The sequence below is a fragment of the Grammomys surdaster genome, unplaced genomic scaffold (genome assembly GCF_004785775.1).
Source record: "Grammomys surdaster isolate TR1022 unplaced genomic scaffold, NIH_TR_1.0 61, whole genome shotgun sequence".
Classification (NCBI taxonomy): domain Eukaryota; kingdom Metazoa; phylum Chordata; class Mammalia; order Rodentia; family Muridae; genus Grammomys; species Grammomys surdaster.
Window position 1 is genome coordinate 7395840 of NW_021604563.1, and position 72089 is coordinate 7467928.

General features: G+C 38.7%; 1 pseudogene; it reads right to left on the bottom strand.

Annotated features, from left to right (window-relative positions):
• Positions 1–8873: 8873 nt before the first annotated feature.
• LOC114625699 lies at positions 8874–27368 on the bottom strand (annotated as a pseudogene).
• Between the last annotated feature and the right edge of the window lie 44721 nt (positions 27369–72089).

Below are 72089 nucleotides of genomic sequence, written 5' to 3' on the forward strand. Positions count from 1 at the left end.
TGCACCTGACATCTCTTCCCTTTTCTAAGCATAGAAGGGCTATGGCAATTCTAATCTTGTGAAGGCAGGGATAGAGGTCTGACCTCCAGTATTTAAAGGGGACTTTGTAATGTCTCCATTCCCCCTGTTGTTATCCAGTGAGGCATGAGGGCCATACCCATCCCTATGTCTTTTTCCTTCAGTGGGGATACTTTTGACATCAACCCCTATGAAGTCAGGCTTGTCCCTCAGGGAACCCAGAGAGATATTTTTAAGTTTTATTTATGTTCCCTTGCAGCTTAGCTTTGCAGCCTAAGCATGAATTCAGACACCAGTCAGAGGGGGTTCTGGGTTGCCCTTCTATGCTAGGTCTAAAGGCATAAGTTCCCTCCTTTAGGTTGAGTCGAGATGGGTTTTGGGAACACCTTGGATAGAGTAACAACCTCAACTTGAGTCTCATGGTCCTCCATAGCTAACTTATTATAGTGTATCTGAATAGATTTTGCTACCAAATTATTTATCTGTTGTTTCACAAAGTTAGTAATTCTATTTAAGGCCCTGGGACCAAAAGAAATAAGCAAAAATAACCCAGGTAATGGTCCCAAGATGGGAGGAAGTAGGGTTGACAGCCATAGAAAGGTTAAAAGCCAATTGTTGTACCAGCTCTCATCTTTCTCTTTCTCTCTCTGTCTTTTCTCAGGGCCTTCTCTGACCTTTTTCATGCTCTCTTTTACCATCCCTGTCTTGTCTATGTAAAGGCAACATTCTTCTTTAAGGGCCATAAACAGTCAAGAGCTGTACACAGTCTTTTCTATTGTAAAAGAGTAAATCAAGTCCAATAAAGTCCTTTGAAATTTTTGGAGGTCTCTTCAGACAGCGAAACAAGGGATTTCTTCAGATTAGTGATGTCACTCTCTATCTGTTTGATGTTATTGTCAATGGCCCATGGAAAGTCTGAGTAGTGTAAAGTCGGAGGCCATCATCTGGATTAGAACTTCTAACAGCAGACATCACAGGTGATTCATTTTTACCTGGAAAGGAAAAAGAAGGGAATTCTCAGGGAGATTTCTTTTCCCTGGATGTAAATTTTTATTCATCTTATTTATGGTTAGGCCTGGCTTTGTTTTTTTTTTTTTATTTCATTATTCCTTTTCGCAGCCATTTAGCTGTGCCATCTGTTGTATCAAACAGGCATATCAATCCTCCGCCCCATAAGAGAACTATGTGGGATCCATTCCCTTTAAGAGTAAGAGGATCCTTTCACATATCTGTGGCATACTTTTTATTGGTCTTGGTGATGCCAGAGGCAGTCAGCAGCAGATTTGCCATGGGCTTTCAGTTTTAGAGAGTTAAAAGTGAGCAAGACATGATGAAGAGTATTTTGGGGGACTTCTTTGGGGGGTTACAGTTCCCCCTCTTTTGCTTTTAAATCTAATTTTTCAGAGTTCTTGTAAAATGAGGGCACAAGCGCCAGCAGCCGCACCTTTCACACTCAGAGAGTCATGAAGACAGTATTTAAAGAAATATAAATCTATATTAATAATCTCTTTGATCAAAGGACTGTTATAGAACAGCCGACAACTAATCAGACTATATAATATATCGATTAATAATAGCTTCTTTTTCTTTTTGTGAGTTTACTCCTCTTTTGTCAATCAATTGTCGAGGGAAATTAGGATTTACATATCTCTTGAGAATATTAAACAGACCCTTAAATTCTTTAGTAGAGTGCTTAATATAAGATGTTAACCAATTAGCCTCTTCTAGAAAAATTTGAAAATAATTTGAAATAAGTAAACTCTCTCTTTTTTTTCCAGACCCATTTTCTGTTTTTTTTTAATTGCATATTTTACGTATTTACATTTCAGTGATATTTCCTCTCCCATTCTCCCCCAAAACCACTTATATCATACCCTTTCTTCCTATTTTTATGAGGGTGTGCTCTGGGCATCCCCCCCCAGTCCCATCTCCCTTCTCTCAAATTCCCCAACACTAGGGATCTCTTGAAAATATTAAACAGAGACTTAAATTCTTTTGTGGAGAGCTTAAAATAAGATCTTAGCCAATTATCATCTCCTAGAAACTTTTGAAAACAATTTGAAATAAGTAAACTATTTTTTTCCAGATCCATTAACTGTTTTTTTTTAATATTTTACTTATTTACCTTTCAATGTTATCTCCTCTCCCATTCTTCCCCAAAGCCCCTTAACCCATACCCCCTCCTCCTATTTTTATGAGGGTGTGTTCCCAACATCCTTCTAGTCCCATCTCCTTGCTCTCGAAGTCCCCAACACTAGGGGATCCAAACTTTCGGGGATCATGGCCCTTTACTTCCACTCATGTATAACAGGGCCACTCTCAATTACCTATAAAGATGGAGACATGAGTCCCTTTATGCTCTCAGGCTGGAGATTTAGACCTTAGGAGATCTGGTTGAATCTTTGATACTCCTTCTAAAAAGGAACAAAGCACCCACACTTTTGTCTTCCTTTTTCTTCTTGAATTTCATGTGGCCTATGCATCCTGTGTTAGGTATTATGAGCTTTTGGGCTAATATCCAATTATTAGTGAGTGCATACCATGTGTGTTCTTTTGAGATTGGGTCACCTCACTCAGGAAGATATTTTTCTGGTCCATCCATTTGCCCAAGAATTTCATGAACTCATTGTTTTTTATAGCTGAGTAGTACTCCATTGTGTAAATGTACCACATTTTCTGCATCCATTTTTCTGTTGAAAGACATTTGGGTTCTTTCCAATTTCTGGCTATTATAAATAAGGCTGCTATGAACATAGTGGAGCATGTGTCCCTGTTGTATGTTGAAACATCTTTTGGGTGTATGTCCAGGAGTGGTATAGCTGAGTCCTCAGGTAACACTATGTTCAATTTTCTGAGGTAATGCCAGAGTGCTTTCCATAGTGGTTGTACCAGCTTACAATCCCACCAACAATGGAGGAGTGTTCCTCTTTCTCCACATCCTCACCAACAACTGCTGTCACCTGAGTTTTTGATCTTAGTGATTCTTACTAGTGTGAAGTGGAATCTCAGTGTTGTTTCCATTTGCATTTCCCTGATGACTAGGGATGCTGAACACTTCTTTAGGTGCTTCTCAACCATCTGATCATCCTAAGTTGAGAATTCTTTACTCAGCTCTGTTCCCCATTTTTAATAGGGATATTTGATTATCTAGAGTCTAATTTCTTCAGATCTTTGTATATCTTGGATATTAGCCCTCTATCAGATGTAGGATTGGTGAAGATCTTTTCCCAATCTGTTGGTTGTCGCTTTGTCCTATTGACTGTGTCCTTTGCTTTACAGAAGCTTTGCAGTTTTATGAGGACCCATTTGTCAATTCTTGATCTTAGCACATTTGCCATTGGAGTTCTCTTCAGGAACTTGTCTCCTGTGCTTATGTGTTCAAGGCTTTTCCCTAATTTCCCTTCTATTAGTTTCAGTTTAGCTGGTTTAATGTGGAGGTCCTTGATCCACTTGGAATTGAGCTTTGAACAAGGAGATGCATATGGATCAATTTGGATTCTTCTACATACTAACCTCCAGTTGGACCAGCACCATTTGTTGAAAATGCTGTCTTTTTTCCACTGGATGGGTTTAGCTCCTTTGTTAAAGATCAAGTGACCATAGGTATGGGGATTCATTTCTGGGTCTTCTGTTCTATTCCATTGATCCTCCTGCCTGTCTCTGTTCCAATACCATTCAGTTTTTATCACTATTGCTTTGTAGTACAGCTTGAAATCAGGGATGGCAATTCCCCCAGAAGTTTTTTTTTGTTGTTGTTGAGAGTAGTTTTCGCTATCCCGGGTTTTTTGCTATTCCAAACGAATTTTAAGATTGCTCTTTCTATCTCTGGGAAGAATTGAGTGGGAATTTGGATGGGGATTGCACTGAATCTGTAGATTGCTTTTGGCAAGATAGCCATTTTTACTATATTAATCCTTCCAATCCATGAGCATGGGAAAACTTTCCATATTCTGAGATCTGTTTTGATTTCTTTCTTCAGGGGCTTGAAATTCTTGTCATGAAGGTCTTTTACCTGCCTGGTTAGATTCACACCAAGGTATTTTATATTATTTGTGAGTATTGTGAAGGTTGTAATTTCCATAATTTCTTTCTCAGCCAGTTTATCTTTTGAGTAGAGGAAGGCTACCGATTTGTTTGAGTTAATTTTATATCCAGCCAGTTTGCTAAAGTTGTTTATCAGGTTTAGGAGTTCTCTGGTGGAAGTTTTTGGGTCACTTAAGTATAGTATCGTATCTTCTGCAAATAGTGAAATTTTGACTTCTTCCTTTCCAATTTGTATCCCTTTGACCTCCTTGTGTTGCCTAATTGCTCTGGCTAGGACTTACAGTACTATATTGAATAGGTAGGGGGAGAGTGCATAGCCTTGTCTGGTCCCTGATTTTAGTGGGATTGCAAGTTTCTCTCCATTTAGTTTGATGTTGGCTACTGGATTGCTGTATATTGCTTTTACCATGTATAGGTGTGGACCTTGAATTCGTGATCTTTCCAAGACTTTTATCATTAAGGGATGTTGAATTCTGTCAAACACTTTCTCAGCATCTAGTGATGTGATCATGTTTTTTTTTTCCTTTTAGTTTGTTTATATAGTAGATTACATTGATGGATTTCCTTATGTTGAACCAACCCTACATTCTTGGGATAAAGCCTACTTAATCATGACAGATAATTGTTTTGATGTGTTCTTGGATTTGGTTCCCAAGAATTTTATTCAGTATTTTTGCATCGATATTCATAAGGGAGTTTGGTCTGAAGTTCTCTTTCTTTGGTGGGTCTTTGTGTGGTTTAAGTATTAGCATAATTGTGGATTCATGGAATGAATTGTGTAGTGTTCCTTCTGTTTCTATTTTGTGTAATAGTTCGAAGGGAATTGGTATTACGTCTTCCTTGAAGGTCTGATAGAATTCTGCACTAAAACTGTCTGGTCCTGGACATTTTTGGTGGAGAGACGTTTAATGACTGCTTCTATTTCTTTAGGTGTGATGGAACTGTTTAGATGGTTTATCTGTTCCTGATTTAACTTTGGTATCTGGCATTTGTCTAGAAAATTGTCCATTTCATCCAAATTTTACAATTTTGTTGAGTATAGGCTTTTGCAGTAGGATCTGATTTTTTTTTTAATTTCCTCAGTTTCTGTTGTTATGTTACCCTTTTCAGTCCTGATTTTATTAATTTGGATACTGTCTCTCTGCCCTCTGATTAGTATGGCTAAGGGTTTATCTTTCTTGTTGATTTTCTCAAAGTACCAGCTCCTGGTTTTATTGATTCATTGTATAGTTCTTTTTGTTTCTATTTGGTTAATGTCAGCCCTGAGTTTGATTATTTCCTGCTATCTACTCCTCTTGGGTGTATTAGCTTATTTTTGTTCTAGGGCTTTCAGGTGAGGTGTCAAGCTGCTATTGTATGATGTCTCCAGTTTCTTTTGTACGCACTTAGAGCTATGAATTTTCCTCTTATAAACGCTTTCATTGAATCCCATAGGTTTTGGTATGATGTTTCATCATTTTCATTACACTCTAAAAAGTCTTTAATTTCTTTCTTTATTTCTTCACTTATCAGATTATCAATGAGAAGGGTGTTGTTCATCTTCCTTGTGAATGTGGGCTTTCCATTGTCTTTGTCATTTTTGAAGACCAGCCTTACACCATGGTGATCTGATAGGATGCATGGGATTATTTCAATTTTTTTTTATCTGTTGAGGCCTGTTTTGTGGCCAGTTATAGGGTCTATTTTGGAGAAGGCACCATGAGATGCTGAGAAAATGCATATTCTTTTGCTTTAGGGTGAAATGTTCTATAGATATCTGTTAAGTCCATTTGGTTCATAACTTCTGTTAGTTTCACTGTATCTCTGTTAATTATCTGTTTCCATGATCTGTCCATTGCTGAGAGTGGGATGTTGAAGTCTCCCACTATTATTGTGTGAGGTGTAATGTGTGTTTTGAGCTTTAGTAAGGATTCTTTTATGAAAGTGGGTGCTTTTGCATTTGACACATAGATATTCAGAATTGAGAGTTCATGTTGGTTGACTTTTCCTTTGACAAATATGAAATGTCCTTACTTATCCTTTTTCATAGCTTTAAGTTGAAAGTCAGTCTTATTCTATATTAGAATGGCTACTCGAGCTTGTTTCTTAGGGCCATTTGCTTGAAAACTTGTTTTCCAACCTTTTACTCTAAGGTAGTGTCTGTCTTTGTCACTGAGGTGGGTTTCCTGTAAGCAGCAAAAAGCTGGGTCTTGTTTCCTTATCCAGGCTGTTAGCCTATGCCTTTTTATTGGGGAGTTGAGTCCATTGATGTTAAGAGATATTAAGGAGAGGGGATTGTTGCTTCCTGTTATTTTTGTTAATAGTGGAGGCATTGTTTGTGTGATTATGTTCTTTTGGGTTTATTGGAAGAGAATTATTTTCTTCCTCTTTCTAAGGTATAATTGCCCTCCTTGTTTTGGAGCTTTCCTGCTATTATCCTTTGTATTGCTGGGTTTGTGGAAAGATATTGTGTAAATTTGGTTTTCTTGTGGAATATCTTGGTTTCTCCATCTATGGTAATTGAGAGTTTTGTTGTGTATAGTAGCCTGGGCTGGTGTTTATGTATGACATCAGTCCAGGATCTTCTGGCTTTTATAGTATCTGGTGAGAAGTCAAGTGTAACTCAGATAGGTCTGCCTTTATATCTTACTTGGCCTTTTTCCATTACTGCATTTAAAATTCTTTCTTTGTTATGTGCATTTTGTGTTTTGATTATTATGTGATGGGAGGTATTTCGTCTCTGATCTAGTCTATTTGGAATTCTATAGGCTTCTTGAATGATGATGGGCATCTCGTTCTTTAGATTAGGGAAGTTTTCCTCAACGAACCAGTGCTCCAGGCCAGGAGCGAATTCCTGGGAACCAGTGGGTACTGGTTACTCCCTGATTGGAGCAGCTGTTGCTGTCTCCTTATCTGAGATACTGCTGGGGTTAGAGCTACTGGTTGACCCTCTTCCTCTGGGTTTTGTGAGGTTGGGTACAGAGCTGCTGCCTGGGATCTGCTCTGTGCTCAGGCCCAGACTGGAAGTCCTACATTTCTTCCGTGACCAAGTCATCATTGCATAGAGCATTGTTCAGTTTGTATGTGTATGTGGGCTTTTCAATGCTTTTGTTGTTATTGAAGACCAGCTTAATAGATAGTGATCTGATAAGATGCATGGGATTATTTCAGTCTTCTTGTATCTCTTGAGGTCTGTTTTGTGACCAATTATATGGTCTATATTGGAGAAGATACCATGAAGTGCTGAGAAAAAGGTATATGCTTTTGTTTTAGGATGAAATGTTCTATAGATATCTATTAAATACATTTATAACTTCTGTTATAACTTCTCTTAATTCATAATTTCTGCTCATTTCACTGTGTCTCTGTTTAGTTTCTGTTTCCATGATCTTCCCATTGCTGAGAATGGGGTGTTGAAATACCCCACTAATATTATTCGAGGTGCAATGTGTGCTTTGAACTTTTGTAAAGTTTTTTTATGAATGTGGGTGCCCTTGCATTTGGAGCATAAATGTTCAGAATTGAGATTTTTTTTTTTACATAAGACAGAATTTTATTTAAATTATAATAACAAAGAAAAGGTAGCTATCAGGTGGTCCTCGGTATCAAGTTCTGTTGATAGCATCTAGTTGTTCCAAATAGGTCTTTGTGAACAAAAGGCATAAAAAGATGCATTTATTTTCTAGATAATATCTATAATTTTTGTTTCCTAATGTAGTAAAAAGTAAAATATTGGCCAAAATTGGATGTTTTACTACTTAAGGCTAAATGGAATATTATCATAAAATGTAAACAGAATCAACGTTTAGCTACCACTGCCCTTATTTATAAAAGACAGAGATTGTTTTGGAATTAAGCCTTTTAGAATAAAATGGGGTCATGAAAAGCTTCCTTTCTGAAATGGTTTTTCTGGAGTGACACATCAATGTAAAGACACTAGATCTTGGAATACCAACTCTATGGACCAGATTCATTAACCTAGTGAGAGAGGTACTGAAAGTCATTAACCTAATGAGAGAGGTACTGAAAGAGCCCTTTGCCAGGCCAGGCAGTGAGACCTCAGGGTCTAGCCTTGGAAGTGGGACAAAGGTGCACAATCCTGTGGAGGCAAGTACAGTGTGGCTGTGCAGGGAAAATTAGAGGCTACAGCTGTAGAGTCCCAGTGGGTTTCCACACTTCGGCAGGTCCCACATGGGGGAGGAATGTCTATGGTTCCAGCAGCCTGTAGGCTTTGACGGCGGCAGACCCCAATGACAGGAGGAAGTCCTTGGTTCCAGAAAGGTTTATTGTCATGGCAGATGGCTGATGGATCTAGGCATACCCCCGTAAAACTCTGGGCAGTCCTGAGTTATATAGGGAGGGAGAAAGGGGGAGGATTGGGAGAGGATCTGGGGAGGATCTGGGGAGGCATGCTTAATTTGCTCCACCATCTGGCCTTCATTAGTATGTAAATCCCTAGGCCCTGAGGCCTCTAGTCATGCCCTCTACCCATGCACTTTGGGAGGGGCTGTCTGGCCTTCATTAGTATACAAATCCTTAGGGCCTGAGGCCTATAGTCTGGCCTATGTGACTGAACAATATAATTCTATGGAGACTGGACTGTTTTTCAGGACCCTGGGTTCTTGGGGTGCACCAAACTCCTGCCAGTTCTCACGCAGAGTCTCAGGGTTCTAGGCAACTGCTCAGCCATGACCCAGGATACGCTTATGCAGTCCCACATGGCTTTGTCCTCACTTTGACCTTGGAAGAGGTAAAAGCTAGAAGTCCTTGGCTTGTGCATGGTGCACAGGTAGGAGGCTTGATTTGCTTGTTCTCCACTGAGGTAGATTCAGCTATACATCCAAATGGTGAAACTCACTGGGCTTCTGTCAAGATGGAAGTTTGTGCTTGTCCTGAAATGGTTTATGGCAGTCTATGTCAGTCAGAGGGGTATGGTACTGCCTGTAGCAGATGTAGGCAAATGTCATTCCAATCATGGGTCCAACTAGCACTTCTTGCTAGTGGTGCTTGTAGTCACACATGTGGGACAGTGTAATCACAGCTGCAAAGAGTAAAGGTGACAGAAAGGCACAAAGCCTCCTGGACTTCTCTCGGCCTTCTGGTGTGAAGCAGTGCAACTTCCCTGACTGCCCACTATCAGTTTTATTACACTGGTAAAGACACCATTCAGAGCTAGGGCAAGGCTGGCAGCAAGACAGGCTTGCTTGCTGTCAGTGGCATCAGCTTTCCTCAGAAACCTGGTGATGAAGATTAGGGACAGTGGAGTTGGGAAGGCAATGGCAAACATGAGGCCCGTGGGGAAGTGGCCCTCGGATCAGCCAGAATTGAGATTTTTATCATGGTAGATTTTTTCTTTGATGAGTATGAAGTGTCTGTCCTTATCTTTTTTGATTACTTTTGGTTGAAAGTCAATTTTATTTGATATTAGAATGGCTACTACAGCTTGTTTCTAAGGATCATTTGCTTAGAAAATTGTTTCCTAATTTTTTTTTTCAGAGATAGTGTCTGTCTTTGTCACTCAGGTATGTTTCCTGGATGCAGCAAAATTCTGGGTCCTGTTTACATATCCAGTCTGTTAGTCTACATCTTTTTATTTGGGAATTGAGTCTATTGATGTTAAGAGTCATAAAGGAAAAATTATTTTTGCTTCCTGATATTTTTGCTATTAGAGGTGGAATATGTTTGTGTAGCTATTTTCTTTTGGGTTTGTTGGAAGATTACTTTCTTGCTTTTTCTAGGTTGGAGTTTCCCTGTTTGTATTGGAGTTTTCCATCTATTATCCTTTGTAGGGCTGGATGTGTGAAAAGATATTTTGTAAATTTGGTTTTGTAATGGAATTTATTGGTTTTTCTCCATCTATAGTGATTGAAAGTTTTTCTGGGTATAGTAGCATGGGCTGGCATTTGTGTTCTCTTAGTGTCTGTATAATATCTGTCCAGGATCTTCTGTCTTTTATAGTCTCTGGTGAGAAGTCTGGTGTAATTCTGATATGTTTGCCTTTATAAGTTACTTGACCTTTTTCCCTTACTGTTTCTATTATTTTTTCTTTGTTTTGTGCATGTGATGTTGTGATGTGACAGGAGATGTTTCTTTTCTGTTCTAGTCTATTTGGAGTTCTGTAGGCTTCTTGCTCATTCATGAACTTCTCTTTCTTTAGGTTAGGTAAGTTTTCGTCTATAATTTTGTTTAAGATATTTACTGGCCCTTTAAGTTGGGAATCTTTACTCTCATCTATACCTATTATCCTTAGATTTGGTCTTTTCATTGTGTCCTGGATTTCCTGTATGTTTTGGATTAGGAGCTTTTTGCATTTTACATTTTCTTTGACAGTTGTGTCAATATTTTCCATGGTATCTTCTGCACATGAGATTCTCTCTTCTATCTCTTTTATTCTGTTGGTGATGCTTGCATCTATGACTCCTGATTTCTTTCCTAGGTTTTCTATCTCTAGATCTCTAGAATAGTCTCCCTTTGAGATTTCTTTATTGTTTTTACTTCCATTTTCAAATCCTGTGTGGTTTTGTTTAATTTCTTCACTTTTTTGGTTGTGTTTTCTTGCAACTCTTTAAGGGATTTTTGTGTTTCCTCTTTAAGGGCTTCTATATGTTTACCTGTGTTCCCCTGTGTTTCTTTAAGGGTGTTATTTATTTTCTTCTTGATGTCCTTTATTGTCAATATGAGAAGTGATTTTAAATCAGAAAACTGCTTTTCCGGTGTGATAAGGTGTCCTGGACTTGCTATTGTGGGAGAACTTGGTTCTGATGATGCCAGGTAATTTTGTTTTCTCTTGATTATGTTCTTCCTTTTGCTTTGACATTTGGTTATCTCTAGTGCTACCTGCACTCACTGTCTCTGTCTGGAGCCTGTCTTTCCAGTTATCTTGCTTGTGTTAGAACTCAGAGTCCAGCTGTCTCTGTGATCCTGAACTCCTGGGTGGAAGAGCTCCTTAGACTCAAGCTCTTCTTATGGGATCCTGAAATCCTGCTGCTCTGAATGGAGTGGTTCCTCTGCTACTCTAAGTGCAGTGGTTCCTCTATGATGGTTCACGATATCTTGTCTTCATGGGAGCAGACCAGCTAGCTAGGTGTCTGCCCCAGCCAAAAAGACCAAGTAAGGGGCAGAAGGGGAATGGTTTCCAGAGGGCTGGTTTGGGTGGGTAATAGGTTCTGAGTGCCCCAGGCTCCCAGTTGCAGCTCTGGGACTTAGGCTTGTGAGGGAGGTTTCTTACCCACTGCTCGTTTCAATTGGTTCCTCTAGGATGGTTCAGGGTATGGAGTCTCTATTTGTCTTCCCCAGCCAAAAGGACCAAGCAAAGCCTATCCACTTCTTCTTGTAAAAAGAAATAAACAAACATGTTGCTCAAGATTCTTAGTTTAGACAGACGTATGTAAGAGAAAAATCCTAAATTTTATTAAGTTGTCATATTGAAGAGATATTTCAAGGCTTACACAGAGATCTTCAAGTTTACAGATCATCTTATTATGCTATGCTATAATGATATGTATTTTTTACAAGTGTTCATTTCTAGTTTAAGTTAAAAAATAATATAAAAGTTTATACTACTCATACTGTTGTTTATGCCTCATAAAAACTAATAAGAAGTGAATGCCTTTTCTAACAACAAAAATACAATCAAAGCATTTCATGGTACCTGTTATAATAACTTAAATATTTAACAATTAATTAATTGAAAGTTAATTAATAAATAGAACTTTTAATATACTTCATAATTGTTTAGTATCTAAGAATTTTTCTGTGCATCTTAGTAAGGATTATAACTGCTGTCTTGAAAAACCAACATGAAAAGCAACTTGTAGAGTAAATATTTTATATGGTTTACACATGCGTATTATAATCTATTACTGAAGGAAGTCAAGACAGGAACACAAATTGGCCAAAATCTGGAGGCTTGAGCTGATACAGAGGCCATGGAGGGGTGCTGCTTTCTGGCTTGCTCTTTCATAGCTTGTTCAGCCTGCTTTCTTATAGAAGCCAGGAGCCAAGGGAAGGAACCACTCACAATAGTCTGAAAGTCCAACACATTAATCACTAATTGAGAAAACCCCCTTCAGGTTTGCCTACAGGCCCATCTTTTTGAGAAACGGTCTTAATTAGGCTTCCTTCTCTCAGATGAGTATTGCTTGTGTCAAGTTGATATAAAACTTGCTAGTACACTGTGTTTTAGACATAGCCACCAGAGCTTTCACTTAAAATTATCTCAATAAAATTATTTTCTGAATTTTGGAACACTAATAATCTTATCAGTAAATTATGTTGTAAATGGCTCTCGATAACATAGTTATAACTAATTTAAAAATAATAAAAAGGTTATAAATGTTTTAAAGTTTAATTCAATACCATATGATATAATTGATGATTATATATAACAGTGTTATCTTAAATACTGGTTCAGTCTAATATCCTTATAATAAATGAATATTTAAAACCCATGATTAAATATCTTTTATTGTTGAACAAAGCCTTTGCCTTTTAAATAGCTACTGCCTTAACTATGTATATTTGAAGAAAATCTATTTAAAAAGAGATGCCTACCTAGGATATTATTCCTAAATTATGTAATGACTGTAAACCATATTCTTGTAGATAAATATTAAAATATGTCTTTAAAAATTGATCTATAGGATAAACAAATTACATATAGTATGGTGGGTTTGAATGAATTCTCCTAAATTGAGGCTGGACTTTGAATTATCAAAAGCCCACACCAGGACCAGTTTCACTGTCTCTCTCTGTGTCTCTCTCTTTCTCCATCTCTCTCTCTCTCTGTCTCTCTCTGTCTCTCTCTCTGTCTCTCTCTGTCTCTCTCTCTCTCTCTCTCTCTCTCTCTCTCTCTCTGCCTGAAACTTTCAGATTAGATTGCTCAGTTTTGTATTTCATAATCTCCATTTAAGTGATACTATGCTGATCATTGTATGAACATAAAATCCAGAAAAGAAACTTTATCTTTAAAAATTAAAAATTGAAAAGAAAATTAAAAAGAAGCTACATTTGTGGAGAATGGTTGGCAAATTAAATATCAGTATTGTGGAGAGATTAGAAGGTTGCAGTCCAAAAGGCCAGGTCTAGCCCTCTGGGGGTGCCATTTTTGTCTACCTCTTTGTCAGAACTATCGCATTCTGACTAACAGAATAAACCTTTTTTGAATCTACTAATTTAATAGACCATTAGCTTCCACCAACCAACATGCTAAGAATGCCATGAGATAGCGTCTTGACCCTGTAGAAAATCTTCCCACTTTTCACTGTATTTATCATTATGCTGCACTCATCAGTGTATTTAAATCTTGCCTTGAGTTTTAACTTTCTTTGTTTCATAAAACTTCATAAAACTACTTTCATTTTGTAACATAGAATTGGATGCAATCTAAATCTGTGTTCACAGGCCATGATCACTTAAAATGGCTACAGAATAAACTATTTCTTATTTTCTTTAAGATAACAACTTTGATTTTCACAGCAAAAATTGCTTCCTATTATATCTTTACTAGTATTTGCCACAATTCCAAGGGCTTGTGTTTTTCACATTTGACAAAGGTGATAAGGAAAATTACTATCGCCTATTTCTGCATCTTCTCCTATAGAAAGATATAAAGTGAAAGAAAATCAAAAGTAAACCATTTTGTAGTAATTGGAATCCATCTAAATCACTATGTTTATTTGGAAGGAAGATTTTGCTTAACTTAGTAATTAGATTTTGAAAGTATGAGGGCTTTTTTTTAAATTTTGTTTTGTTTGGTTTTTAGTTTTTTGTTTCTTTTTTTTCCTACCTGAATATAAATCTGAATGTGTCATAGTATCTAGAACAATTTGCAGCAAAGTTAAAAACAAATTATGGCCCTTTTAAAAATACATGGCCCCAGTAGCTTCTACATTTGTTAATTGACTTTTAATCTAAAAGTATGAATCAAAGATAACTGCAATTTTTTACTAATTAATTTCTATCTGATATAGGTCAAACAATTTTAAGTCAAATCTTTACAAGTACTTTTGATTTTAAGCTGAATCCTTTTACAAGAACTTTGTTCTAGCGTATGAAAAGTCTAATGTTGACCATCAAAATAATTTGTCTGATTTACATTCTGATTTTTGTAATAAACTACACTGACAAAAGCAATTTAAGAGAAATTTTAATTTTGGCTTACAACTTTATGAACATATATTTAAACAATTATAGAAACTCTAGCAGGAAATGACAGCAGTCAGGGAAGTATGGCAGGGACAAGAGGCTGAATGATTGGTTACACTGCATCTGCACTCATGGAGCAGGGAGTCTAATTGAAGAGAATTGGAGTCAGGGTAGAAAGCCTCAAGGCTCACTCCCAGTTCACATTTTCTCCAGTGAGTCTCCATCTCTTAAGGATTTCACAAACTTTTCACTGAATAACATGCTGGGAAAATTGTTGAAACATAAATTAATAGCAGTATATGTTGAAACCATAACATATGAAATTAAATTATATCTTTGTAAATATTTATTGAATTAAAGTTTAATAAAACCATTAATAAAATTATAATATACATAATTGATTTCTACCATAAAAACAATGGATCCAGTTTTAAAACTGCTTACCAGTGAGATGGTGGTGTTTCCATGGTCTCAATCTGATTTTTTTCGATCCAGTAATAATCGAGATATTGCTGAAATATTAGAATTGTCAACATGATATTTCTTCTTATTGGTAAGCATAACTCCTTTAAGAAAATAACAGCTAGTGACGAGAAATTGTTCCCTGGTACTATTTTACCTCAAGTTTCCTTGTGAGTGCTGCATTAGCCAAGTGAAATCAGAGGGTATATATCTCTCAGAAATAAAGAATTTTAAAACCAGTTTCTTTTCATTAAAAGCAGTGATTCTCAACCTTCCTAATGCTATGACCTTTTAATACAGTTCCTCATGCTGTGGAAACCCACAACCATAGAATTATATTATTGTTATTGCATTACTGTAATTTTTGCTACTGTTATGAAACATAATTAAATATGTGATATGCAAAATATCTGATACACAAATATCAAAAGTGTATTGACCTACAAGTTGTGAATAACTGATTTATACTCTCAATAGATTTGTTTGACATTTTTCCCAAGTGAAAAAAATTGCCAAGGGCTGTTGGAGTACAGTATACAGCTAGGTGGAAATCCACATGGTCCAAGGCAGTGGCAGTGCCTATAACCTTAGAGCTTTTTGCAGGTCAAGTCATGGGGAATGTAGCAAGATGAAAAGAAAACAAAAATTGTGTGGAAAATATTTTAGTGTGTACAAAAGAATATTGGCAGAAAAGAGAACACAAGGAATTGTCAATGGCTTTAGAGACTGTCTTAGTATGTCATTGTTTTGAAGTGACTACACGACCAAGACATCCCTTATAAAGGAAAACATTTAACTGGGGGGAGCTTCACTGTGGGAAGCATGGAAACATACAGGCAAACATGATGCTAAAGAAGGTGCATAGAGTTTTACATCTTGATTGGAGTAAGACCAGGAGGGGACTATCTTTTGCACTGCTTAGAACCTGAGCATAGGTGATTGCAAAGACCTCCTACACTGTGAAATACTTCCTCTAACAAGGTCACACCTACACCAATGAGACCACACCTCCTAATAGTGCTAATCCTCATGGTCAAATATTCAATCACATGATTGAATGTGAGTCAAAGTTCAAAGTCTCTTCTGAGATTCATGCAATGTCTTACCTATAATCACCTATAAAACCGCCGGGCAGTGGTGGCGCATCCCTTTAATCCCAGCACTTGGGAGGCAGAGGCAGGCAAATTTCTGAGTTTGAGAGTTCGAGGCTAGTCTGGTCTATAGAGTGAGTTCCAGGACAGCCAGGGCTACACAAAGAAACCCTGTCTCAAAAAAAAAAAATCACCTATAAAATCAAAATCCAAAAGCAGTTCACATACTCCTAACATCTTAGGATATATATTACCATTCCAAAACATCAAAGTGAGGAATTACTGGACCAAAGTAAGACCAAAAGATAACTGGGAAAACTCCAAACCCTCCATCTCCACACCTGATATCCAAATCCTTTAAGCTTTGTTGACTGCAACACAATTTTTTCTCTTGGGCCAATTCCACTCCCTGTTAGCAGCTTTCTCAAAAGTTTTCTCATGGTTTTGGGATGTTTAATATATTGGAGTTCTGAAGGCACCTTCAACTTTACAGACTTTTTTTTCAGTTGTTTGGGATCCACACATGATTTTCCTGACTCCTCCAAAGGGCATTGGTCATTTCTTCAACCCTGAGCTCAGTAGTACTCTAGGCTGTGGATAAATCCACTCCAGTGCTGCTCCTATTCTTGATGGTAATCCCATGGTACCACAATCGCCAATAAACTGGCCTCTTTCATTGTAACTATGCTGCATTTCACCAATAGCCTGTCATAAGCCACACTCAGTATATGAGGCCACTGTCACCCTCAGACCTAAATGACACAAAGATTCAACCAAGTGAGGGAATTTCAGACTGATTACTCTTAAGAACATTAATGAAAAAATACTCAATAAAATACTCACACACAGAATCCAGGAACACATTAAAGACATCAGCCATCAAGAACAGGAAGACTTCATCCCAAGGATGCAAGGATACTTCAATATAAGAAAATCCTTTAACATAATCCACCATATAAAGAAACTAAAAACAAATGGCATGATAATCTCATTAGATTCTGAAAAAGCCTTTGGTAAAACCAATATCCCTTCATGTTAAAAGCCTTAGAGAAACCATGGACACAGGGCACGTACCTAAACTTAATCAAAGCAACATAAAGCAAGCCAATAGCCAACATTAAATTAAATGGAGAGAAACTTAAAGCCTTTCCACTAAACTCAGGGACAAGACAAGGCTGCCCATTCTCTCTCTACTAAATATAGTGCTTGAATTTCTACCCAGAGCAGTAAGACACTTAAAGGAAATCAAGGGTATACAAATTAGAAAGAAAAAGTCAATATGTATCTATTTGAGGATATGATAGTATACATACGAAATCACAAAAATTTTATCAGAGAACTCCTACAGCTGATGAAACAGTAGTCCTCTTGTATACAAATGATAAATGAGCTATGAAAGAAATTATAGAACAGCATCTTTTACAATAGCCATGAATAATATAAAATATCTTGGAGTAACTCTGAAGAAAGAAATTTAAGAAGATATCAGAAGATGGAAATATGTCCCATATTCATGAGAAGAAAGGATTATTATAGTAAAATGGCCATCTTAACAAAAGCAATCTACAGTTTCAATGCAGTCCCCTTCTAAATTCCAACATAATTTTTTTTTTTTAGACCTTGAAATAGCAGTTCTCAAGTTCATAAAAAAAAACAAAACCTCATGATAGCCAAAACAATTCTGAACAATAAAAGAACTTTGGAAGGAATCACTATCACTAACCTCAAGCTGTATTACAGATCAATAGTGATAAGTACTGCATGCTATTGGTACAGAAACAGAATCGTTGATCATTGGAACCAAGTATAAGACAGAGAAATAAACCCATACACCTATGGACAGTTGTTTTTTGATAAAGAAGTGAAAACCATACAATGGAAAAATGAAAGGACTTTCAACAAATGATGCCAGACTAACTGAATATCTACATGTAGAAGAATGAAGATAGATCCATACTTTTCAACCTGTACAAAACTCATGTCCATGTGGATAAAAGACTTCAACAAAACCTGGATACACTAAATCTCATAGAAAAGAAAGTGAGAGATAACCTTGAATGCATTGGTGTAGGAGGCAATTTCCTGAACAGAGCACAAATGACCCAGTCTCTAAGATAAATAATTGATAAATGGGATCTCATGAAACTGAAAAGCTTCTGTAAGGCCAAGGACATTGTCAAGAAAACAAATTTGTAGGCTAGAGATAAAGGATCTTCACCACCCTTACATCTGATAGAGGGATAATATTCAAAATTTAGAAACAATTCAAAGTTAGACAACAAGAACCCAAAATAATCCAATTTAAAAATGGGGTATAGAACTAAACAGAATTCGCAACAGAGGAATTTGATTTTTGATGAAGAAGCCAAAACCATACAATGAAAAATGAAAGCATCTTCAACAAATAGTGCTGAAGTAATGGAATATATTCAGGTAGAAGAATGAAAATAGATCCATACTTTTCACCCTACACAAAACACAAGTCCAAGTGGATCAAGGACCTCAACATAAAACTGTTCAGTCTAAACCTCATAGAAGAGAAAATGGGAAATAGCCTTGAACACATTGGTATAGGAAAGAAGTCTCTGAACAGGACACCAAAGGCTCAGTCTTTAAATTAACAACTGATAAATGTGAACTCATGAAACTGAAATGCTTTTTGTAAGGCAAAGGACATATCTTTTGTCAATAGGACAAATTTTCAGACCACAGATTGTGAAAGGATCTTTACCATCCCCACATTGGACAGAGGCCTAATATCTAAAATTTACAAAGAACTCAATAAGTTAGGTACCACAACTCAAATTACTCAATTAAAAAACGGGATATAGAACTAAACAGAGAATTCTTAATAGAGGAATCTCGAATGGCAGTGAAGCACTTTCAGAAATATTCAAAGCCCTTAGTCAGCATGGAAATGCAAATCAAAACAACTCTAAGGTGCCATCTTATAACCATCAGAATAATTAAGATAAAAAAACCAAGAGATCACATATCCTGGTGATGATGCAGACCAAGGAGAACACTTCACCACTGCTGGGAGAGCAAACTTCTTCAACCACTTTTAAAATCAATTTGTAGGTCTCTTGGAAAACTGGGAATAGTTCTACCTCCAAACCCAGTTACAACACTCCAGGGCATATACCCAAAATACTCCAACATCCCCAAAAGATACTTGCTCAGCTCTTTTCTTTTCCTTTCTTCTAAAAAAAAAATTTATATTTTTACCTGCCACATTTTATTCCCCCTCCCATGTTAACCCTCCAACTGTTCCATATCTCATACCTCCCCATGTTCCTGTCTTCATGAGAATATCCCCATCCCCAACTCCCACCCCACCTGACCTCTAAGCTCCCTGGGGTCTCTAGTCTCTTAAGTGTTAGATTCATCATCTCTGTTTGAACACAGACCCAGCAGTCCTCTGCTGTATATGTGTTGGGGGCCTCATATCAGCTTGTATGTGCTGCCTTTTTGGTGGTTCAATGTTTGAGAGATCTCAGGGGTCCAGATTAATTGAGACTGCTGGTCCTCCTACTGGGCGGCCCTTCTCTTCAGCTTCTTTCAGCCTTTCTCTAATTAAACCGCAGGGGTCAAGAGCTTCTGTCCATTGGTTGGGTGCAAATATCTGAATATGACTCTTTCAGTTGCTTGTTAGGCCTTCCAAAATGTCATCATGATAGGTCCCTTTTTGTGAATGCTTCATAGCATCAGTAATAGTGTCAGGGCTTGGAACATCCCCTTGAGCTGGAACCCACACTGGGTCTGTTGCTGCACCTTCTTTTCCTTGGGCTCCTCTCTATTTTCCTCTCTATTGCCTGTTTTTCTTTCAGACAGGAACTCTTATGGGTCAGAGTTTTGACTGTGGAATGGCAACATCTTTAGTCATTTGATGCTCTGTCTTCCTGCTGGAGGTCGGTTCTTTATGTTCCTTCTCCCTACTGTCAGAAATTTCATTTAAGGTCCCTCCCTTTGAGTCCTAAGAGTCTATCACCTTTCAGGTCTCTGGTGCATTCTGTAGGGTCCCCCCCCCAACCTGCTACCTCTCTTGTTTGCCTATTTCCATTCTTTCTCCTGACCCTCAGGGCTTTAGTCCTTTTCCCTCACCCAATACCAGATCAGGTTCCCCTATCCACCCCAACCCCTTTCCCTTTCCCTCTCAAGTCCATCCTTATTTCCCCACTTGTGATTGCTTTATTCTCCCTCCCAAATGACACTTAGATGCCTTCACTTGTGCCCCTCAGCTTGTTAACCTTTTGGAGTTCTGTGGACTGTATCTCGGGTATTCTGTACTTTTCCTTTTTGGGGGGAAGGGGCTAATATCCACTTTTTAGTGAGTACATACCATGCATGCCATTTTGAGTCTGAGTTACCTCACTCAGGATGATATTTTCTAGTTCCATCCATTTGCCTGAAAATCTCAGGATATCCTACTTTTTAATAGCTGAGTAGTATTCCGTTGTGGAAATGAACCACATTTTCTGTATCCATTCTTCTGTCGTGGGACATCTGGGTTGTTTCCAGCTTCTGGCTATCACAAACAAGGTCAGTATGAACATAGTGGATCATCTGCACCTGTGGCATGGTGAGGCATCTTTTGGGTACATTCCCAAGAGTTATAGCTGGATCTTCAGGTAGATCTATTTCCAATTTTCTAAGGAAACTCCAGATTTATTTCCACAGGGAGTGTACCAGTTTGCAATCCCAAAAGGAAAAGAAGGGTGTTCCTATTTCTCCTCATTCTCACTAACATGTGTCGTCACCTGAGGTTTTGATCTTAGCCATTGTGATTGGTGTAAGGTGGAAGCTCATGGTCATTTTGATTTGTGTTTCTCTGATCACTAAGGACTTTGATCATTTCTTTAGGTGTTTCTCACCCATTCAAGATTCCTCTGTTGTAAATTCTCAGTTTAGTTCTATACCCCATTTTTGATTGGGTTATTTTGGTTTTTGATGGTTAGCTTCTTGAGTTCTTTATATATTTTGGATATTAGCCCTCTATCGGATGTGGGGTTAGTGAAGATTTTTTTTCCTAACCTGTAGGTTGCCAATTTGTCTTATTGACTATGTTCTTTGACTTTCAGAAGCTTTCCAGTTTCATGAGATCCCATTTATCAATTCTTGATCTTAGTGCATGAGCCATTAGAGTTCTGTTTAGGAAATTTGCCCCTGTTCTAATGAGTTCAAAGCTCTTTCCCAGTTTCTCTTCTATTAGATTGAGTGTATCTGGTCTTATGTAGAGATCCTTGATCCACTTTGGCCAACTGATAACCTGTCCAACTTGAGATGCATCCCAAAAACTATTGATAATACCCTGTTATATTTGCAGACAGGAGTGTGTTGTCATCTTAGAGGCTCTATCTACCAGCTGACTCAGACAGATACAGACACTGACAGAAAAAGAGTGGATGCAGCTTTGGGCCTCTTATGGAAGTATAGGAGAAAGAACTGTGGCCCTGAAGGGGATAGAAACTACATGACAAGACCAACCAAGTCAACTAACCTGGACTCTTGGGACTCCCAGAGTCTGAACCACAGATGTAAGAACATACACAGGGTTGACCTATACCTCCCCACACACATATGTAGCATATATGCAGATGGTTTTTATGTGAGTCCCAAACAACTGGAATGGGGACTATCCCAAAAGCTACTGCTTTTATGTGGGATATGTTCTTGTATCTGGCCTGCCTAGCCTCCCTTGACATGTAGCACCAGAGTATGTGGGGCATAACAGGTGTGCGGGCCCACACACTCAGAGAAGAGGATATGGGATGGGGGAATAACTGTGGGAAGGAGTAATTGGGAGGAGTACAGTGAGAGGGACGTAAAGTGAATGACAATAATAATAATAATAATGATAATAATAATAATAATAATAATAATAATAAAATTAAAAAGAAATCAAATGAAGCCAGTTTACTGAACTATTCCATAGGCTGAAACTATGTTTTGAGGCTGGATAAATTCCAAAAGTTAAGTGTAATTCTCAATATAGCACTTCTATTAAAAAGCCTTCATTTCTGAGATATGACACACTAAAACAACTGCCATTAAAAAGGGTTACAAAAACATGTCTTTTCAATTCTGTTTGCTTCTGGGCACTGAAATGTTCCATATCCTTATCTTTATCTGTCTTTATTAACGTTTTTTCAGAATATTTTGATTGCAAATAGATAAATTTACCTCCCATTCCTATTCCCTTTTCTTCATTTTTAAGTCTAGTCCCTCACTCTGGGGATGCATGATGCACAGCTGCTTCCAGAAAAGAGCACATGGAAGATACAACATTTTTTCCATACATGGCATGTGACCAGGCATAGGCTAATCCTTCATAATTTAAGGCATCACCACCACCCTCTACCTGATTCTGGTATGACTCATGAACTAACTTTATTTTTTTTAAGTACTCCATTTCCCCTTACATATTTAGAAATTTTCTTTGTTCCCAGTTGTGGGGAAAAATTATAGGCCACCGCTGTGGGGTCCGGGGAGGCTTCCACGCCATCTTGCCACCCCTAGAATTATGTTTTATTTTTTGTATCAGCACAACTCCAGTTCTTCTGAAGTAGTCAAATTCCTGAGAAGAAAAGCATAACCTATTGAATGTTGGAAGTTGTAAAAACTTCAGTGTCAATTCTTCTTATGTTTACCTGCATTGTTTTATCTTTGTCCAATTGTCTGGAATTCCCCAATACAAAACATCTACCTTGGATGGATAATAAACCTTCAATCTTTGGGTAGATCAGGAAAAGCAGCAATCTGACTATATAGAATGTGGAGACAATCTGAGTGCCCTCTAATTTTTGAAATTAATTTTTTAAAAAAGTTTTTACGTAAAAAGAGTGTATTTGATGTAGAATTTGGTTTTCATTGGGTGTTGAAGTATTTTGGAAATTAGATAGTGATTACTATTACAGAAGACTGTGACTCTATGGATCACCACAGGATTGCCCATTTGAAAATGGCCACAAAGAGCTAGTCATATTGGTGTACACCTGTATTACCAAATTCAGGTACTTAAGACAGGAAGATAGATAGTTTGAGCCTACAAATTCAAACACAGCCTGAACAATATATATAAAGTCTGTTTTCCCTTAACCCCTACAAAAGTTGAAAATAGTAGACTTGGTTATGCATAATAGCATAATATATTTTTAAATGATTGGATATTTTAAACCACCTTCATTATATCTGTTGAAATGATTGTGCCCATTGTTATAGAAATTACTTCCTTAGATTATACCTTGTGACACATTTCCCTGGTATACATACATACACACACACACACACACACACACACACACTATAGTTAATGCTACCAGCATATATTATATTTTCAAGGATTATATAACCAGTGAATTCTCTAATGAAGCTGCTTATATTATCCTATGCAAACAGAAAAATATACACATATTGCCTTGATACAAGGTTTTATTTACAGCTTAATGATAAAGTTTAAGTTAGTAAGCACAATGAGAATTTAATTTTACTTAAATTAGTAATTGAATGTATCACCAACAAAATCAAAATGTTATCAAAAACTACCTCTATATTGAGAAAATAAAGTAGTATTCTATATGCCTTAATATTGTTACACAAAAATAACTGTTAAAAGCCTTATTCTAAATTCTCATGTTTTTCAAATGTTATGATACTAATATTCTAAAAGATCTTATAAAATCAGATTTCAAATAAAAATTTAAAAACATACTTATGTTCTCATACTTCACCTAATATTTATTTTGTCTTTTTTTTTCGAGAGTTGAGGACCAAACCCAGGGCCTTGTACTTGCTAGGTAAGTACTCTACCACTGAGCTAAATCCCCAAGCCCTCACCTAATAACTAAAAAAAAAATTTCTTCCCAGTATGTCAAAATTGGTGCACAGACACAAACATACACATAAGCACATGCACATATGCACACATATACACATATATCTGCAGGTGATAAGGCTGACTTTGTTATAATCATACAGGAGGTTTCCTTTCTCCTAAAACAACTCATTGTTGTCACATTTCTCAGAACAAAAGCATTTTTTTTATAAATTCTCTGATAATATAATCGTGGGCATATCTACAGTCAAGATAGGTATGGAAAGTAAAACACAAATCAGTCTCATTTTGCTGGGTCAGCAGGAAGTGTTTTGACACGGAAGAGCTACATTTGGTCTATGTCTACACTATAAAACTTAGAAGAAAATGACTTTACTATTTCATATACTTCTAAAGATTTATCTCCCAATATATATCTACACAGGGCTTAAGCTCTGTTAGCATGATCCTACTGAGTGTAATTAGAACATTAAAACTATTAAATAAATATGACAACTTGAAATTCTAAGTATCATCAGTGAAGTTCACAAGAGTATTGTAAGCCAGTCTGGATCAGAATAAGCAAGATGTCTAATACTCAGACATAAAACTAATGTTAATAAATCTCCAATATTAATGACACAAGTAAGAAAGCATACAGCCATGGAAATTGTTTCTAAAGTTTATTTGTGCCCCATGGTAGGGTACTAATAAAGGTCCTTGAAAAGGCTAACTTTCCAGTGTATCTTTATGACCACTTCCAAAGAGAGGGACCCATTTAGGCAATGAACTTGTCACTGGTTGTTGCAGTATAAATAGTACATTGCTTTCAGCTGTATGAAGCTTGCTCTCAACTTCTTTGATGTCCTTAAGCTAAATGTCACACCCAAATATGGAAATGAGGCAGGTGTGATTAGCAATGACATTACTTGAGTTACTACTTTGTTAGTTATGTCTATGCAGGATCACCATTTTCTTTAATTATAGGATTAAGACTGGATTCAGATTAATTTGCACCATTGTGTACTGCAATGATGATCACTATTGCGTATTTAGTATCATGTCCAAGCCCCAAAGATGTTTTGACACATTTTTTACTGGAACCTGCTTCACCATAGCTGTGTCTCGATATATTACTGCAGCACGGTGAATTGCCACAGTTATTTCTCTATCCAATATTATTTCAATCTTTTCCTCTTCTTGCTGGTTTTCTCTCTCCTCTATTTTTTTTTTACTGCTGAGACTACGATCTTGCTGAGTTTTGTATTTCTTCCTGACTAATGCATTTTTTTTTTTCAGAAACTTCCTCCTCACTACAATCAGGACACATTTTGCTGATGAGTGCATCAAACTGGGTATCTAGTGACCGTGTAGAAATTACTTTTCTTCTGCAGATAAGATATTCCTTTTTGCCACATCTAAGGGCTGTGATGATGCAATCTTTACAAAAATGATATAAACAGATTTTTGTAATCCTGACGTTCTTCAATGTATCCAATCAAATTGTACACTTAAAATCTTTCCATTCATCTCTCCTTGAAATCTCATTTTCCAAGTCAGTTGTAGTTGTCTCTTGAGATGTTCCTTGTAATTCCTGTGAACTCTGCTCTGATGTTTCATTTTCTGATATCATTTCATTTATCTCTACTACATGAGACATTGTGGTTTCTGTCACTGCCTGGTGTCTCCTGTGTCTCCGATTTATCAGGACTCAGGCTTTTGCATCCTTGGAATCTGATTGCTCTATCCAACATTGAGAACCTTTTTACTCAGCTAAATGGAAACATTCAGAAATATGTATGGAGAATCTACAAAAATTGAAAGAAAATATGTTAGCCAGATAAAGTAAATTAATCAGAGTGGTGTAATTTGATGTCTCAACAGTGTATAGTGAAAAGATCATGCAAAATTCATTATAAAAGGCATATACTGGAAAACTATATTTAGTCAAGGAAAAATAAATTTGGAGAAACATTACAAAAAGGAGACAAAAAAATCATTGTTTGTAGGAAGGGAATCCTAACATGACTAATTTTAAGAAAGAATCTTCAGCACCAACTAGAAAAGCAAGGAAATCAAGACATGCAAGTGCAGAAGGGGAAATCTCAGGGAGTCCCACCACTAGACAAAGCACTAGAGGAAACTAATGACTGCTGAGACAAGGAGAATTTGCCTCTATAATGGCTTAGTTATCTTGATTACTTATCAAACACAAAGTGGTAAGCCTTGAGCCATATGCAAACAAACAACAGAAAGACATTCAGTGGGTTCTGTTTTTGTAGTTATTCATCTCCATATATGTAGTAATAATACTCAAAATTTAAAAAACCGATGAATCTGAGGATGGAAGAGTATGGGAGTGGTAGATGGAGAAAAAGAGAGGAAGAAAGTGATCCAATTATATTTTGGTAAAAAATTTAAAAGAAAAATTATATACGTATACATATATATATATATATATATATATATATATGTATATATATATATATATATATATATATATATATATATCACAAGAAAAATAAAACTTTTATATACTGCAAAGGCAACTAAGGCAATTTAAGTCATTTTGAAAGAATACTTCCTACTTATACTCAATTGTAGTTTCTATATGTTAATATAGAAACATAGTAGTTTATACATCTGTATGCCATAAAAGCCTAAGTCTGTGTGTATGAGAGATGGAAATAAATAAGTAGGTATAAGTAGGAGTAAGTAGGGGGATTATGAAAAAGGAATAAGGTCAGCATATGTGATATACTTGAAGGTCTTTATGAAAACCATTAGTATACATACATAATATATGCAAATAAAACAGAAAACCTGATGGGTACCTTTAGAAAGGCACAACCACTGCACATTGCTGCTATCTGTGCATGGAAGAATAATCACACTAACTACTAAATTCAGAAAAAAAATAGTTATGAAACTGAGTGAATATGTCTTTATAGTTGCATTCAGACCATACAGAAAATAAAACTGTGAAAACTACTCCTGTTAGTCACCATTTATTTAGTAGATACCAAATCATTTATAAGCTGGACTATGACTTTAAGTGACAGGGATAGCCTAGCAGGCATGCTTTCATTAATTTTATCTTTAATGTTGCTCATATACAGAAATATCATGTTTCTGATCATGTTATATACCATGAAAAGTTGTAATATTACATATCTGTTAATTGAAATTATTTTTTAAAACAACTCTAGTGATTTATCACTCAAAAAAAAAAAACAAAACAAACAAAAGTACAGTGAGAGGAGTGAAAGGGGGTGCTGGAAATATTCACTTCCCTAAAAAGGTCCTATGCCAAAAATATTGAATATTTTCCTATTCTAAAAAACTGCCTCTAAGAGCATTATGGTTATCAAAGCTTAGTGGTGAAGAAAGATACTTACATTCAATATCGTGGTATTGAGCCAGTTTACAAATGGTGATCAAAATATCGCAAAGTATTTGAGCAAATTAGTGGAAAAAGACGTCTATAAAGGTAATTGGTACACAATCAACCTTACGTTTTCTGTTAGTGTGGATCGTGGTAACTACTGAATTATAAACTTTTGAAAGCACAAACTTACTTTACAGGGCATCAGAATAACCTGTGATGACAATTTGGTGGAATCAGTTGATTTGCCATGACACTGCAAAGCTGAAAATAAAAATGAGAATCTCCATTATTTTAAGGTGAGAATTATTTTGCATTTAAATGCAGTGTTCTTACCATTCAAGTGCAAAATCCAAAATTCATTAAAATGTAGCTTACCTTTACCAGAGTTAAAGTCATCAAAAGGCTGACCTTCCAGGTGATTTTCCATTTGTATACTAACTCAACACCACACAGGAAAAAAAAAATAGAGGATTGTCTTTAATCTGCTCAAAACCATTGAGAAGGATTAACTCTCAGAACTTGTCTATATTCTCATGAGATGAAAAGTTGCAAGGTAATGTGAATTTTCAAGGAAAAAGTATCCCATTAGGGATGGTCCTAGGTGAAAACAGTTTACAGAACTTAATAAAGGGGCAATATACTTCCATATTCATATCACTTTAAAACCATAAAACACTGTAGAATCAGCTATTAAAGGGTTCCTCTCTCTTGGGTTCAGTTTACATACTCAGAAAAAAATTGTAACTTCTGAGGCCTGGCCTGTAGATTATCATTTTTTTTTTTTTTGAGAGTGAAATCCAAAGTCAGAACTGTGAAATAATCTGCATATTGGAAGTGTACTTTGAGCCATACACTAGAGAGGACAAAATAGGGATGGGCTGATTCAAAGGTGCTCCTACATTCAAGCCAGATACTAGGTAGGCATATATAAATGTCTTAAAAAAGGAAGCTGCATCGTTACATTGATAGCTTTGTTTCCTGATGATACAAACACCTCCATATGATTAAACATACTCAAGTTTGCATATAACATTTTCCTGTCATACCAGAATTTAAGGTGTCAGGACATTTTCAAATATGTGCATAATAACAGTGGGGGAACATCAAATGTCAAAATGGTTCCAGCCACATTATAATAACATATACAATATGGTTTTGATTACCTCAATGTGGGCCTTTCTAAAGGAATATTTCAAAATCTAGTATACCTATGACTCCTAATCCATTATGATTTAGAAGGAAAATGGGGTCATGTTACCTCATAAATATACCAAATACCTCACAAACATTGATAATGTCTTGAAAGTCCACAGGGCAGAATGCACTATGCTACTAATCACTCCTTCAGGCAGCCTATTCCATTCTCCCTTTGCATTGTATGACATGATTTTCTTGTTAAGTAAACTCCTGCTTAAACTACCACTCAATTGAGTACATATCTTCAAAAAATCAAAAATGAAGGAGAAACTTGTACCTGGTAACATTTTTGTGTGAGGGTGTGCCATAATTTGGGTGAACAGGTATGAGCCAACTGTAAACCTCTGAATCTCTACAAATGGCAAGTGACGTGTACTTAAATATATGGCATGTACTATCTACTGTGACTTTCCCTCACATTTTTTTTTCTGTTACAATTTTCGGTCTCAGCATCTTCCAAGTGGAAAGCCTTAAACTGTTTAGGTGACAGGCAGCACAGTTGGACTCCATGTTCCTGCTGCACTGGTTATTTGATGCCTCACTCATAATTTTTTGATGTGTGTTATTCTGGACTCTAAACCCTTTGTGTCCTCAACAAGGAACCACATACTATTAATGAGTACTTTTGCTTCTAAAGATAGAGAACCAATCAAAGGCATCCATATCCTGTTTCAGGGTTTTTTCAGATATAAAATCTTTTTCCAGAAGACTGTGCCATATGATGGTGACTATCAGATGCCCCAAGGCAGTCTCCTGCTACTGATACAGTCAGAAGAGACAACATAGACTATGTAGAGATGAACCAAGAGTCTGGAGTGATACCAAGAGACACTAATCTCATTAATCAAAGTCTTTAATTCCTACAAGTATTATTATGACCTATGTCATTCCAAGTGCTACCCTGCAAACTCTGTAAAACAGAGTCTATTGGTTCTCTCCCTGCTCCTTTCCCCTGGCATCACTTTTTTTTTATTGGATGTTTTATTTACATTTCATATGTTGTCCCTTACCCATCCCTCACCCACCCAGAACTCCCTACCCCCTCACCCCTCCTCCTTCTTCTCTGCGGATGTAACCCCTACCTACTCCCCCCACTCCCACCTCCCCACCCTCAAATTCCCACCCCCTGGGGCATCCAGGCTTCATGAGGTCAAGGATCTCTTCTTCCACCTATGCCCAGCAGGGCCCTCCACTCTTACATATTCAGCTGAAGCCATGGATCCCTCCATAAGTGCTCCCAGGCTGGTGGTTTAGACCTGTGGTTGATTGGTATTATTGCTCTCCTCATGGGGCCACAAACCCTTTCAGCTCCAATGGCCTTCACTCTAACTCCTCCATTGGGAACTCCATTATCAGTTCTATGGCTAGTTGTGAGCATCTGCTTCTGAATATGTCAGACTCTTGAAGACCTCTGAGGAGACATCCATATCAGGCTCTTATCAGCATGCACTTCCTGACTTCCACATCAGCATCTACCTTTGGTGACTGCACATGGGATAGATACTCAGGTGAAATGGTCTTCAGACGGCCCCTCCTTCAGTTTCTGTCCCTCACTTTGTCTCCATATTTGCTCCCTTGAGTATTTTGTTGCTCCTTCTAAGAAGGACCGAATCACCCCCACTTGGTCACTTTTAATCCCTATTTAATCTTTACTACCACCTGGCTTGTCTATTTCACTTTCTTTGATTTTAGGTGCAGAAGTGAGCACAACAACATACTCAGCCATCATACAAAAATACCTCTGCTAAAGCTGAATTTTGTTTTTCTCATTAGGGAATGTAAGTACCTGGCATAAAAGCCTAGACAGAGGTCAGTATCACCAACACTCAGACTTATCTGTCTTCATGCTTAGTCAGAAGCCTGGTGCACTGCTATGTTCTATCACATCATCCACATCAAGAGACACTTTACCTGATTGACACAGGAAGGAGTAGCTCAGTGAAACACTGAGAAACAAATAAGGACTGCTAAGGACTTTTCACTGTATCCTTTTGTTTCCTTCTGAAGACCTTGGGAGACAAGATACTGCTGTGCTTAATCAGAAGTATGATTGCCAGTTGCCAAGGAAACTAAATGTGATTAACGTTCACCCTTGTTTTTTGATTCCTGTTCATTATGACCAACAAATGAGGCTTTGCTGATGAGCCTTGGGGTTTTTTCCTATGTTATTGAGATCAGGAACTATTTATTAAATTTCTCCTCTCACAGTATATAAAGCACTCCTGATATCCCTCTGCATTTTCCTGACGTTTGTGATAATTCTGTTGACTCCAGACCCAGATAGAAAGACTTTCATCAACTCCATTTTTGTCCTATAAGCTGATATTTTGTCAATTAGACATATAAGGTATGGAAAGTCAATTTCCATATAGCCCTCTGCTGGCAGATCTAAAAGATACATTTTCTTTTCTGAAAGCTTTACTCAATGAAGTACAGAAATGGTTCAGGAAGAGAAACAAGAAATCACTGGCTGGAACATGAAAAGGCATCTTCACCATTACATCTCATTGGACTGAGACACACTAGCGTCTAGGAACTGAATGCATACTAGAACACTTCTTAATTGGTTTCAGTGAAACCAGAGATGCCTATTTCACAATGAATATGGAGGTGTCTTTCTTGGTTAAAAATTAGGTATTTTTGTTACCATTGCAGATCTTCACTTGGGTATACTGTAATTGACAAGAAACCATTGGACCATAAAATCCTTAATAAAAGAAATTAATTTATTTTTATAGCATGGCTTTGAAAACAATGGATCTCCTGGGATTTTCCTAGGAGTCTGATAAAGGTCTCTTTCTTATTGTCAGACTTGTGACTCCCAATATTCATTGTTCTTGGCAGACCATCTAGGACAGCATGCACATATTTTCAGCAACGCTGTAAACTCTTATTTTCCATTCTCAGTCTTTCCTTAAGTGTTATTCTGTAGTGAGTGTTTTGATCTCTGCCAGTAGTTTCATGAGACATTTTTTTCTGTCACATAAATTGTGATGGGTCACCCAGATAATTTGGCCTTGAACTGTTTAAGGATTGTAGCAGTGATCTTGTATAAAGAGCTCTTTCTACTAGGATGGATACATAGCTTAAGGTAAGGTAAGGGGTCTCTTGGTGACAAACGGAAGCTCCATTTGTATTGATCTTTAATGATATCTACTGAGTTGACGTTTTTCATCAGTAATGGGAATTGATCTGGCTCAGTCTTGGGATTATATTATCAGAAAGATTTTGAGAGTGGTTATGGCACTTAGCACTGTATATGTGAGAGAAAGATTTCAGAATCTGAGAACCCACACAGATGCTTTCTGAACAAAGTGACTAAATTATAAGTACAGCTTCTGAATATGGAGACAGGGGATCCTCAGAGCAAAGTGTTCAGCAAATGTATCTATATCAGTAAGCTCTTCATTTGATTTAAAGACCCTGCTTCAGTAAATAAGATATTGGAGTTGACTTTTGACATCAGCCTTGGGTCTTTATGTGCATGAGTAATCAAAAACATGTAAATTATTTACAAATTCAGGTAACAAAAATACAAACACTCATACATAAAATGGCAAAATGAAGACTAAAACAATTGAAAGTCGATCTTCAGATTCTCAACAACACCAACGAAAACAAGCTCTTATTTTCATTTGTAATGACATCTGGCTATTGCAGTCACTTCTTATCAAGGAATCCCAGACACTCTTTACATTTTCATCTATAAGACCATTCTACAATTCCATCTGTTTTTTTACTGCCATTCTATATGCTTAGAGGCTCCCCAAATACAGACATTTATTTTCCTATCTCAAAATACAAATCTATACAAACCTGGCATTTACGTTCAGCCGTAGTTAAGGTCTTCAGAATGACAAAACATTCGGTGGTACTCCTTTTTCTTTGTCCCTTCTGGGATTACCTTTCAAAATGGAAAATAGTATTGCTATAAAACAACAATTTCAAAACACTATGACTAGTGAGCCATTTCCTGGGACAGATGCTGGGATCAAGAGAATTATGCTGATTTACACCAATTTGGCAGCACTCTGGAAATTATTGTAAGAAAAAGAGATTCTTTGGGTGTATCTGGCCACAACTGAACTGTGCGGCCAATCTTCTGCCTAACCTACACCACTGAACTTCTTCCTGATTCCACTTCTCCTTTCTTCTATCTGTGTTCTCTCTTGTCTCATTCCTCTAAGAAAAATTGGCCATTCATTATTTTACCTTGTTCTTCATTGGTACCAAAAGCCTTTTGTATCCCAAAGTAAAATTACAATATTCACATTAGTACTTTGACATCCTAATAATATCTTAGCTTTCTGTTTGACTATCAAGGTCATTACAAACCTTCATATTTTGGCCAGCTTCTAAAGAAATATAGCGTTCAATGATTTTTCAGATTACTCTGAGGTTAAGAACAATATAAAATGCTCTTTTGAAAATTAAATGACAATTAATTATAAGACTAGGAACATACAAAAAAAAAACGTAGGGTTTAAAATATGTACGAAAAGGGAATGGTAATTTTTTATAAGTATTATTTGCAATAAGCATGTTTAATAAATTGATAAATTTGGTTTTATTGCTTTATCACATGATATTAAGGAAAGAAATCAAGTAAAATGTAGTTAGTAAGTGAAAGAAAAAATATAAAGACTAAAATACATGGTGAAGAATATTTTTAAAATGCATTTTGATTCAAAAAGTATTTTTACATGACCAAATACATTATTTCTCTTAAATAAACTAACTAGATTTTTGTCAGAGATAAAATAATGACAGAAAAATCAGAAAGGTTAAAAAAATCACAAAATGCCACAAAAGTTTGTGTAACATAAAGATATAAATATTATATGTATGATGATTAAGTTATGTTTAAATAAAAACTAGGGTTCATATTCTGAGGGGAAAAAAAACTGTCTCAGTTGTTAGGGTATTTGAATAACATGCTTAGGATTGATTCTAACCAGAGCTTATTGTGAAATGAAAACTGTAATTGGGAGACATGTTCCTTTCAATTCTAAGGATCAGGAAGACCCTGCCCCATCCCTGTAAGTAGTATGCCTAATGAGAGCAGATTAAAGGCAGGGAGTTCCTTATAAGTTCCTAGGATTCCTAGCTCACTTTAAAAATTAAATGGAGACACTAATTTTTGTGTTATCAATATGTTTTTACATACCTGTCATGGAAATATAAACAAAATAAAACAATATAAATATAAAAACATTAATATAAAAATATAAAGATAAAAATATATAAACAAAAACGTTGAGGGGAATAAGGCCAGTAAAGGAGAGGAAGATGAAAAGGATAACTAACAGTATGGATATTTGGAAAGGCATCTACACAGTGGGATTCTATTCATCTATTCAAAACAAAGACACCATGAATTTTGTAGGTGAATGCATAGAAGCTGAGAATTTCATGTTGAGTGAGGTAACCAAGTCCTAAAGGGCCATGCATGATATGTACTCACTTATAGATGGATAGCACTAAAATACAGGATACACATGCTATACTCCACAGACCCAAAGAAGTTAAACAAGAAGGAAGGCCCAAGTGAAGATCCTTGAATCTTAGGTAGAATGGAGAATAAAATGGTCATAAGAGGCAGATGTAAGGAGAGAACTGAATAGGAAAGGGGATGGGGAGGAGAATGAGGCAATTCAGGATGAGCTATTAAGAGAGGAGAGATGGCCAGATGGCCATTAGCATGAATATAAATCTGCAACTTACAGGGGTGGGAAGTTGGGGGACGTGTACATGATAAGAGAGATCAGGAATAAAGGAGCTTCCCAAGAATCAATGTGTGTGACCTTACCTGTCACCCACAGCATTGGGAATAAGGAAACTGAAGAGGCTACATCTTGTAGCCAGGCAGGAACCCCAGTGAAGAAATAGGGACACCAACCCATCCACAAAATCATCAACCCAAAACTGTATCTTATCAACAAGAAATACAGGGACAGGGGATAGATTAGTGCCTGATGAAATGGTCAACCAATAACCAACACAACCTGAGACCCATCCCATAGGCAAGCACTAATCCTGAGAATGGTACCTATGCTTGCAGACTGGAGTGCAGCATGACTGTCCTCCGAGAAACTCCATTTAGCAGCTGACTCAGACAGATGCAGACACACAAAAACAAATAGTTGACAGTGCATGGGGACTCTTATGGAAGAATAAGGAGAGGATTGTGGACCCAAAAAAGGATAGGAAGACTAACAGAGTAAACTAACTTGGGCCCTTGAATCTCTCAGAGACTAAACCATGAACCAAAGAACATACATGGGTTGGACCTAGGCCTTTTTATAAATATATAGCAGATATACAGTTTGACCTTCATGTGGGTTTGGAACAACTGGAGCAGGGGTTGTGAAAAAAGTTCTTGCTTGTTGTTGGACTGTAGAATCCTGGGTGTTCGGTCACGCCCCCTGAACCCAGAGACCAGACAGGATGTCCCCTTACTAGGTCACATAAAACATGAGACTAACAGTCTCTGCCTCAAAGTTTAAGTATTACCTTAAGCCGCGCCCGCTTCCAAAATATAAACAAACCCCTTCCGACATGTGTTGGGAGAGCTATTTACCATCCAAACCCACCACCAGGTCAATAAATCTGGACGTGTTTAACTCCACATCTCTCTTGAAATCCTGGACTCATTGTGCAAGCCAAAACCCACGCAACAGGGTGGGAGTGGGAGAGAGCTAGCGGGCCTCGGGACACTTTCTCTTGAGAGCCTCGGTTTCCAGGATGTCTCCGCACACTGCTGCGCTCTCGCTGAGCCGCGATGCCTGGGATGCTCCCCGCCTGCTTCTGTTCGAGCTCCTGCATCCCACCTGGCATGCAGCATCCGGGTGTCTCTGCTCTCGGGACTCTGCAGCAGCTTGTAGCGGAGAGAGCTGCTGCTGACCAAGACCACGCTCCCGGGACCGCCCTGACATCTGCGAGCAGGCGGTGCCCGACAGCTTGTCTATGGGATATATTCTTCTATCTGGGCTGCCTTGTCTGGTCTCAGTGGGAGAGGATTCACTTAGCCCTGCAGAGACTTGATATACCAGGGTTAGGGGGTACCAGAGGCCCACACAGGAAAATGGGAGGAGAAATGAAGGAGGGATGAGTCTAGGAGGTGATGACAAGGATGTAGACTGTGAATAGTATGTAAAGTGAATAAAAAATAATCACAGAAAATAAAAAGTACTTAAAGAATTATATTATTTTGTATTACACAAGATTACATATAATACACATTTTTTCTTTTAAAATTTTATTAGATCATGTTTTTTTCTTTCTTTTATAATTTATTATTTTCTTAAATCGTAATTCATTCACACAGGGGTTATAGACACAGAAAGGCAGGATGTGGGGAAGGGAATGACACTGGAGTGTGGGTGTTCAGGGGGAATACAGATATCTTCAGAACCGGGTATCGGGTGGGTGAACGTTCAGGGGACAAGTCACTATGACTCTGCATATGACTTGCTTGTCCTTATCTAAGTTGGTATTGTCTGCCAAGGCTACCTATTTACAAGGTCTATGACTAATCAGGCTTGTAAATTTTCACAAAAGCTGCCTGTTTACATTAGCTTATAGCCATCTGTTTAAATGTTTTTCCACTGAGACCCAAGACTTGGTGTTAGTATACATGTATGACAGGCCAGTTGCAGATTTTAGGCCTATGGCTGATTTTAGGCCTTCAGTGTGTAAGCAGGGCTGCCCCTGACATCTCCTCCCTTCTCTAAGTTTAGAAGGGCTGTGGCAATTCTAAATTTGCGAAGGCGGGGAGAGAGTCCTGACCTCCAATATTTGAAGGGGACCTTGTAATGGCTCCAGTCCCCCTGTCGTTGTCCAGTGAGGCATGAGGGCCATACCCATCCCTCTGTCTTTTTCCGGGAGAGGGGAAACTTTTGACATCAACCCCTATGAAGTCAGGCTTGTCCCTCAGGGAACCCAGAGAGATATTTTTATCTTTTATTTATATTTCCTTGCAGTGCTTAGCCTCACAGGCTAAGCATGAATTCAGATACCAGTCAGAGGGCCTTCTGGGTGGCCCCTCTCTGCTTGGTCTGGGGCAGAAGTCCCCCCTTTTAGGTTGGGTGGAGATGGGTTTTGGAAACACCCTGTATAAAGTAAGAACCTCATCTTGAGTCTCGTGGTCCTCCATAGCTAACTTATGATAATGTATCTGAGTAGGTTTTGCTACCAAATTATTTATCTGTTGTATCACAGAGTTAGTCTGCCTATTTGAGGGCCAGGGACAAAGAGAAAAAAGCAAAAAGAACTCAAATAATGGTCCCAAGATGTGAGGAAATAGAGTTGACAACCTTGGAGAGGCTGAAAACCAATTCTTGTACCAGCATTCATCTGTCTTTTTCTCTCTGATTTTTCTTAGGGCCTTCACTACCTATTTCATGCTCTCTTTAACCCTCCTTGTCTTGTAACATTTGTCTTGAGAATGTTTCCTTCAAGGGCTCTATGTCCAAGCACAAGAACCTTTGTTTCTCAAGATATCATGTACATTGGACATAGGACTCAAAGGATTAGAGCTGTATAGGACCCAAAACCCTTTCTGGAAGACCAGCTTTCCTATAACCTGAAAGTGCTACATAAGCTGCCAAAGAAGGGAAGGAATCAATAGTTCCACCCAGATATAACATCCATGAAACACAGGAATGACCAGCAAAATAAGATATTCTAGAGGTAACAATAGTGTCACTTATGTCTTGGAAGCTCTATACTTGGACTTAAAGTCTGTTCAATAAGAAGAAAACTATGATTGGTATTGGAAACCTAGCCCACTATCTGGGACTAGTGTTGTCATGGACCTTAGAGGAAAACCTACTACTGCCATTTTATTACATTAGTATAATTCCTACCTATACTTTAAATAGTTATCACTACATACATCGATGAATTTAGATCTCACTTATAATCAAAGAACCTTCTTTTACAGCATATATAGAATATTACAGAAAATCACAACTGGTCAAAATGCAAAGAAATCACAGTTTCCTCAACCTCAAAAGATACTTCTGTAATGCAACTCCTGCACCTAAAGCTCACAGAACATTGTAGATGAGAAACAAAAAACATTATAGGATCCAGATAACAAGAAAGTCTTCTATGATATTGTTCTTCTTAGAAATGACTAGAAAGCTACCCCCATGATGCCTGAAAAACTTGGCTCCCTAAACAAGATGAAAAATTTTTTGAAAAATGACATCTTTCAAAAAGACATACTAATTTGTAAAGGAGAAATCTCATAGGATGTCACTCAAAATGAAGAACTATAAGCAACTAATGAATGATGAGAGAGAAAAACTTATTTGTCCCTACAAATGAGCCTCACAATTGGTTATCCATTACTAAATTCAGAGGCATGCAATCAAATTTAAATTGACTCATTACATTTTATTTATAAAATTGAGAACACACATATATAATTATAAAAGACCTTGAATTGGAGAAAAGATAAGGGGGGTATAGAAAGGGAGGGGGGAAACATAAAGGAAGAGATGACATGACAAAATCAACTTTTTCAGTAAAGGGTTTTGATCTTCTTTATTCTTGAGCTTCATAAGGTTTGTGAGTTGTACTGTGGGTATTCTGAGGTATTTGGCTACTATCCACTTATCAGTGAGTACATATATTATGTGCTGTTTTGTGAGAGTGGGTTACCTGACCCAAGATAATGCTTTCTAATTCTATCCGTTTTACTGTGTATTTCATGAGGTGTTTGTTTATAATAGCTGAATAATACTCCATTGTGTAAATATACCATGAGGCTCAAGAAGAAGGAATAGCATAGTGTGAATGCTTCAGGCAGACTTAGAAGGGGGAACAAAATGATCACTGGAGGTACAGGAAGGGAGGGTCCTTGGAGGGAGAGAGGAGGGGAATGGAAAAGGGGGTTAGGATCAGGTGTGGGAGGAGACAGAGGAGAAATACAGACGGTCAGGAAATTGAACACAGGTGTGTAGCAATGGGGGATGGGGAACTGGTGGTAGCCACTAGAAAATACCAGATGCCAGGACACAAGGACCCAGTGGGGATGATATTAGCCTAAATATGCAATTAAGGGGTAATAGAACCTGTAGAGACCATATCCAGTGGCTAGGCACATCAGTTGATGAATGTGGCCACCCACCCATTTCAATATTAACTCAGAATTGCTCCTGTCTAAAGTAAATGCAGGGAGAAAGAGTAGAGCAGAGACAGAAGGAAGACCATCCACAGACTGCCCCATGTAAGGAACCATCCCATCTGCATTACCAAATCTGAACACTATTGCTGATGATGCTAAGAAGCACTTGCTGACAGGAGCCTGGTATAGCTGTCTCCTGAGAGTCTCTGCCAGAGCCTGACCAATACAGATGTAGATGTTTATTACTAGTACCATGCAAAGTCTTTCACAGTCGTGACTTCAGAACTCAAACAAAGACTGTATACAGACACTTCTACCCCACTAGTTTTATACCATTGACTCATATTTAATCTGTTTTTATTTATTCATTTTCCTTTCATACAATACATTGTGACTTCAGTTTTTCTGCCTTCCAATTCCCTCATTACTCAGCTACCTCTCATTTCACCTGAACTCACTCCTCCTCTATTTCCCTTCAGATAAGGGCAGGCCTCCCCACGATATGAACCTAACATGGTATAAAAACTTACAATAAGACTAGGCAGAAACTGTTATGTCAAGGCTGGATAAGACAATCTATTAAGAGTGTAACTGTCCCAAGAGCAAGCAAAAGAGTTAGAGATATGTTCCACTCCCACTCTTAGGAGCCCTGCAAGAACACCAAGCTACACAATCATAACATTTATACAGAGAATCAGGCACAGGCCCATGCAGGCTCTTTAACTGCTACCTCAGTCTCTTTGAAACTCTATGATCCCTTATATTTAATTCTTAATTTCTACTTTGATTTTCTTATCTGTTGTACATTCCTTGTATCTTTCTTTGGCCAAAACTCACTAGCAATGAAGAGTTAACTGTGCTAACCCAGGTACTGATACAATTTCATATATGACATACCCACTAACTATGTTTTTTTTATCTTCCTTAAGATTTCTACTGAGATCAACAGCCAGATAACCTTCCACACTCTACAGAATGCCTGCCTCCCACGAGGTCCTCAGTAACCAGATACAATAAGAATCTTGCCCAAATACCTAAGCCAGCTGTGTCACCCACAGAGTCCAGTTGAGGCAAATTGTACCAGCCCCTGTTCCCAGAGTCCCCAACCCACTCACCTTGCTTCTGGTCTGCTTTTCAGTGGACACAATACTCTTCCACACCATAGAGCCTGTCTGCCTCCCAGGAAATCTGCAGTAATCTGGGCTACAGAAGATCCACAGTTACCAGGGACACAAGCCTGTCTGTCTCCCAGGAGGTCTGCAGTAACCAGGGACACAGCAGACCTACTCTAACCACAGACAAAGGAGGCCTACACTAATCAGAGACAATACAGATTGCCTCAAAGGAAACAAGCTCTAATCCAGTCAGAGACATCCAGGCCAGTTAAGGCCAGAGAGAACCAGATGACCAGAGACAAGGTCTACAGAACCCAATGTAATTGAGCACCATGAGAACCCAGTTCTCTCACCACAACAAGCCCTGGATACCCTAAAATGTATGAAAAGCAAGTTAATCACATAAAATCTCATCTCATGAAGATGATACAGGCCTTTAAAGAGAATATAAATAACTTTCTTAAAGAAACACAGGAAAACACAGGCAAACAGGTAGCAGCCCTTAAAGAAGAAATGAATAAATCCCTTAAAGAAATATAGGAAAATAAAATCAAGCAAGAGAAGAAATTGAACAAAATGGTACAAGAATTAAAAATTGAAACGGAAACAATAAAGAAAACACAAATGTAGGCAACCCTGGAGATGGACAACTTAGGAAAAAGATGAAGAGTTACAGATGCACTCAACACCAACAGAATACAAGAGACAAAAGAGAGAAACTCAAGGACAGAAGATACTATAGAAAATATTGACATATTGGTCAAAGAAAATACAAAGCGTAAAGAGCTTCTAACTCAAAATATCCAGAAAATTCAGGACACAATGAAAAGATCAAACTTAAGAATAATAGGAATAGAAGAACGTGAAGAACCCCAGCTCAAAGGGACAGAAGTACCTTCCATAAAATCCTAAGAAAAACTACCCTAACCTAAAGAAAGACATTGTGTATATATATATATATATATATATATATATATATATATATATATATATATATATATACCACCTCACACCAATCAGAGTGACTAACATCAAAATCTCAAGTGACAGCCCATTCTGGCAAGGATGTAGAAAAGCAGTAATACTCCTCCATTGCTGGTGTGATTGCAAACTGATACAACCACTCTGGAAATCACTCTACTGGTTCCTCAGAAAATTGCAAATAGTTGTATCTGGAGACCAAAGTATTCCAGTCTTGGGAAAAAAGCCCAAAACCACAAGGACACATGGTGAACTATGTTCATAGCAGACATATTTGTAATAGCCAGAAGTTGGAAATAGCCTAGATGTCCTTCAAACAAAGAATGGATACAGGAAATGTGTTTCATTAACACAATGAAATAGCATGCAGATATTAAAAACCAGAAGATCATGAATTTTACAGGCAAGTGGATGGACCTAGAAAATGTCATCCTTAGTGTGGTAACTCAGACCCAAAGGAGATTCATGGTATGTATTCACTGATAAGTGGATATTAGCCAAAAGTACAGAATATCTAGAACACAACCCACAGACCACAGAACTTAAACAAGCAGAAGGGCCCAAGTGAGTATTCTTCCCCTGAGAGGCCCAACAAGCAGCTGATTTTGAGAGAGGTAGATAATTACACCCAATTATAAGACTAAAGTGGCGCAACCAAATGTTTGAATTAGGGAAACATTAAAGAAGCTGAAAGGGAGGGGGAAAACATAACAAGATCAGCAGTCTGACTAACCCAGTCCCCAGGTAGCTTTAATAGACTGAGCCACCAACCAGGAGTATACAAAGCAGGTCTGAGGCCCTTGGCATCTATATAGCAGAGATCTACCTAGTGTGACCTCGATAGGAGATGTGCTTAATCCTTGAGGGACTTGAGGCCCTTAGAGAAGAGGAAGGCCTGCAGGGGGCAACTTTTATGAGGCAACGGGGAGGAGGAACGGAATGAGAGACTGTGGACCAGGGGACTTGGAAGGGGAGAAGTAAGGACTGCAATGTATATTAAAAAAAAAAGATTTCTACTATGAGAGTAGATAAAACTTCAAATGGAGATAAATCCCAACACTTTGAGGACAAATAATGGTGGTTCAACTATTACATTACAACCACAGTCCTGAGTCAAGGAATAACACTTTAATACTCCTTTAAATTTATTATTCTTAATCTTCAAAATATTTCTTCTCAAAGACTAGAAGTTATCAGTAGAAATCTAAACAATATTCTAATCTAAATGTCTATGTCCTAATACAGAAAAACAAAAATGTAGAAAATAAAGACACTATTTCTCTTCATAAAATTTTAACTTACTCAATATGGACCAAATCTTTAAATATATTAGCAAATAGGAGAGATGCAGGGAGGGATTCTCAGTTAAACTACCATATTCCATTCACTGGCCTTCATAGGCTTAAAGCTTTCCTCATTGACACATCTCCTCTAGAAAATCCATACCTCCTAAAGGAATACAAAGAATCAATGTACCAAAATTTGGTTCTTTAACAAGCGAAAGAAGCATCACACAGATCTCAAATAACTTAAAAGCAAAAGGAAACCCAAATTAATCATATTAGAGAAGAAAAAGTAAGTATTATAATCATGCCAAAGAAATTCAGGTCAATAGACATAATTTGCAAATCTGAATTCTAATAAAATGGTGAGCCTAGAAGAAGTGGATAAATATTTCCATAATTTCCATTACTACAAAACTAAAAAGATGTTAAGAACATAAATAGATACTGTACTAGTTCCTTTTATATTGCAGAGAGAGAGAGAGAGAGAGAGAGAGAGAGAGAGAGAGAGAGAGAGAAGAGAGAGAGATATTTTGCTAGGAATCATGTTTATCTTTTGAAACCTCAAAAGTTTGCCTCATTGGTATATATTTTCTAGAAGGATCACACAGCTTAATAATTCCCAAACAGCTCCACTAATTGTGGAACAAATATATTCAAATAGATGAGCAAATTTGGGGTGAAGGTCTGGTAGGATATGTTAGAGACAATCTCATTCAATGCACTCCACTCCACTCACTGGCCTATATAGATGCATATTTATTCGTAATACAAAATGTATTTAGTCCAACTTTTGAAGTTCCAATAATCTTTCATAGGCTTAGCACAGTTTATTAAGTATTGAAGACCTCCGCAGAGGGGAGACCCTCACGCAAGTCTCAGAAAGTCGCGACCACCCAGTAATCTGCTCGAGAGACCATGTACCGGAGCAATAGTGAGGTTTATTAGGGCGTGACAGCTAGCTGCCGGTCAATTCGTATGTCCACGCAGGAGCTGAATTGACCCCGACAGCCTTGCCCTGTCACTGTGGTACTCAGCTTGGTTCCACCTGGCTAACTTGCATTCTAGTCAGTTCCTGTAACTAGTCTGTCCACATTCTTAACTTGCTTCATGCCTCCATGTCTTTATAAAGAAAGCCTAAAGAATATTTTATATGTCTAAAAAGGATTCTATATACCCAGTATCTATAATTTTTCACTCTACATTACCCCACTTCTTCTACTGATAGTTTTTAATCTTAAAAACTTAATTCCACTTCTTCTAATGTAAATCTGATTACAGATCTTGTACTTCAGTATCTTTATAGCTTATGTTTCCCTGTCCGAGTGTTTGATATTGATGGCATAGCAATAAAAGCTGAACAGCACTAACTCTCTCTAACAAAGGTAACTAATCTGTTTAAGAAGCAAAAAACAGAATCAAAAGAGGACCAGGGAAAATATCAGAGTGGTGATTTGTCTAATTCCTGAAGCATGTCCTGAAAGGCTGCCTCATGGTTGTTCTGCACTCCATTGGCCACACGCCACATGGTTTCTAGTGTCCTCTGGAATGCTGCACCAGCCTCACCCAGAGGCTTCAAGTCTTTGGAACTGGTCGCCTGCTCCCACAGGTATAGCTCGTTTCTCTACAGGCCAAACATGGTCGGACACCGCAGGCATCTTGGTGGTGTTGAACTAGAACCACTTCTCTCAACTGGTGTGGCACACTCGGGTCTCCAGTCTCGCAGGCCCCTTTCAGCTGTTCTCAGACCTCGTGTCAGACCATTTTAAGTGCTTTTATGTAGGCAAACAAGGATTTAGAAAGGATAGTATCAGGATCATTCATTCCACTTGCTCCAGTAAGTGGCAGTGGTACCCCACATAAAATCTCAAAGAGTGTAAGCTTAAATCACTCTAGAGTGTTCTACACTCAGAACAAGGCAAAGGGAAGGAGGGCTGTCCAGTCATTACCACCGGTCTCCAATGTTAATTTGGTTAAGGTCTCTTTGTTTTATTTATCTTCTATATCTGTCTTGAACTCTGGGGCTTATAAGCACAATGTAATTTCTAATTAATCTCCAGCTATGTGGCCAGTCTCTAACTCACCTAGGCAACAAAGACCATTAACAGACCGAGTTACCTTGGGTATTCTAAACCTTGGAAAGATTTCTTCCAGGATCTTCTTAGTCACCACGTTGGTAGTTTCATTCTTCCTGAAAAGGCGTCTATAAAAACTAAAAGATATTTATTTTGCTGGTTCGACTTCTATGAAGTCCATCTCCCAATAAGCTCCAGGCTGGTTGCCCCTCAGTCTCTTTCCCATTGGTTAAGGCACAAGCTCTATAGTTTCTCACCACAGCTTTCATCAAATCAGACAGACCTTTTTCTTGTGAGAGGATTAATTTACCATCTCAGTTTTTATTACCCCATAAGGGGTTTCAGAGTGAAAGCCCAATTTGTCCATCACTTGATGGTAGTCGGTGGCATATCTGAAACTGGTATCTCGAGTGTCAAAATAGTCTCTGGAACCCTTACTGCTAGAATCATTGTTCCCTGGGCAGCTTTCTTGGCAGCCATGTCATCGATCGGTCAGGGGGCTGCCGGAAAGTTGATGTTGCCAAAAGTCCTCTCTGGGGGGAGCAAACTGAGGAGGTTAAGTGTCTTGTACTCTCTTATTGACATTTTTTAGATCTTGTATTGGCTTGTAATCATTAGTGCCTGGCTTCTTCTGTTTCAACCCAAACTTTTGGGAATTCTGCTAGCCATTCACTGATATCTGGGGCTTCCGCATTCATTACCCAGGTTCTCTGACTGTCTAGTTCCTGTCCTATCTGTTGTTTTTCTATCCTGCACTGCGGCCAAAATCCTTCCTGCCTGCAATCTCACCTGCCTTTTCTCTCTTCTCTTTCTTTGTTCTTTCTTTCTTTCTTTCTCTCTCTCTCTCTCTCTCTCTCTCTCTCTCTCTCTCTCTCTCTCATAGTACACTTTCTCTGCCTCCTTAACTAAATCTTCCAGTAACCTCTCAAGAAACACAGACAGTGGCTCGTTTGGTCTCTGAAGGACTTCTCTTACCTTGGCCAAATTGGTGGGCCATCTCGCTGCCCTTGGAGACCCACTAGAGCCCGATGGTAGACCACCAGCTGCCCCTTACCTGCAGTTTAGGGGGAATCCAGCATCAATCTCATTGGGAAGCTACATAGGCTGCCCGTTGCCACCAGGAACATTCTTACGGGCTTCTAATAGAATTCTTTCCTTCTCTTCAGTAGTAAAGAGAACCTGTAAACTCTATTGACAATCATCCCAGTTGGGCTGAAGGGAAAACATCAAAGACTCTACAAGTCCCGTCAGACTGGCTAGGTTGTCTGGAAAGTAAGGGTGATGAGTCTCTTAAGACCCCCACAGATATCTCCTCTCTTTCTTAAGGGGGGGGTCAAATTTGTCTCTACCACTGTATCTAATTGACAGCAGGCTGGTACTGTGTCACAGCTGTTTTTATTTTTTCATTACTCTAGCAATCATTTCCACCTGTTCTATCTTCTTTTCAACCATAAACATGAGTGAGTCAAAATTTCTGGAGCTCACGATTGAACTGTCAACTGCAGCCACTGTTTCACTATACTTTTTTAAGGTTTTTTTTTTTTTTTGTAATACTAGAGTATAACCATAATTTTGAGAAACAAAACCAATTTTTAACAATGTAAACAATCCATTTTCTCTAAAGTCAACACTAAATGCATTACTTTCAGGTTACAAAGTTGGCTGTCAGTTCCTATATATGAATGCACGATAGTGCAGCTTTTAATAACTCATAAGAGACATTGTTTTAAATCCTATCTATACATCTGGTTTCTGAATGACTCTAAACCTGAGTTACCAGTTTTAAACCAACTTTCTTTTACCAAGGTTGCAAATTTGTAACCATACCCAATACCTTATAGGGAAATGATCTAAACCAAGACATGCAGAACATTCTTATACTTTTAAAACCAGTCATAAACAAAAATGAAGTAAATGCACAGCTTATAATTTTTTCAAACAAAATTTTCTTACTCTTAACTTCTTGTAAGACTATTAGCCATTCTTTGAGGCAAAAACTTTCTAGTGATATCATTGCTTCATGGACTCTCAAAAAATTACAAGCATACTCACTGCATGTAAACCTCTCATCTTAAAGGAACAGTATAATAATTCTATATGCATTTCTTGGAATGGCAGCTGGAGTAGGCAAGTCAGGCTGTAATTCTAATTTTTCCAGCATAATCATTATATAGCTCCTGGACCATAAACTGTCTCTTGTAAATGTCCTTGTGTCTGAGGCTGACCTTTCTTCCCCAAGGAAGAAGCAAGGCAATAAGAGAGTTTCCAGAAAACACCTTTCTAGGGGCTAGTCAGAGTGACCATGACAACAGGAATGTCACACCAGCTTCTGCTGAGCCCTCTATGAGCTTTGTCTTAATTTAAGCCTATCTACAAATTCCTGAAGTAGTTCATCAAGGCCTTATTTGATCCCAGATAAAACTTTACACTGAAATCTCCTTTCCAATCTTGGGGGAAGAAAAGAAAATCAGTTTCTTTACCAAGAAAGCCAAAAAGTTCTTAGCCTTCCCAGAGCAGCTTGTGCAAAGAATCATTTTTGCCAGGGCTCCTCCTGCTGCGCCACACTTTCATCCACAGAGCAGGGGGACTTGCTTATAAGTTTTAACCCTTTTTATCTTTCTGAACATGAAACATAGAACAGACATTTATTCTAATGAAACAAAGACAGACAATGACAAACGTGGACAAATTTGGCACACCAGGGACTCACAATAGACAAAGAAAGTATAACCAAGAATCTCTCCTGTAGGGGCCAGAGAGTTCCTTTTCTTTTGCTAACACACCGCAGAGATCAGACAATTGTTTTAGCTATTTCTCTGCCAATGGCCATGTTATCTCTTGTTAACTCTTGTTAACTCAGGATATTCAACACAGTAGATTCAGTCCAAAATAATGTCAGTCACAGTTCAAAAACATGCAAACAGTTCATCAAGAAAACAGAAAAAACACAGTCAGTCCACCCCCATCACGGGCGGTGGATATACCAGATACCGACAGTTCTCTCCCCTGTCACAGGTGCAGAGACAGGTTACACAATCAAGACATGAAAGACTGCTGGTGAGAGAACCTAATAACCAGATGACATGGCCAGCCCATGCTGAACCTAATTTATCAGATTTCTTACATCACCAGCAATGAACAACACAGAATTAGACACAGACACACAGTCACAAGAGCTTCAACAGATGCCGTCCCAGGCAGCGGTGGCCAATAACCACCTTCAGACAGAGAAGGGGTCATTTCTGACTGTATCTCTCATACAAACGTACTCCAGAGTGTCTTCTAGAGAACTGTGGCCTGCAGTGTGGTGACACATCTGTCCCACTGCTTCCACTTTCCATGAATTCCCTTTCGGAATTCGTAACCTGACCCTATCTCAGGGTAGCAAAATGCACTCTGTGGCTTGCCCAGTTCCCACTCCTGCCATTAGCACAGAAACCAGACTACACAGACGGTCACCCCTGCCATGGGAGCACAGAAACTTCCCAGACACAGTACACAGACAGTTGCCCCACGCCATGGGCACAGACACCTCATAAGCACAAGTACACAGTCTGTTGTCCCTATCACATCACGAGTAACACAAAACACAGACAAAACAACTACACAAAGAGACTAACCGTCTCAACCGAGAAAGCCAACACCAATACAGAAAAACAGATGGCCAGGAGGTCTCTCACACCTCCTCCAGCAAGAGGACCATTGTGTTCTCCCTGGCCTCCAGACAGGCACCCACTAGGCATCCCTGGGGTCCCTTCCTCTCCCGGGATGTCTCCCGGGTTGTGGCAGTGGTAACCCTCCTAGCACGTCTGCCGGTCACCCGTTTGCCTCCTGCCGAGACAAAAGGTTTGCTGCCTCTTATGAGACAGAAACAGCTGCCAAGCCAAAACACAGAAGTGCACTTTCCAGAATTCCAAACCAGATGTGAGAACGAGACAGATAGACACACAAAACACACAAACAAAACCGCGGTACCCTTACCTCCCAGTGGGAGTCTCAGAGATCAGGGTGGTTGCAAATCCCAGACGAGCCCCCAATGAAGACCTCCGCAGAGGGGAGACCCTCACTCAAGTCTCAGAAAGTCACGACCACCCAGTAATATGCTCGAGACACCATGTACCGGAGCAATACCAAGGTTTATTAGGGTGTGACAGCTAGCTGCCGGTCAATTTGTATGCCCACGCAGGAGCTGAATTGACCCTGACAGCCACTTTTAGAGGGGGTTTTAAAGGGAAAAAACACAAACCAAGGAATGGGGAGGGGGATGAGGGATTGTTAAGGTGGCATAACATAAAAATAGCGGAACATTCCAAAGGAACCCAACCTACATGAGTCAGGGTCAGGTGAAAACTCTCTGTAGCTAATATTTCTCAAGAATGTGGTTCTGCCCTGTTACTTCGGCCTTGCCCTGTCACTGTGGTTCTCAGCTTGGTTCCACCTGGCTAACTTGCATTCTAGCCAGTTTCCGTAACTAGTCTGTCCACATTCTTAACTTGCTTCATGCCTCCACGTCTTTATAAAGAAAGCCTAAAGAATGTTTTATATGTCTAAAAAGGATTCTATATACCCAGTATCTATAATTTTTCACTCTACAAGTATAACATACAAAATATATTTTGACAATCAGGACAATCTTTTAATTGTAACCCCCTGTAAAAACAAAAAAGCAAATTACATATATCCAACATACAGTCACACAAATTATATGTTACCATTCCAAAAGGAAATAGTTGGTGCATGGTGAGAAAATACAAGTCCAGATAGAGTCTGAGTCTTATTTAATATGACCATAGCTACTATTGTGAAAAGAAAGCATTAACTTGGGGCTTGCTTACAATTTCAGAAGTTAAGTCCATTCTCATCATGTCAGGGAACATGGCAACAACTGGGCAGATATGGCGCAGGAGACTGTAACTGAAATTTCTCTACCTGTATCTGCAGGCTGTAAGAATGAACAGAGATTGGGCCTGACAGGGGCTTTTGAAAGCTCAAAGCCCACACCCATGACATACCCTCTTCAGCAATGTCACACATATTCAGACAAGTCCACACCCATATGAGCCTATCTGGCCATTCTTATTCAAATCACCAAAATCTAAAGGCCAGAGGGCAAATTCCAAATCCTGTAACACCAGTTTTGTTGTCAGAGGATTCAGGTAGCTCTTTTGCTCTGAGTTTTGCTACCTTTCTCTTACAATGGTTCCACAGCTTGTGTGCAGCATTTCTTGGTAAATATTCAACAGCACTGGAATCTCTGGTAAATTGGGCTCTCCAACACAGTCCAGGCTGTAGTGTTGTAACTTCATGCAATGGCTTCCCAGAACCTCCATGCAGAGACTTCTGACACGTACCTGGCCTTACCAGCTCTCTTTAACCACAGAGGAGTATTAAACCCTTTATTCAAATATTCTTCATTGTTAGGAAGTGCATGCTGATAAGGGCCTGATATGGATATCTCCTCAGAGGTCTTCAAGAGTCAGACATATTCAGAGGCAGATGCTCACAACTAGCCATTGAACTGATCATGGGGTTCTCAATAGAGGAGTTAGAGTGAAGACTGAAGGAGAGCTGAAAGGATTTGCGGCACCATGAGGAGAGCAACAATACCAACCAACCACAGCTCCCAGGGTCTAAACCACCAGCCTGGGAGCACTTAGGGAGGGATCCAGCGCTTCAGTTGAATATGTAAGAGTGAAGGGCCCTGCTGGGCATAGGTGGAAGAAGAGAACCTTGACCACATGAAGGCTGGATGCCCCAGGGGGTGGGAATTTTGAGGGTGGGGAGGTGGGAGTGGGGGGTAGATAGAGGTTACATCCACAGAGAAGAAGGAGGAGGGGTGAGGGGATTGGGGGTTGCTGGGTGGGTGGGAGATGGGGTAAGGGGACAACATAGGAAATCTAAATAAAACATCCAATAAAAATTTTTAAAAAAGAAAAGAAAACAAAACAAAACAAAAAAACAAATATTCTTCATTGCTCTAAAGCCAGATCATTTGGACCACACTGCCAAGTTTAACTACCAACTTGGAAAAATCACTAGCTTTATTCACATTTATTGCAGCTTTGACTTGTGATCTAGGAGCAAAGAAAAATTTTAGAACCTCTTTATCAAGTTGGAAGTTTGGTTGAGTGAGAGTTTGACCTACATGACATTTCCCAGTTGTCTTAATTTTTTCTTTAACCTATATATTTTGCATTTATTTTTCTTCCGTTGCTCTGGTATAATTTAATAAATATAATTTATTCTACCAACTATGTAAATAAGTATGGAAATTTGTCAAATTTGGAAATAGAACTAACCTTTACAGTTTCTGTGTATATACCTGAAATTAAATGAACATACCTAAGTTGTACTTGCACATCCATGTTTATTATATGTGTATTCATAATAAACAAGAAAATTGAGTGAAGCTTGGTATCCTTCAAATTATGAATAAAGAAAATATGATACATATGTGCATTGCAACTAATTCACATGTAAAATTGAATATAGCATTTTCTCAAAAATAAAAACAGCTTGAGATCATTGTGTTAAGCCGAAGGACAAGATGCAAACTGGTCAGTGTTGCATGGTTTCTCATGCTTATGGATCAGATACACAAAATCACATGTGCACCTACATGTATATACATAGAATAGAGCCACATATATTTATATATGACATGAAACTGACACAAAATAGCTTATTGACAGGAATGCAATGTAGGAAAGGGAGAGAAATGAAGGTAAGGTAGGTGAATACAATCAAAATACAGTATAATACTTCATAGAAATTGTCGTGGCAACTGATCACATGATAAAATTTTCAGGTAGATGGATTGAAGTTAGAAAGTATAATTCACAGTGAGGCAACCCATATCTAGAAAGACAAACATCACTTTTTTTTTTTATGTTTGGTATAGTAACAATAAACTTCAGTCAAAACCCATGAAACTACTAAAAGGACACAACATCAAACTGCTTTCTAAGTATTCTTATACTCATTAACAAATCCTATTTTCAGTTTTAATAAGAGACACAATGGCTTAGTAGGTAACAAGAGAAACATCTGCTTAATAGAGAACAAAAGTGAATGCCTAAACATATGATTACTCAGGGTTCTGAGAATAAGTGAGCATTATATGTTTATTATTATCATAACTAAATCCAAGTTTTATTACCTAGAAGAAACAAATTTACATAAGAATGCTTCTATCAACAGCTAACCATAGAGTTTACAGGTACTGATAGATTCTTGGACATGGAGAACCAATGCCATTAGTTGTGTACCTACTGGTGATCCCTCAAGGTACAGTGGAGTCTGACAAACCTACAGTCATATAAATTTCTCAGAACAAACTCACTGGTCCTCAAACAAAACAAAAGCATATGCTATGGTAAAAGGGACTTGTAAGAAACACAAAAAGTTGATATGGACAGGAAGGAATAACAGAGTATATTTTATACATATATGAAAACAATAAAGCAACTATGGACAGTTAAGCAATTCTGAGAGTAGTCAAAATAGTTTTCCCCAGGGAAGACACTCTGAGTTGAATATTCAATAATAGTATCTAATTGAGTAGTATTTATATATTGACACATTTACAACACACACACACACACACACACACACACACACCACAGAGACACAGAAAAGGCAATGGATATAATATAGAACACAGGTGTGATTCAGGCAAGTATGTGGAGGAAGGAAATGGAAGTGGGGAATAATGTATAATTATATTTTAATTTAATTTTGAAAGTAAAAAAATGAAACAAACAAACAAAAATGTAAATGCAGCCTGTTCTTAGAGATTAAACATCAAACTATTATTTACAATCCCTTTTTAATCTGTTTTTGAGTATAAATTTACTGAGCAAATACTGACTGCTAGGTATCTACAGTACTCCCTCTGTGCTTTATTGCCAATGGTCTTGGTTCCTCTTTAATGGCATTTCTTTTTCATTACACTGGCTAATTCCACATCATACTTATTCCACTTTTGTAACATCTATAGGTTAATTTGACTCTGGTAGCCTTAAGCCCATCCAAGAGTTAGCTATATGAAAATAAATACTGCTTATTAGTAGGAAAATGATTATGCAACTCAGTCATTATGTTATGGCAGGTATCTTCAAGTTCAGATATTCTTTCCTGAAGGGGACAGTGCTCATTACACTCAGTACCTAAACAAAAGGTCATGTATCTAATACCACAGAACTTTGTAAGAGTCTCTAAAGAGCCTGGATTTTTAAAAAGTATAAACGGTTTCTGGAGAGGGAGAATCTGATGATTCTATTGAATTGCCAGCAAGCTACTAGAATTGTCCAGGATTATAGCGTTTGGAAGCTGTCACCATGTTGAGGGATTTTCTTCTATGAAAAGATGCTTTTGAGCTACTCATTCTCCTTGTAAGTGACCTCCATACTCATACTTCTATTGCTAACCCTAGTACAAGACATTGATCCACTAAGTTAGACTTTTATGCAAAAAATGATTTGTTGTGCTATGAATGATGTGTCTTTGATAAATATGTATGCATGTCTCTGCATTAGTTACTTTTCATTGCAGCGATAAAATGACATGGCCAAAATCAATTTTAAAAAAAGTAGTTTCCTTGATGTATTATTCCCAAGGGGAGAGGGGAACAGTAATATCAGGGAACTTATGGCAGCAGGAGTCCAGAGTAGGAAGTGGTTAATCTCATTTTGTAATGTGAAAGGCTCCATATCTTCCCCAAACAATACTAACAATAGCAGATCAAGTGCTAAAACCAAAGAGTCATTGAGCAATGTTTCTCATTCAAACTACTACAGAGTGGACATTGCAACTCTGTAGGAAAAGTCGGACACTCCAAAGTCATCAACATTTTGTTTATTCATGAAATTTCTTAGACTTTTCAAAAATCAATGATTGTGATAATGAAAATGTCTGCATTTGTTGAGGGCTTAGTCTTAGAGTGGATGGAGCTTAGTCTTAGTATGAGAGACTCCTAGTCTTAGAGTAGGTGAGACTTAGTCTTGGAGTCAACATAATGGAAGAGTGATTTGGTCTTAGAATAAGCAAGTCTTTAAGTTCACTTAGTCTTCTAATAGTTGAGAATTAGTCTTAGTGTTGGTGGGGTTTAGTGACTAGTGAGTGTGACTTATTTTTAGCCTGGGCAGGGCTTAGATTTAGAGTTGGTGTGGTTTACTCTATTTGGTGCAGGGCTAGTTCTTTAGAGTGGACATGGTTTGGTGTATTTTGTGCAGGGCTTGCTCTATGTCATCTGATTTATATACCTCTCACTGCCTTTCCTGTGTTTGGATCCTAGAGACTCAGGACATGTAGCCTGGTCTATGTTGAGATTATCTCAGAACTGCTTGGGCTACAGAAATTGACAAATGGAACACTCTGGACTAAAAGAAATGAGACTTGATAGCCTGATCTATACTGAGGCAGAATTGGGACAGCCTGAGATACTTATACAGAGATCCAGGAGAGCTTGGGCTACTTGGAAGAAGTGAGACAACATGGGATTCCTGGAGGGAGTCCTGGGACAGCCTGGATTAAATGAAGGAGGAAGTGGTCAGCCTGAGCAGTGTGAAGGAAAACCATGGACAACATTGGCACACTTGTCCTGGGACAGCCTGAGCTACATGGAGGGAGACCATGGGCTATACTGAGGCATGGGGAACAGTCAGTGCTACCTGAGGGAAAAGTGTGACAACCTGGGCCATGTGCAGGGAGACATGGTATAGCCTTGGGTATGTAAAGTGTAATGTGGAATAGTGTGGGGAAAAGTATGGGATAGTCTGGGCTATATGGACAGAGATGTATACCAGCCTGGGTTAGAAGGAAAGAGTTGTGAGACAGCCTGTGGGACTACATAATGGTATTCTGGTTCATGGATGGGCATGTGCCTAGAACCTCGAGATTCTCCATGAGAACCGGCAGGAGTTCAGCATGCCCCCAGAACCCAGGGTCCTGAAAAGCAGTTTAGTCTCCATAGAATTACATTGTTCAGTCACTGTAGGCCATTACAGACCCTCACAGAGTGCATAGGTAGAGGATGTGACTAGAGGCCTCAGGCCCTAGGGATTTACATACTAATGAAGGCCAGAGGGCAGAGTAAATTAAGCATGCCTCCCACGATCCTCCCCCTTTCTCCCTCCCTATTTAACTTGGGATGGCCCTGAGTTTTACAGGGTTACACCCAGATCCATCCACCATCCGTCATGTGAATAAACCCTTTTGGAACCAAAGAGTTCCTCATGTCATTGGGGCCTGCCACCATCAAAGCCCCCAGCCACTGGAACATTAGACGTTCCCCCTGCATGTGGGACCCGCCACAACATGGAAAGCCTCCAGGACTTCACTGCTGTGGCCTTATTTGTTCCCACAACAGCCTGGGGTACATGAGGAGTGACATAGGATATCCTAAGCTACATGGAGAGAGACATAGACCAACATGGGTTATGTGGCGGGAGAAGCTAGAAAGCCTTAGCTTTGTGGATGGGAAATGGCACATCTTAGGCTAATTGAAGAAAGAAATGGAATAGCCTGGACTAATTGTATTGAGATGTATGATAGCCTGGCCTATGTGGAGAGAGATATGTGATAGCCAGGCCTACAAGTGGAATGATGTAGGATAACCTGTGACTATGAGAGGAGAGATGTGTGATAAATACAGTTACAGGGAGAGATGTTTGGGATAACCTGAGCTATGGGGATAGAGAGATAACAGACAGTTTGGGCTACTTGGACAGAGAAGTGTGAGAGCCTGGGCTAAGAGGAGAAAGTTGTGGGATAGGCTGGGCAACAGGGAGGATGATGCAATCCAACTTAGGCTTCATGAAGAGAGATGCAGGATAGCTTAGACTACACAAAGGGAAATATGGGAAAACCTAGCCTAAGAGAAGAGAGACATGGGACAGCCTTGGCAAAATGGATAGAGAAACAGGACATCCTTGGCTACAGGGAGAGAGATACCAAACAGCTTGGACCAAGTAGAGCAAGTCACAAGTCAGCCTGTACTATGGAGGACAAGATATAGGACAGCCTATTTTCGTGGAGGAAGAGGTGGGACAGCCGGGGTTGCAGAGACGGAGATGGTAAATGTAGACCAGCTTCATCTACATGGAGAGACACATGGTGATTCTGGGATATGTGCAAAGAAAAGGGAGACAGCTTGGGCTACAGAGAGGGAAAAGTGAGACAATCTGGGCTATGTGGAGAGAGAAATGAGAGAACCTTGGCTATGTACAGGAATAAGGGAAATGTTTTGAGAGATATGGGATAACATGTGCTACATGGACGTAGATGTGTGATAGATACCCTGGGAAAAGTGATGAGATATGTGAGACAGCCTGCGCTACATGCAGGAAGAACTGCAACAGCATGGGCTACAGAGGAAAAAGTGTGATAGCCTCGGTAATGTTGAGATAAGCAAGGGATAGCCTGAGATACAGGGAAGGAAAAGAGGGAGAGCCTTGGCTACATGTAGAAAATATTGAACGAGTCTTTATTGCATGGGATGAGAAATGTAAGAGCCTGGGTTATCCTCAACAGACACAGTATAGCATGATTTTGTGGAGGGGAAAAAATGGGACAGTCTGTACTACATGGTGGGAGAAGATGGATAGCCTGGGCTACATGGAGAAAGACATGAATAAGAACAAGCACAAAGACTTGGAACAGGGCAGGCTATGTGGTGGTTAAGTGGAATAGCCTTGGGTATGCAGAGAGATGTATGATAGTCTGGACTTTTCAGAGGGAGACATGGAAAAGTCTGTGCTAAGTGATGGGAGATGTAGTACAGCCTGGGCTACATGGAGATTAATATGGCTGATATAGACTGATGAGACTGATGTAGCCTGAGCTACAAGAAGAGAGATGGAGGACAGCCTGATGTATAAATGCGATATCCTTGGGTACACTGAGAGATCCTAGTGACAGCCTGGGCTACATGGTAAGAAACAGGAGATAGTCTGGGCTAATTGTATTGAAATGTGGTACAGGCTGGGCTGTCTGTCAATCATTTGTAGGAAATTCATACAAAAATAGAATAGAAGCCCCATACAAAATTTCAGATACTGTCACAACTCTGCTTTGGGAACACAAAAGCAAATGCAATTTTTTAACATACATGAAAAATGATGAATTTAAACTACATTAAAATAAATAAGTAAATCTTGCTTGCTGCTCTTGGAGATGACCAGAGTCTGGTTCCTAGTCCTAGTATGTTGTTGAAAGAAATGGCTATTTCTTCATCCTGAAATAACAACAACTAATTCAACATCCTAAAACAGACTTTAAAAATATTATATGATTTAAGTTGTTAAGAAATAGAAAACTTTTTATTCTGAGTATTGTTTTCTTTATTTCTTGTGGGGAAAATAAGATGAAGTGACAATAATTCATGTAGTGGCTTTAATGGATATGTTCCCCATAGACTTGATGTGCCAACATGAGGGGATTTCCAGAGGAGGGTTTAAAACCACTCAGAGGAGAAGAAAAGGAGGGAACAGAAGGAGGGACTATGTGCAGGGAAGGGTGGCAGTGACTAGCAGGATGTAAACTGAATAAACAAATAAATTAAAGGGAAAGAACAAATTATTATGAAATAATTAACCCTAAAAATCTTGCCAGAATTTTCATTACTAAAAAAGTTACTGTGAAATTCTAATGGAGACTAGTAATCTGACAGATACTGTATCTTCTGAAAGCATTCGAGCTGAAGGCATATTCATCTGAGTCTTATCAAAACATAACCACAATTCTATGATACAACATCCAAGTAACTGATATCCTGTGGAAATTTTTATCATATCTGCAAACGTTATGCTCTATAGTCAATGTGTATTCATTTGAACATGACTTTAATTAAGCTATTTACATTAAAAAAATTGAAGAAAAAAGTGATAAATCTCTGAAATACTAAGAAAAAAGATATGTAAATATATGCTTTGATGAAAAATGGACTAGAAAATGAGAAACTTTTAAAAATAATCTGGTTAGAGAATTTAATGACAAGGAATGTATAATAAAAACATCTCAACTTAAATATAGAAACAACAAGAAGAGAATGACAACAACGGGGTGTCCATATTTTCCAGGGAATATTCATCAGGTCAGGCAGCAATGTGAACACAATTTTTCATTGCTATTTTCCATGGAATAGTCAAATACTGAATGCTCTATTCAACCACTTAGGTCTGAGCAGAAAAGCCTCAACCAGCACTATATCTGAGAGCTTGACTGAAAGCTGATGATTCAGGTTCTAGACATGGCTATGAAATTCTGATGCAATAAATTTGTACAGAATACTGTAACCTCCACGGAAAGTGGAAACTCTTAGTCTCTGTTGATCATTGTGGAGAGCTGCTCCCCAAGATGGTGCCTGGCAGAGTGCCAAGTACTGCTTGCTACCCAATAAACAAGTCCATATTAGGATTGCTTGCTGGCTGGCTGGCTGTGCTTCCGTGTTTTGATGGCCTATCGGCTGTTTCCACGTGGCATTTGAGGATTGGATCATGATAGAGTATATCAGGGTGTTCTGGGTGTTGCCCGGGGTCAGAAGATTTGTACAACGTTCCTGAATAAACTGCTTGAAGAAGAGTTCATAGTCGCTTCATTATTTCCACTGGTTGGACGGGCGACGACAAGTGGTGGCCATACGGGGATCCCCAAGAACCTCAGAACTTCAAGCAGACAGGGTGGTCGACCGGTAAGTTCCCAGGTAACATGTGGGATAACAGGGGAAAGTCCTCAAGAGGAGAGGCGATAAAGTCTTTGGTAAAGAAGCTATAAGGTCCCCTAGGATAGGGGCTATAAGATTTCAGTGCTAAGCCTGAACATAAACTGAAAGTAAGCTCGCAGCGCTGCGGAATGGGGAGCTTTCCTTCTCATCCACTTTTTGTGGCCCTTCAAGAGCTGTTAACAGCGAAGGGGCTTAAAATGAAGAAGAATGCACTTTCTACCTTTCTTGAAGAAGTGGATGGTGTGGCCCCTTGGTTCACAGTCTCTGGACATTTGACTACAGCTAGCTGGGATAAGTTAGGAAAAGATTTACATTTTGTTTGGGAACAAGACAGTTTGAGAGGGGGAGTAAGAGCAATGTGGAGACTAGTCAGAAGCTGCCTTATGGATGAACGATGCTGTCAGGCTTTAGAGAAGGGAACGGAGGCTCTGGAACAACTAAAGGAGGAGCGTTCCGTGAAGTCTACAAGGGGAGGGTCAGATGATAGCTCTAGGTCAGAGGAAGATCTGGAGGACCTTGAGGAAGACCTTGAGGAGTTGATAGCCAAAATTGAGGTTCTAGGTAGTAAGAGGAAGAAAATGAAGAATAAGCATAAGAATAATAATAAGAATAATAATAAGAAGAGGAAGAAGAAGAGGAAGAAGAAGAAGAAGAAGAAGAAGAAGAAGAAGAAGAAGGAGGAGGAGGAGGAGGAGGAGGAGGAGGAGGAGGAGGAGGAGGAGGAGGAAATGACGGGCATAGATCCGCCCTACAGGGACAAGCCCTCCCCTCCCTCTGCGCCACTGCCCTACGCTCCAACGGTGGCTGAGTGCACAGGAGGAGGACAGTCATTTTGCCCAGAAGTATGGAAGGAAGCTCGTCTAGTGTTTCCTGTCTTTCAGGATGCACAGGGACGCAATATCATGAGCCCTTAGATTTCAAAGCAGTTAAAAATTTAGCTGAGTTGGTACGGACATACGGGATCACAGCTTCTTTTACTCTTGCCCAATTAGACAACCTAGCTAGATACTGCATGACCCCTTCAGACTGGATGAGTACTGTTAGAGCCTGTCTGTCTTCAGGAAAATACCTAGATTGGAAAGCCTTTTACATAGAATTTGTCCATGGTCAGGTGATTGCGAACAGGCAAGCTGGTAATGCGGCTTGGGACCAGGACATGCTTTTAGGGCAAGGAAGACTTGCCCAACAGCAGACAGGCTATCCACCAGCAGTTTATGACCAAATTAACAACATCTGCATCCGTGCATGGAAATCTTTGCCTAACAGAGGAGAGCTCAGAGGCACTTTGACTAAGATTACTCAGGGACCCATGGAGCCATTTTCCGACTTCGTGGCTAGAATGATGGAAGCAGCAGGGCGTATCTTTGGTGACACCAATGCCACCATGCCCCTTGTGCAACAAATAGTATTTGAACAATGCACTAAGGAGTGTCGCAATGCCATCACTCCTTATAAGGCCAAAGGGCTTGAAGCCTGAATGAAAAATTGCAGGGAGATAGGCAGGCCTCTTACTAATACTGGTCTTGCTGCAGCCGTGATGCAACTGTCACAAGGCAGAAGAGGAAGCTCAGGAGCTTGCTTTAGTTGTGGCAAAACAGGTTACCTTAAAAGGCAATGTCCTGAAAGAGGAAGTAGAAAAGGGAAGGAGGGCCAATGCCTGAACATGCCTGGGCTCTGCCCCAGATGTAAGAAGGGGAACCACTGGGCCAACGAATGCCACTCAGTGAAAGACAGTAATGGCCAATGCCTTGCTCAAGGATATGGAGATCCTGGGCCAAAAAAAAAAAAAACGGGCAGAGGGGCCCCAGACCCCAGGGCCCTCAAATATATGGGGCAGTGGAGAACGAACAACAGGGTCAGTGGCCGTCACTTTGACCACCACCAAGCCAAGGAGAGTGACTCAAGGCACCGCAGGATTGGACCTCTGCTGCACCATCAGACTCATATTAACCCCCCCAAATGGGAGTGCAGCTGATTGAGACTGACTTTAAAGGGCCATTACCAAAAGATTCAGTAGGATTATTAATTGGCAGGTCATTATCAATTTTAAAAGGTTTAGTAATACATCCAGGTATAATTGATGCAAATTATGAAGGAATTGTTAAAATTATGATATCTTCCCCTCAAGGCATTACAACTATTTCTCCAGGTGACCAGGTAGCTCAATTGATTTTATTACCTAGTCTGCATGGTCGCTTTTCTGCAAGACATAGTGTCAGAGAACAAAAGCGATTTGGATCATCTTGCACCAATTCTGTATTTTTGTCATTTGATCTTGACCAGCGACATTTGATTGAACTGACAATCAATGGAAAGGCCATTTTGGGCCTTCTAGATACTGGAGCAGACAGAAACATTATTGCTGTGAAGGACTGGCCTTCTGATTGGTCTATTCAAGCCTCCTTGCAGACCTTAGAAGGATTGGGCTATTCTAAGTCACCTAGTATGAGTGCTAGAGAATTGCCCTGGGCATTTCGGGACCATACAGTCCTATGTTCTAGAGCTACCTGTTACCCTTTGGGGGAGAGACTTGTTACAAGAAATGAGGTTGAAACTGACTAATGAAGGACAATATTCAGAGACTTCACAAAAGATCATGAAAGAAATGGGCTGGCATCCCTCCCATGGTATCGGGAAGTATCTTCAGGGCCATAATGTCCCTGTTACAGCTACCCCGAGAAAGGCAAGACAGGGGTTGGGTTTTTCCTAGGGGCCAATCAGGAGGGAATCCCCATAACCTAGAAGACAGAGGATCCGGTTTTGGTTCCTCAGTGGTCCTTGCCCTCTGAGAAGCTTCAAGCTGCACAAGAACTTGTAAAAGAGCAGTTAGCCATGAAACAAATTCGGCCTTCCATGTTGCCTTGGAATACACCCATTTTTGTAATAAAAAAGAAGTCTGGAAAATGGAGGCTGCTGCATGACTTGCGAGGGATTAATGTGCAAATGCAGGTTATGGGAGCCGTACAGAGAGGATTACCATTGCTGACTGATTTACCTAAAGATTGGCCTATAATTGTGATTGATATTAAGGATTGTTTATTTCTCCATTCCTTTGAATTCTAAAGATTGTGAACGCTTTGCTTTTACTTTACCATCCATTAATCAAGAAGAGCCAGATCAGAGATTTGAATGGGTAGTTCTGCCACAGGGAATGGCAAATAGCCCCACTATGTGTCAACTTTATGTGGGAGCAGCTATTCAGCCATTGAGAGAGTCCTTCCCTTCCTTGAAATGTGTGCATTATATGGATGATATTCTTTTAGCACATAAGAGTGAAAAAATTCTGCATACTGCTTATCAGGAATTAGTGCAAAAGTTAGAAGATCAAGGTCTTTATATTGCCCCAGAAAAGGTTCAACAAGAGCAGGTGATAAGCTACCTGGGGGCAAGGATTGGCCCGAATGACGTTCGCCCACAAAAAAATGAGTTAAGAGTGGATCATCTTAAAACTTTAAATGATTTTCAGAAATTGTTAGGGGATATAAATTGGAATAGGCCCTACTTGAAGATTCCAAATTATTAATTGAAACCCTTGTAAGATATTTTAATTGGAGACCCTGCCTTGGATTCCCCGCGAATGCTCACCTCTGAAGGAAGAAAGGCGCTTTGTAAAGTAGAAGTGGCTTGCAGGAAAGGAGCTGTGTTTTAGGACAGTCTACTTTGTTATGTAACCTTCAAACTCTTGTACAACCCATGGGTGTGCTGTGGCAGACTGGACCATTAATGTGGATCCATCCTAGAGTATTAGCAGTGAAAACAGTGGAGCATTACCCTACTGCAGTGGCAGTGTTAGCAGAGGAAGGGATCCAACAAAGTATGCAGCATTTCGGCTTAGAGCCCGAAAAGGTGATTGTTCCCTATAGTGGTGATCAAGTAAAAGTTTTATGTGCAACTGTTGATGAATGGGCTGTTTTAAAATGTGCATATAACAGAGAAATTGATAATCATTACCCAAAGCATCCCTTAATGAGCTTTTATAGTGCTCATCCCATTGTTTTTCCAAAGATTACCCAAGCAGCTGCCTTGGTTGGAGCAGTCAATATTTACACTGATGGATCTAAAACGGGGTGTGGATCATATAAGATAGGTCATGCAGATCCTGTAGTAATACAATTTTCCCCCGGATCGCCTCAAATTGTAGAGTTTAAAATTGTGTTAGAAGTTTTTAAAATTTGTAAGGAAGCCTTAATTTATTATCTGATATGTTATATGCTGTGACTTTAGTTAAAAGTATAGAAGTGGTGGGTAAGACTAAAGTTAGTAGTCCTATTCAACCTTTGTTATTGCAGTTGCAGTCTTTGATTTGGCAGAGAAAACACCCCTTTTTTGTTCAGCCCAATTGTGTGCACACTGGTCTCCCTGGCCCCATCAGTGAGGCTAATGATGACGAAGATCAGGCCACACAGCAGGAGTTTGCCTTTATGGCTTATGAGTCTCCTCTTTGCTTGGCTCAAAAATTTCATGCACAATTTCATGTTAATGCCAGAACGCTGCAGGCGCACTTTAAGATTCCTTGGGAAGGTGTACCACATGTTGTTGTGCAATGTCCGGACCTCAGTGTACATGTCTATCCGCCCTCTGTGGGCGTGAATCCTAAAGGCCTCCTACCACTTCAAATTTGGCAAATGGATGTTACTCATGTTTCTGAATTTGGTAAACTCAAATATGTCCATGTTTCTGTTGATACAAGCTCTGGCCTCATCTTTGCCTCTCCATTAAGCAGAGAGAAAGCTAGAAATGTGATATCTCATTGCCTGGAAGCTTGGGGAGCTTGGGGTAAACCTCAGCAACTTAAGACCAATAATGGGCCAGGTTACACAGTACAGTCCTTTACATCCTTTTGCTCCCAAATGCATGTAATGCTTAAGCATGGATTGCCTTACAATCCCAAGGACAAGGCATGGTGGAACAAGCGCATTGTACCCTGAAGGAATGCTTGGCTAAACAAAAAGGGAGAATAGGCAAAGGCCACACCCCTAGAGATAGAGTAGCTCTTGAATTATTTACTCTACATTATTTACAATTGGATGCTGATGGTCGGTCTGCGGCTGATCATCATTGTAATTGGCAGGGATCTTTGAAGGGATATGTTAAATGGAAGGATATTCTTACAGAGGAATGGAAAGGACCAGATCCGGTGTTGGCATGGGCACAGGGTTCTGTTTGTGTTTTCCTGCAGACACGAGATGATCTGGTGTGGGTTCCAGAATGACTGGTGCAGAAGTGCTCCAAGATGGTTGATGCTGCTCCTATCCCTATCACTGATAATAGGGAGTCAAGTGGAGCCAAGATGGGGAATACTGTCAGTATTTCCGAAGCCGATGCCAATAATACATGATGCTCAGGTGTTTCCCCGATTTTTTGTTACTAATAGAAGTTTAGATCTTCCTTTTTTACCTAAGGATGTAGATATTGCTAGTATTAATGAAAGTAGGAGTATAGTGTTAGAAGGTAGTTTATGTTTTAAGATAATTCAAAATATAAGTGAACAAAGTTCTTGTGTTAAGTAATGGTAGTAATAAGGATATTAATAGATTTAATTGTAGTGATAAGGATTGCTTTTATTCTTTGTGTTGGGATGGGGATAAGTTTCCTTTGGCAGTGGTGACCAGAATGCCTCACTGGGTTCCGGTTCCAGTTGAGGCTCCCAGTTCCTTAACTTTGTTCAGACAAAAAGGGATTTTGGCATTAATGCTATTTCCCTAGCTGCTGTGGGTGCTACCCACATGCATGTTTGATTGCATGTGGGTTGATACCAAGATTGCACCCACTTCTGAGAAAAAGGTATCGGATGGGTCTGGTACTCGCCTGATGAAAGTCAGGTTGTGGACCAGTACAATGTCCCCATTTCATTTTCGGAGATCAAATCTCTCCTCCTGCTTATTGCATTGTAAACAAAAAGAGGGAACTGTGGGGACCCACTCCCCAAGATGGCGCCTGGCAGAGTGCCAAGTACTGCTTGCTACCCGATAAACAAGTCCATATTAGGATTTCTTGCTGGCTGGCTGTGCTTCCATGTTTTGATGGCCTATCGGCTGTTGCCATGTGGCATTTGAGGATTGGATCATGATAGAGTATATCAGGGTGTTCTGGGTGTTGCCCGGGGTCAGAAGATTTGTACAAGGGTCCTGAATAAACTGCTTGAAGAAGAGTTCATAGTCACTTCCTTATTTCTGCTGGTTGTACGGGCGGCTACAGAGCATGGTTGGAATAGTAGTTCTGTTGTCTCCTGGATGAGAAGAAGACACAGGTCATCTTGGATAGACATTGTGGGATGGAGATCCCGCTAAAGACATAGGTCTAAAGACTCTTGAGAATAAATTGCAATATGAAGACCCATTAGACAGAAGATGTTTGGTTGAGACACATCTGGTAGGAGGAGTATATTGGAAACCCTATATATAATGGTTAAATATTTCCCATTCCCAGAAAGGAAGGTCATGTGATCTGGAGGTCAAAGGAGAAATATCTTACTTATTCCTAGAGAATTCAGAGTTGTTACAATCCCCCATAAATCATAGGAAAAACCTACATAGGAAAGAAAGGCAACATGTAGGAAATATTGAAAGAGCCTTGACTATATGGGATGAGAAAAGCAAGAGCCTGGGATAATCACCTGCTAGTTATTAGCTTGTACCTCTATGGATCATGACATATAATCATGTAATTATCTCTATCATAGTTCCCAAATAATTTATGTTCAGTTGTTCATACCAAAGTAGAAATGATAGGGTCTCTACTGTTTTTCTGCCATAAAATAGATAAATTGTTTTTTAAGATCTACTTGGTAATAACTGAGTCCTGGTACATTAATTTATAGTTGATTATGTATCACTTGTAGCCAAAAATCACTGAGATTTCTAGCAGGGAAGCATGTGAGGAAGATCCTGAATCCATTGTAAAGACCTTCCATTAGAAAGCTTCATCAGAAACTCATTTGGTATTAACATATATCAGGATAGATTCTAATAAAATATAATAGGAAAATATGAAATCTTACTAGATAAGATTGTTAAGTCTATTGCCCACAGAAAAATACAAAGAATATATGAGAATATTCTGTGCATTGGAGAGGAATGGCTGAAACCTTATATAATATGGCAGACCTGAGGTCAACTTCAGAAAAAGGGGAATGATTAAGTTGTCCTTGATGGGAAGATAGTTGGAAGTGTCATGAGGACAGGAAGATATCTTTTTGTATTCTCTTTGGCAGAATGTCTGTATTCAAGGATGTTTTGTACAAAATGGAGATTTCTCATAGCTTTTGGAAATTTTGATATATTCAGTGTCCCCGTATGTGGAAGCAGATGGTGGGATCTATTCAAGGACTGATTTGGAAATGCCTCTACCTCCTTGGTGAGATGTTGGCTAACCTATTGGGCAGAAGAAGAAGTTTCTAATTTTCTATGTGTAGAGTTACAGGTCTTAGGCCTTCTTGGTTTCCAGAATAGCCAAGGAATTCTTGGACTAAATAGGATAATAGAAATCAATATACATCATAAAGGAATACCAACAAAGATTTAGACAAAGTAGAGACGTTTCTATTTGCTTTTTGGCAGAAAAAGAATTTATAAATGTAACTTGTGAAGTAGAAGAATATCAATGCATGCCACAAGGTTCCAACACAATATCAAAGATTAGAATACACATATATCCCAAATGTCATGACAGGTATGACAACCATCCCAGGATTCTTCTAATAGGCTGATGGATATTGAAGAGATATCTCGGCTTATGTGTGCTAGAGACAAATGTTTGCAGAGCTCTGAAGTCCACTAGGTCTAAGGAAGTAGTTTTAGTGTGGTCACATTAAAAGGATAAAATTATGAGTTCTACCTTGTTCGTGCCAGGACATTTGGAAGAAAGGAGAAGTAGTGTAGCACTTGTTAAAATTAGTTATCCTCTAGGCCCCTGTCTTCATAGAGCATGATTTTCTGATAAATTCTTTTTGTGGTGGGTGAGTAGGTACAGAGAATATTATTTGATGGCATTTAAGCAAGTAGGGAGGGCTGCCTAAGCACCTCCTGTTATTATGGGGATCTGGGATGGAAATTGTTAGGGAGATGCTCAGTATTTTCAAGAAGGTGGTGAAGCAAGCATCTGAGGGCCCACTGAAAGGCATCCTGGGCTACACTGAGAACCAGGTTGTCTCCTGCAACTTTAACATCAACTCTCACTCTTCTACCTTTGATGCTGGGGCTGGCATTGATCTCAATGACAACTTTGTAAAGCTGATTTCCTGGTATGACAATGAATATGGCTACAGCAGCAGAGTCATGGACCTCATGGTCTGTATGGCCTCCAAGGAGTAAGAAACCCTGGACTACCCACCCCAGCAAGGACACTGAGAACAAGAAAGAGGCCCTCAGTTGCTGAGGAGTCCCTGTCTCAGGACACTGAGAAATTCTTTTTGCAAAGAGGGTATTAAGGCCCAGCTTTGTTGTATATAAAACCAATGGATCCTTTAAATAATATAAAAGTCTGAGGACCATTTCCTATAAAAGAGAAAGGAATAAGGTCCACTTCATTGAAAATGAAATTCTATAACATGAGCTGCCAAATGCAGAAAACTCAAATGCTGCTCTGCTCTATAAGAACAACAATCTAATGTACTCTTTAATGAAAGCAGAAAATAGTGATAGGAAAATAGGTCCCAAAGTGCTGCTCTGAAGCCACCCAGGCATGGAAAGTGATAACTGAGAAGAAGCAAATGAACAATTCCTATGGTGATAGGTGCTTTAATGAAAATAACTGATGAGAGAGCATCCATTTCCATATATCATGACAAGAGACAAACTTAGGTTGACTACATGAAAAATGAATAAGTTCTAAGTTTGCATAGTTTGGGGGGAATAAATTTTCAAACAGAAGTAAGAATGAGTGCAAAGAAGTAGCAGTGGCAAAGAGTGTAATATGTTCAAGAAACAACATAAAGACAATGTGGGAAAACATTGTCAAAAAGGAACAGAATGAAATAAATAATTCAGAGATTCTAGATTACCTTGCTTGGCAGTCATGAAAGGAATTTTAGTGTTACTTTGGTTGCAGGGAAAAAACAGTGAAAGCTTTTGTTGTCTCTTAAATTTTCCTTTTGGAAGATACCAGATGGATTCCTTGGAGAAAGCCACAGAGGGATACATGCAGAAGCCTGGAAAACAGGCAAGGCTTAGATAGCATAGGGATACAACTAGAGGCAGGCTGGTGGCAGGGGTGAGAGGGAAAGGAATGTGAAAGTGACTTGGAATAAAGATGACTGTATATATGGTATCTTAATTAAGGCTTTGGGATATATGCACAATGATATAAAGATGATGTTATATTTACTAAAACAGATATTTAACTTCAGAGGAAGGGAACTCAGAGCTCTGATTGGAACAGTTTTCACTTGAAGATTTTGTTAAGCAATTAACTCTGCATACATGAAAGGCTGCAGCTCAGAAGCCTGGCTGAGCTGGAGATTCTAACTTGAGAATCCTTCAACTATGACAGAAAGTTACACACGTCTGCAATCTCAAGCAGCTTTAAGAAGATGGGTGGCTAGGAAACAGAATATGTTCCTATGTTTGCAGTTTGAAGGTATCAATAAATAAGGTGATGGAAAACTTCCATGAATTATTGAATTTCCTTTTTTTCTTCATTCCAATTTCTATCTGTTTCTTTCACAGCAGGAGTAGCAGAGAAGCATACCAGCCTGTGCACATTAGCTAGAGCAGAGCAGACAGACAGAGGACAGAGGGTTTTTCAGCACTTTGGCAAATAAAAGCTACTCTTCACATACTCTGCTCTGGATAAGTGCATCTTTCCTCACATTCTTCAGCCCCCAACCCTCTAAGCTGACCTCCTAAAGAATATGAGATTCTGTAAAGACACTCTCCACTCACACCTCATCCTTTCACTACTGAATCCTAGGCTCTCTGCATAAGTGCATACATATGTGTTAGGTAATATCAAACCCACTTTATTCACAAATGCAACAATAAAATTGGCCTGCCTATTCATGAATTTGTGTGAAATAGCAGTTTAGATTTTCTTAACTCCTTTGCACAAATGTTCCACTTAAAGATTAGAAAAGTTGTTCCATAGACCTTTTCTAAGGAAAATACTTAAGTTATGGATTCTTGATTTATAGAAGAATGCTGCTCACAAACCTAATTTTTTATAGAAGATCATGTTGTATGTTTTTGGAGACAGAATTTAATTATGATGTCTTGCTTGGAATTAAATTCATGAGGGTTGCTCATTTTCAGCCTCCTGACTGCTGGGGTTATAGGAGTAAGCTATATAACTGCTTCAGAGGGAAACTTGGAATATTTTAAGTGTCAAATTTCTCTGACCAATTTTCCCATTCATTAAGAAAATTGTTACATTTCTTTAGAAATATTGGCATCCTCTGTATTTACATGTGGCTGTGATTTAGTCCAAAGAAGGTGTCTTAAAATATTTATGGAATCCTGCAATTAGACAACTTAGAGTACTAAGAAGCAAAGTGTGTACAACTAGGTCTTCAAATCTTTACTTCTACAAAGCTCTGTGTGATGGTAAGTTGCTGGTTTGTATTCTATACCTTGAGAGCAAGGGATGGCAGTAGCCATGTGGTCTCTCTAGCTTCATCTGTTTTTACCTTACTAATGCTACTGCAGTCAACACACATGCTTTGTTCCTGTCTTTCTCTTCCCAGAACAATCCCTGTATCATGCTGGATGGTGCTTAGTCCTATAGGAATGTAAATGTCACTTCCACCAGTTCTGCAAGATGTTTTTGTCCTTGATGGATACAATTGAGATAATCATTTTTGCTACAAGGCAAAAGTAAAAATGAGAAAGAAAGAAAGTTGCATAGGAGCTAGAGGAGAGGAAAAATGTCTACTCCTAGAAAAGATTTTTTTTTTTAATGTTAAACAAATAGAAGTTTATTTTTTAAATGTTTTTACTGGATATTTTCTTTATTTACATTTCAAATGTTATCCCCTTTCCCTTTCCTCCCTGGATACTCCCTATCTCATCCCCCCTTCCCCTGATTCTTTGTGGGTGTTCCCCTACCCACCCACCCACCCACTCCCACCTCCCCTTCCTGGCATTCCACTACACTGGAGCATTGAGCCTTCACAAGACCAAGGGAATCTTCTCCCATTGATGTCCTACAAGGCCATCCTCTGCTACATATGTGGCTGGAGCCATGGGTCCCTCTATGTGCATTCTTTGGTTGGTGGTTTAGTCCATGGCGGCTCTGGTGGTTCTGGTTGGTTGATACTGTTGTTCTTCCTATGCAGTTGTAAACCCCTTCAGATCCTTATTAAGAAGGGTTTGTGTCACCTGGGAAGCCTGTCTTTTTGCCAACTGAGTTCATAAAGTAATGACATTCCTGTTCTGAAATACTTTGTTAACACCAGAATTGAAATTATATGCATTCTTAATGGACCAAATATAATGTCAATGTGAACAAGATTATTTGTAAGGCAAAAGAATTTCTTTGAAAAATTTCTCCCTTTTTACCTCTTTTTCTTTATTCTATTTCAATTTATTTTGGGCTTCTAATCAGAAAGCCCATCACCTTACACATGATCGGCAGTTGATATGAATGAGTTAAAACTCTAATACTAGAAGATTCTTTCCTGGTGATGATTGAAGAAAGAGTAATAATACTATTTTCTAGATGTCTCTTTCCATCCCTTCCTTTTCTCTATCTCTATTTTTTTCTATTTTTATTTAACTCTGTCTTTTTCTTCACTGCTTAAAGAAAGTTGTTATATGTCCTGTAAGGTCATCCTTTCACTTTATTTTTATCTTTGTAGCTGTTCTGCTAATATTAGTATGAGGTATGAAAGAACTATTTCTCAATCAGTGTACAAGTCTGCTATTTCTTGGCTAAGGTAAGCTGTGTTGTTTTGGAAATAATTCATCCTTTGTTCCAGGTCCAGCTCTTCTTTGTCTATCAGGGAACTGAAAATACAACCTGAAATATATGACTTTATAAATTTACAATGTTCCACTCAGACTAATTAACCATTTGACATCTCTGATATAGGTCTGGAGCAAGATGTTATGGAGTAAATAAGTTTATGGGTCAGCATAGAAAGAGAGATAGCAAATATAAACATGTGATACATGAATAATTTTAATGTTATTGTTATTTACTACTGTTGAAAAACATTCTCAGACTTCCATAGTTAAAATATCTTTCCCTTAAAACAATGTTGAAAAGCAACTGGACTTTCCTCACATGGCCACTTCACTACTAGGACATTTCCTTTCTGTCATTGTTGTCAATTTATTTTTTTTTTCAGCGTTGAGGTTATAAATGTTAAGCAATTTGTCCTTGTAAAATAGGCAATACTTTTCATTTATTAAGTTTCAAGGCAGATATTTCTGTTTAACTAAAATTTAATAAGTTCTGCAAACAATGAAGTAGGAGTATTTGAGAAAAAATATAGATTCATTACAACAGAAAATGAGACTATTTGCTGTACGAGAAATTAACAAGAGTGGAACTGATAACTCATGAAAGAATAGAATTGATTTAAAGGAAGGAAACAACATCAAGAAAGTAAGTTAAAACATTTAGCTTTTAAAATTATGAAAAGACTGGAACTGACCTTTTTAAAATGTTTGGAAAACGAACAAGCTCAGTGCTCCAGTTTCTGTTACAAGAATCCTATGCCTTTGACTTCCTGCCCTCTGGTGGGCACAATGCTGAACAGAAAAAGTTTTCTTAGTGCTGGAATGGTAGGCATTCTCTGTGTCTAGGAACTCTCATATTCTTTACTTATTATCTTCCTGATAATCCTGAAGAATACATGTTAATATTCTCACTTAAATTTCAATGTATGGAGGTAATATATGTGTTAGTGTACTCCATGGGTAAGACGAGTTTTTGCAGAAAAATATATTTTTTAACCATATAATTAATCCTCAACATCCAAAAGGACTTATGAGTTCTTATTTACTATAGTTTTCATTCATTCATTCATTCATTCATTCACTCATTCATCCATTCATTCATTTTTCTAAAAAACGTATGTTCCACAGTAATTTATGGAGTGGAGGGTGTACATGTGGAGGTCATAGGATTGTTCAAGGTTGTTGTCTCTTTCCACCATGTGGGGCCTAGAGATTGAACTCAGATGCTCAGGCTTAGCAGACATTTAGTTTGGTTTGGTTTGGTTTGGTTTAGTTTAGTTCTTAGTGGTTTGGTTTTTGTGTGGAATTTTTTGTATGATTATTTTTACTATTAAGTTCAAGCTGGTTCCAAATTTGAAATCTCCTGTTCTAAATCTCCTACATTGCTGAGATAACAGGTGTGTCCTACAATTGGATAATTTTTCTTTACATTATACTACAACAGTACATAGCTGTTTCTTACTTAAAAACTGAAAATATTTTATACAATGTAAGGCATCACCGCCCAAATGACCTCCAATACCTTGAAATGACCTTTATTAATGTATCTTCAATGCCTTTCATTATGGGTTTTATACATTGTTTTACATTACACTAAAAAGGAATGATGTTACTGTCTTTATCTACTTTCTCCTACTTTCTATTCTATTTCTGATTCTTTTTAAATCACCAATTTTCAATAAATAACTACATTAACCTGTTCTATCCAAAACACCTATACAAAAGCATAGTAGTAGACAGATACATGCATCTTCTTAAAATAGCATGCATACGCCTTGAATTTGTATTATTTGTGGGATTTCTCATTTCCTGCTTTTTCCATGTCTGTAGCCTTTCCCCGTACCTGGTACCTCTCTTCTTTCTATTTTTCCTTCTGCTCTTTCACAAGATTCCATTGCTAACATCTCCATTAATTCCTTTTATTGAACACATGATCCCCTCTGATGATCCAAACTATACTATAGCCTGGAATTTTTTTCTGTACAGAATCCAGTGTAGTGCTCTGGATGCCATCAATACATACCAATACATGCTGCCAACAGAAACACTGAAATGCCTTTAGGGATCAAATGTAGAGCATTTGTCTTGCATTTACTACTGCATTGCTCTGATAAAGTATTCTAACAAAAGCAACTTAATGGAGAATGAGTTTATTTTAGTTCAGAGTTCAAGGCACATTACATTGTGGTAGGGAAGTAAAAGTAGCAGGAACTTAAAGCAATTGGTCATATAACAGCTACAATCATGAAACAGTGATATGAGGCCCATCTTCCAGATTACTTTAGATTCCAAAGTTGATAGCTAGCAGAAGCACATTGTACTCACATGATGTTTGCAAGAGAAAACTGAAAATCTGCTTCTTAGTACAGCTTTGATCTGTCCCTCTGAGAGAAGTATCTACTAGGGCAGTAGCTATCCTGGGAAGAAGATAGAGCCATAGAATCTACTTAATAAAGAGTCTTGAAGCAAGATGACATGCACAGATCATAACACAGAGTTTAGATAGTGTTAGGGTAGAAGAAAAGCAGAAAACAAATAGAACGTAGGAACTTATGTTACATTGTGCTTTTTATACTGGTGCTGATCCTCAGTGCACACCACTAATCAAACCCACATCTGTTCACAATATCCTTGAAAATTTTGCCACCAGTCTCTCTAGAAATAGGGCAGTAAGTATTAAAAAATGTACTGATGACATTGTGTATATTGTATATTACATATGTAGAATACATGCAAAATTTT